Source organism: Echeneis naucrates, chromosome 16 (genome assembly GCF_900963305.1).
Source record: "Echeneis naucrates chromosome 16, fEcheNa1.1, whole genome shotgun sequence".
In the NCBI taxonomy this organism is placed as follows: Eukaryota; Metazoa; Chordata; class Actinopteri; order Carangiformes; family Echeneidae; genus Echeneis; species Echeneis naucrates.
The window spans coordinates 16,242,583-16,300,683 of NC_042526.1; the positions used below are offsets into that span (position 1 = coordinate 16,242,583).

Below are 58,101 nucleotides of genomic sequence, written 5' to 3' on the forward strand. Positions count from 1 at the left end.
AAGCTAATTTTAACATTTTCTTTTTTAAATGACGTAAATGACTGCGATCGATTTTTATTTATTTATTTATTTTTTTGTCATCTATTATTAGCACAAACAATGATTAGCGCCAGAGGGGAAATAACACTTTCATGCAGAGGTAGGTTAATGTGGTTAGGGTTAGCATAACAACGATTATTTTCTGGATTAGGTCTATTTAATACCTATATGTGCGGTGAGTCACAGCAGGAAGCGATTTAACTCCTGTCGGGCTCTGATTGGCCGGTTGCCCAAACCCGGATGTGACGTGGGGCAGGCTCTCTGGAGCAGTTCAGGTTGGTACGGAGCTTCACGCCACCGACCGACACTCCGCTGCTGCCAGACCCGGGCCGCGTGCTGACAGACGGAGCCATGACGCCGCTGTCACTCCTGCTGTCGTCTCTGCTCAAACACAGGGAGTGTCTGCAGAAGGCGGCTGCTTTCTGTCAGGTCCCTCCCGGCTTACACCACCGGTCGTTCAGCTCCTGTCTGTGGAAACAGAAATCGGATGCAGCGCAGCATGGAGACGGCCAACTCCTGTCACAGCAGCCCGGAGTCAAAAAGTGCGCCGCATCCGTCTGCAGCAGCTCCTCGGATGGCCAGGACCCGGCAGGAAGGCTGTGGGCTGTTTACAATGAGAGCAAGAGGAGGACAGAAGGTATGCACTTTGGGGATGGACAGGTTATGCATCGTTTTCCAGCTTAGTTACTCTTATTTTGTCCAAACTCTACACACCAGGTCAAAAAAAGAACGCGGCTGTGTCCAGATCTTAAGGTGAACAGAATGTTAAACATAGTGAATTACAATATACTTCGGAAATGCCGAAAACAATAGTTGTTAAACCTTTTCAGATCACACAGCCCTAAACTGACAAGAAGTGTGTTACAAGATAATGCTTAGTTGCTTTATGTCAGAACATGTTTGAGTGTTAATCGTCCCCCAGGAAACTATCTCAGGGACTCCAGGGATTTCCCAAACCCCACCTTGAGAACCACTTCTCAGAGCAGCAGCTGACATAGTGCGTGCATTTTACACCCAACTTCTAATTTCATGATAGAAATGAGCAACCAGTGATATGAAATTCTACTCTTATGTACTAAAATGTCCAATATTTGCTTGGGTCTGGCAGATTGTTAAGGACAAATGATTCCATTCGCAGACAGCCCCCACATTTCTGCCTCCTCTTGATTTTTTTTTTTTGCATTAAAAAGGTAGGCGTAATGAGAAGCAGTAGTTCAACAGAGATGTGGTCATGAGATAGATCCACTGGCCCTAAGATACGACTTTCTTGTCATTGCATCATATAATATTACCAAAACAAGCAAACAGGAATAACCTCCAGTGTCCCGACTCTTCTCAGATCTGATCCCACTCATACCCACCAACTCAGTCGACCCCAACACCATCTTTGCCAACAACGAAATGAGCCTGCGGGACATAGAGATCTACGGCTTTGACTATGACTATACCCTGGCGTTCTACTCCAGCCACCTCCACACACTAATTTTCAACATAGCTCGGGACATCCTCATTACAAACCACAGAGTGAGTGTCTCTTTTTATACCTGTCACTTAAAACACATTTTTGATATAGACTCAGATGAAGGACTATGTGTAATTATAAGGGTTGGTCTTATGTCAAGCTCATATCACCCGCTGCTGTTTGTTGTTGATTAGTATCCAGAGGATCTGCGAAAGTATGAGTATATTCCAGATTTTGCTGTAAGAGGACTTCATTATGATGTTCAAAAGGTGAGATCTTTGGGAAACACTGACACATTTGGTTTAAATATATTTTGCACATATTTAAATATGCGATCATTGTGAACAGACAAAGTTTGTGTGAACAGGCCCTGCTGATGAAGATTGATGCTTTCCATTATATCCAGTTGGGAACTGTATACAGGTACCTGTGCAAAGCATTATACCAGTACAGGGGTAAAATGTTGGGTGCACTGTATGAATACAGCATGGAACAAATGTAGACAGGTACGAATAAAGCACAATGGATTATATAGTTGTAATATTACATTTTTTCCGACAGGGGTCTTCATCCAGTTAGAGATGAAGAAGTAATCGCCATGTATGAAGGTTGTCACGTACCCCTAGAAATCATGAGTGACTTCTACGGCAAGGTGAGGGGCACTTGACACCTGTGTGTGTTAACACTAGTACGCAGATTTAAAGCAACAGACTATAATTATGTTTATCACTGTCATGAAGAGTTCCCACGGCCACACCATGAAACAGTTCATGGATATATTCTCCCTGCCTGAGATGACCCTCCTGTCATGCGTCAACGACTTCTTCATGAGGCACAATATCGACTACGAGCCGGTTCATCTTTACAAAGATGTAAAGGTGAACTCTGCCTTTGTTCATCAGTGTTTGATGAAATAATCATAAGTGGACTCATGATTTCTCTCCCCTTTCTCTCCCCTTTCCCTAATGAATCTCTCAGGACCCGTTCGTTTAAATACAATATCAAGACACGTCTATATGAATATTAATGTATTTACATCTTTACAGTGCAGCTTGACACTTTAGTCATTCAATGCCATCTTAATTTTAGCTCTGAAAACCACCAGCTAAATTTAGCCGAGAAGGCCTGCCTCGAGCCATCTGCGTCTGTTCACTGGTGGCTCTGATACATCAGAGGGAGAGGGGTGAGAAATCGGTGCTGTGTTCTCCCTTTGAGGGCAGCTGTCATACTGGTCCTGTCTTTTCTGTGTGACGTTAGAGTGTTTTTGACAGATTCCTGTCATTAAAAGCCTTCACACGAGCTCTGTTCCACGGCTACCTCTCTCATCTTTTCAAGGGCATTCTATTTAATAATTTTTTTTCCTTTCCAAACCTGATATATTATTCAGTGTTAACCCTTTCATTTTTTTTATACTTTATTTTCCCCTTAAACCTTAAGTATGCCCTTGAACATCCAGCTTGATTTACTTGTTGACTAATTTGCTAGCACAAGCTACGCTGTTGAAAATGTGTTGGAAATTTTCTTCTCGTCTCACCAAAGTAACAAAGCTCCAGAGCATGCTTTCTTCTTGTTTAATTTGTATTCAAAGATGCACTTTCTTTCTGCTTCCAATCATCCATTTATACACAGAACAAAGTGTTGCTACAAGAGTTGACTGCTAACAGTGTGTCACTGAAGTCAAGACTTCTTTACTGAGGGCTGTTTACTTTTTCATTTTCACAGGAAGCCATTAGAGATGTTCACGTCAAAGGCATTATGTACCGAGCTGTGGAGGCAGATATTGGTAATGCTCTTTCATTTATATTGCTCAGTTTGAGTGAATGTAAAATAAATTGTATGGCCACATCTCAGTTGTTGCCAAGGCATAAATAATTGATTTGGATATAACGAGGCTGTGATGTTTACTCATTCATTCATCCATCTTCAACCGCTTATCTGTTTCCGGGTTACGGGGGTGCTGGAGTCATTCCCAGCTCACATTGGGCGAGGGGCGGGGTCACCCTGGACAGGTCACCAGCCCCTCGTAGGGCCAACATACAGAGACAGACAGAGACAAACAACCACTCACACTCACACCTATGGACAATTTGGAGTCACCAATTAACCCAAACATGATGTCTTTGGATGGTGGGAGGTAAACGGACTGCCCGGAGGAAACCCACATAGGCATGGCGAGAACGTGTAAACTCCACACAGAAAGGCCTCAGGCCCGGGAACCAAACCCGCAATCTTCTTATTGTGGAGCAACAGTGCTAATCACTATGCCGCCGTGCTGTAGTAAACAAAAACAAGATAACCAAAAGCCTAAGTTTTGTTTGCAGAAATTATATAAATACCAACCGCCTCTTCCTCTTGTGTGTTCTCTCATTTCCCAGGGAAATACATTTGCTATGGTGAGCAAAGCCATGCTGTGCTGAAGAAGCTGTCAGAGCATGGAAAAAAGATGTTCCTCATTACCAATAGCCCTTTTGATTTTGTGTAAGTGTGAGCAAACACAGTACAAGTGTTTGCCAGTATGGTTAATTAAAAATGCAGTATAATGGTGTACAGGGTGAAAGTTAATACTTAATTTGTGCCAATGCGTAATGTCCCTAAACCTTTATGGATGGGTAATTTCGCACACACATCAAAGGGCTTTTCCATTCACAGATATTTGTTCATTCATACTAATTCATTCACTGTAGTTGTGTTTTGAAATCAAGATAGACTATAAAAAACGAATAGACTATAAACACTCAATCTGATAGGTTGTTAAATTCAAAAAACAATGCTCACCTTTAAAATAATAAACCAATTTCATTGAGCTTTATTTAACATCACAGTAAGACACAGTAAGACATAAAAATGGACTTACTATTTCTTGTGGTTGCATCAATGTCACTATGTTTTGCAGTCAGCTCAAAAGTAATTGTACCCTCATGATGAGTTTTAAGATGTTGCTGACAAAATAACGGCTTGAGTCTTTGCCTTCCTCAGGGACCGAGGAATGAGCTACATCGTAGGGAAGGACTGGAGGGACCTGTTTGATGTTGTTATTGTTCAAGCTGACAAACCTAGTTTCTTCAATGACAGGAGAAGGTAAGTCTGCTGCTGTTGTGTCCATAGCACATTTTGTGTTGATGTTATGCTTTTTCATTCCCACTAGGGGTCTCACTAGACCACATAGACTGCAGTCACAAGTAGACTTGATGCAGTATTTGTTAAGAGAGCATGTGTATTCATCTATGTGTGAATTGGTGGTGTGTTTTCCTAGACCCTTCAGGCGAGTGACAGACAAAGGTACGCTGCTGTGGGACAGGATTCACAGGTTGGAAAAAGGGCAGATCTACAAACAGGTGTGGTGACAGAAATCTACTGTGCTATGCCACGTAAATATTTCAGAAGACAGATTACCCCAGCAAAGACCTTGTTGAAATGTCTGGTTTTCGTGTGTGTGTGTGTGTGTGCGTGCGTGTGTGTGCGTGTTTTCAATGTAGGGAAACCTTTATGAGTTCCTGAGACTCACTGGCTGGCGAGGATCCAAAGTGCTCTACTTTGGTGATCACATCTACAGCGACTTGGCAGTAAGCAGTATCCAGACATTCATTCATTCATTTTCAACCGCTTATCCATTTCCAGGTTGCAGGGGTGCCAATATCCAGACGTGTCGAATAGGAGTTTAGAATGACGCTAAACAGCAGAAGACTGTGATATCAAAAAGGGACGGGGAGCCTTGCTTTATTTATTGACACTGAAGATGTTATTGTATGCTATTAATTTGTATGCAAAATAATCTTTATCTGAACATTTTTCTTACAAGTTGCGCATAGAAAGATATAGAATGAAGCCGGACATATAGTAATGGCCCTAAAATATCTGGGCTCAGAATGTCTTCTATTATTTTTATTATTATTGCTGTTATTATTAAATATAGTAGTAGTAACATTAGTATTATCATTATTTTGAGCTATTTTGAGCATTTATATTCTGAGCACACAGTGTACAGAGACAGGATATTGGATAGTGAAGTGGAATAACTTGCAGGAGAGTGTGCCCTTAGAATGTCATTCTTAATGCATTAAACCACAGTTACTGTTGCTCTCTGTTGGCTGAAAGGCAATTTAATGAGTGTCAGCATCTCCTGATATATCACACCTACCACATCTGTGGTAGGGAGTATCACCTTTTTTCGTATTGCTTCACGGTGAATTATAACGGCCTGATCAGCACTAAATGGTGATAATGAAAATAGAGTTCACATCTTGGACATGATTCTTTGAAATATATATATATATATATATCCATCTTGCTCATGCAGAGAGATGAAGCATGGCTCATCTGGTTCACTTTAACCACAGCCTCTCTAGCTGTGGGATGAGGTTATTTTGGGAAGTGGACAGAGAGCAGACACATAGTAGAGGATAAATATATCGAAATATATACACACACACACTACACACACTTTGTTTATTGCTCACTTATTTCTTGCATGAAGTAAATGACTCAAAACTTAAACCAAACAAGTAATAGATAGTCTTAAATCATTGAGAAATCAATGTTTGGTGCTTTAAGCGAGACATCTGGTTCTTTGTTCTGCAGGATCTTACACTGAAACATGGCTGGAGAACAGGTGCCATCATCCCTGAGCTGAGGAAAGAGATCAAGATTATAAACACGAAGCAGTATGTGCACATGATGGCCTGGTTACAGGCACTGACTGGACTCATCGAACAGATGCAGGTTATGACCCTTAACAAAAACATTTGTTGACTTGGTGTGTGCCGGGTTCTACATTCTATATTTTTTCTAATCGTTTTTTGGACTCTAAGCTCAACTGTTTGTACTGAACCTTTCTGCGTTTCTCCCAAACAGGTGCACAGGGACCCAGCATCTCAAGCTGTTGTTGAGGAGTGGATCAGAGAAAGAGATGCCATGAGGTAGTTGGCACAATTACTCTGTCATTCGTGGTTTTGATCATTGGCTGAGTTTGTGTGGAGTTGATCTCACCATGTGCTAAAGGTCTAAATGTGCTTCACTGGCAGGCCACAGACAAAGGACATCTTCAACTCTCAGTTTGGAAGCCTTTTCCGAACATACCACAACCCCACTTACTTCTCACGCCGCCTGTCACGCTTTGCTGACATCTACATGTCCTCCATCAGCTGCCTTCTCAACTACAACCTCCAGCACACCTTTTTCCCTCGCCGCACTCCCCTGCAGCATGAATCCCCCTTTTGGCCTGAGCACACTCTTGCTGGTCTGAACGTCTCCTCGCAGCTCCACGGGAACAAAGCAGAGTCCAAGTAAATAGAGGGAAATGCATTTTTGGGAACGGCCAAACTCTATTTTTTATTTAACTCCTTATCTTTTTTTTTTTTATTTATCAAGTTTTGAGATATGGCATGCTGCATTTTAAAATATGTGTAGTTGGTAACAATCATGTTGATGTTTATTAAGCTTTAAAATAGTAGGTGAGTTTCTCCTGTCATAAAATTCAATGGATTTGGTGCTTATTAAGCCAAATCCCAGAACTGCTCACTGAATGAGCTGCTGAATTAGAAATGAATGAGAAATGTACTTAAGATTTCATGTTGGAAACTTGAAGGCAACGATTGTTTCAGTTTGCTTGCTTGTGTGTGTGTGTGTGTGTGCGTGTGAGAGAGAGAGATTTTTGGTGCAAAATTACAGTAAAATAATGCGTTTACACAGTTTAAACAATAGGGGCCAGTCACACTTCATGTCTATTGTGGTAAGCCTGTTTTTATTTTTTTGCTGAACTGTACACCATCTTATAGGATTGACTTTGCCTTTCTTATCCCCTGCATCTTGAAAGCTGTAAAAGACTATTGGTGAAAGGTGATATGACATTTACATTAGAACCTCCTTTGCCTTAATATCGTGTTCATGCCACTGCTCTGTATAAACACTGCATTTTTAAAAGCTTCTTATTATTTATGGTAAACTTTATATTTGCAGTTTGGCAGCAAGCATTTCACTTTGTATCACACATTGAAATACATACATACATTGAAATAAAAATATTCTGGTTTCACGATGTTAGCGAAAGAGAGCGTGTATTTCCCGTTTTAGAAGATACTGCACACAGCATCACCTCATCACAGGGCCAACAACCACCAGTTAACCAAAATATGATGTTTTTGGAGGGGGGGGGGGCACAGACACAGGGAGACCTGGCAACCGAACCTGCGACCTTCTTGTTGTGGGACAACACCACTAACCACCACGCCGCCCCCTTGTAAACAGCTTTCCAATCAGTATTAGAGCAGCAGGTTTGTTGAGATTAATCCCTCCAAATCGCGTTACAGATCAATTTCTCATATTGCATTTGGGGCTCTCTCCATCACGCCAGGTGCCCAGATCAGAAATGATAAGATCGATGACGCTGCGTCCTGAGCCGGGCTCAGGGTGTGCGGCTTCGCTCTCTGGCTTCAGACTGGTCTCACCCGGACTTGATTCAGGCGTCATGGACAGCAGCAGCGCTCACCCGCCGCCCATCCCCACTGAGCTGGGGGCCGCGGTGCCCACCATCTTCCCCCGGCTGGGCTACAGCATCCTCTCCTTCCTCATGTTCATCAACACGGTGCTCTCCGTCTTCAACAACGGCCTGGTGATAACCGTGATGCTGAGGAACCCGTCTCTGCTGCACCCGATGAACGTGTTCATCCTCAGCCTGGCTGTGTCTGACATCATGGTCGGCCTGTGCGGCTCCCTGATCGTCACCATCACTAATTACCAAGGCTCCTTCTTTCTGGGCCACACGGCCTGCGTGTTTCAAGGATTTGCAGTCAATTATTTCGGTCAGTGCAGCTGTGATGTGTTGCTTTTTCTATTTCTATGCCTGGAGGTCTGTCAGAGAACGTTACATTTTAAAAGGTGAAATGCTCCATTGTTTTTCCTTTAGTTTGTCTCTGAATGGATCCTCCAGTTTTACAAAATTATTCATGCTCCAGGCCTTTGTTAGGTGCTTTTTTCTGAAGAAATCGCTGTTCTCTTTCGACCCTCCGCATCAAATATTGTCTTACTTTCTTAAAAGTTGGTAATTGTGAAATCCAATCTTGGTGGGTTAAACAAAACAAATTGTAATCCAGAGTAAATTTTTTAAAATCTTTTTCTTTTTAAGCTTTCAAAAACACTTTGTGGTCTTATGAGTGGAGGAAAAAAAAAAGTAAGGATTTTATGCATGGCAACAGCACAACTGCATTCTGTTTTGTTTTTGTTTTTTCATTTGTTTTGCTTCCCCAGGCCTGGTGTCCCTCTGTACGCTGGCCCTACTTGCTTACGAGCGCTACAATGTGGTGTGCAATCCAAGAGATAGCTTAAAGTTGAGCATGCGAAGAAGCATCATGGGGCTCTCATTTGTCTGGGTCTTCTGCTTGTTTTGGGCTGTGACTCCTTTATTCGGGTGGAGCTCCTATGGACCCGAGGGAGTCCAGACCTCCTGCTCTCTGGCCTGGGAGGAGAGATCATGGAGCAACTACAGCTATCTCATCCTCTACACGATCCTCTGCTTCATTTTCCCCGTGGTCGTCATCATCTACTGCTACTCCAAAGTGCTCAAATCTATGAACAAGGTTGGTTTATTATGGATTCACCAAATTTATCACATTATTAAAAATAGATGGTCGCCATCCACGACCAAAAGACTTGAAGGGGTTATTAGCCTTTAACAGGCGTCATGTTTTTTTCACCTGCAGTTGAACAGGAGTGTGGAGCTCCAGGGTGGGCGCTCCAGCCAAAAGGAGAATGATCATGCCGTCAGTATGGTGCTGGCCATGATTACAGCTTTTTTTGTCTGCTGGCTGCCCTACACAGTGTTGTCAGTGGTGGTAGTTTTGGATCCAGAGCTTTACATCCCTCCGCTGGTCGCTACCATGCCCATGTATTTTGCCAAGACCAGCCCCATCTATAATCCCATCATCTACTTCCTCACCAACAAACAGGTAAGCAGCTGGAGCGTGTATCTCTGTGGACATAGACGAGAAGCAAAAGATATTCCATGTCCTATGTCCAAAATTAGCACTTGTGTGTGTCTTGTCAGGGAGTTAATGTGTTTTTATGTCCAACAGTTTCGTGATTGTGCTTTGGAGGTGCTGTCATGTGGCCGCTACATTCCCCACAGGCCCACCAGTGTCAGCATCACCATGCGCACCTTGAACAGGAGAAGCCGTCTGGCTTCCTTAAGCAGGAGTGTCAACACACACAGCAAGGTGCTGCCTCTGTGACTTTTTTAAGAAGCTGCCATGGTTGTCAGTTTTATTGGTCCTCACTGAGGACACAGCCCTGCACATCTACAGACCTGTGTCTTTAAGGTCTTCACTGTAGCCAGATGAGAACAGAATCAGCAGAGACTCACTGCTGATATTCAGGAGCTGGACAGAAAAACAAGGAAACCTTAGCAGATGGAGTAATGCAATCTGGTCCATGTACATTAAGTGCTTCTTTTGTATGGTGTAATCTCTTTTTGAGGCTACTCTTCTTTGACATTGTATTCAACGGCATCATTTTGCTGGGATGTTTTCATAATAGTTTTTAATTGTGATTTTCTTAGCTCAATAAAATGTTACCTTTTTCAAATCGATGTTTGTGTATGCATGTGGCAAACCGACCAAAAAGACAGAGATGTTGAAAAAGCAGCCAACACTGACTGAAATGAATATTTTCATTTACATTTTAGACTGGGAATATATAATAGACTGGGAAAGTTAAACAGAGGCAGCATGGCGGCATAGTGGTTTCTGCTGTTGGCCCACAATAAGAAGGTTGCGGGTTTGGTTCTGTGTGGAGTTTGCATGTTCTCACTGTGCCCGCGTCCATTTAATCCCACCGTCCAAAGACATCATGTTTGGGTTAACTGGGACTCTAAATTGTCCGTAGGTCTGAGTGTGACTGGTTGTTGGTCTCTGTCTGTCTCTGTGTGTTGGCCCTATGAGGGACTGGTGACCTGTCCAGGGTGACCCCGCCTTCTCCTAGTGTGAGCTGGGATTGGCTCCAGCACCCTGTGCGACCCGGAAACAGATAAGTGGTTGAAGATGAATGAACGAAGTTAAACAGAGCAGAGCAGAAAAGACTGAGAAGGAAGACTGTGCAAAAGGCACGTGTCTGACCCGTGAGCTTTTTGTTCAGAAATAAAACATAATTGACGTGTTTTTGTAGTGTTTGAGGACACTTTGTACTCTTTGAAAGTCACACAGATTAATTAACATTGATTGGAACACAGTGAATGGTCCCGACTTTTTATATTACAAGGTCTTTTTGTGGGAACAAGTGCTCAGATTTTATGTAAGTTAGACTGCACAGCACCACTTCCTTTATAATATTGGGTCTCTTTAAATACATTTATAAAGAGTTTGGTCTCGACCTGCTCTATATGTAAAGTGCCTTGATGTAACTTTGTTATGATTTGGCGCTATACAAATAAATCTGATTTGATTTGATTTGATATTATTACATATTTACAGAGAGTCGAAGTCAATGGTAGCCAGCTCCATCATTCAGTCAACACTGACGGCTTGCTGAAATAATTTTACTTATTGTGAATTATGCAATATGACCTGCCTGTTGCCAACATAAAATTTCCACTCCTGCCCAAAACAATATTGCATTACTGCAGTGTATTTTGAATGTAAGCACCCGTGTGAGTACAGGATTTAATCAGTAAAATAATTTTTCAGTTGAAGGGAAACCACAAAGGCAACATAATGTATTAAAATCATTTTGCACTCTCCACAAAATCATATCAGCAAAAAAGGGGGGTATTGCTTGTGCACTTGTTCACCTTGCATAACACCTGTTAGTGGTTTGATAGTTGGGCAGTTGGGCAGAGACTTTCAGTTTCCGGGGTTAGTCTGCTCTATGGTTAGTATTATTTGTAGGTTTTTTGTTTGTTTGTTTGTTTTTTTTTTTATCTTAGCAGACAGAGCAAAGGGGGATTAGACAGCTCAGAGAAAGATGACATAATGGAATATTCTCTGGGCCTCATTCAAAGCCAGGACATTACGTCTCACATGGCATCGCCTGAACCCACACTGAGTCACCAGCACCAAGATTAGCGTGGTTCACTGAATTTCCATTAACAGAAAAGACAAACTCTAACTGCGGAGTGAATGCTATAGCAAGTAGGGCTACGGCTTTTTAGAAATAAAGATAGATAGATTCCTCTCCTTGGAGAAATTCAGGTATCTAGTTGCTCTGGTGTGTTGCATGCTCTTTTCTTTTCTTTTCTTTTTCTTTTTTTTTGTTGTTCTTTATTTTATTAAGCGTTATATCACAAATCAAGTTAATATAAACATAAAAGCCTTATTACAATAATGCCATTGGGTTTTTTTTTTTTTTCAAGAACTGATAAAAATATTTCTTTCAGTCAGTTGTAAAACAGCAAACAGTCCGTCTGACTTTCTACCTCTCTTTTTCTTTTGCTTCTTCACTGATAGGTATGATCAACTGGTCCCTCTCATCTGTGAACATCAAAACAGTCTTTCAGTGGTTAGAAAGAACTCAGCCGCAATCTACGCCCAAACTCAAGAGCAAGGCTGTTGGTATCATGTCTTCGATGAGCCGCTGTACTCTGTATGTCAGTCAACAGTGTTAAGTCTGTGTGGTCTGCCTCCTGTACACAGTGCACATCCTTTGTCACCCCACCTCCCCTTTTTTTTTTTTTTTTTTTTTTGTAGACATGCTTGGCTTTTATTTTGATCAGTTGGGATTTACTGTTTTTAAAGTTGGTGCAATTCTTTGTTAAACCTGTTTTGCCCTGTTCCCTCCCACAATGATTCAACACACTTGATGCAATTTGTACATGCGAATCTAATTCCAGATAAAAAGGACGTTTTTCCATTTGCAGCTACTCTTTTGCGCCATCGTTTCTATTGCAGCAGGCTGCTTATCTCTCTTTATAGTGTCCTGAAGTATATACAGATATTTGTTTTGCATCAATAAAGTTTCTTTCCCAGAACTTTCAGTTGTTTAATCAATATGATTTTGAGAGACATTTGATCACTCTAATGTGTTGGAGGGTCAGGAGGAAAATGTATTGTGTTGATCTAATCCCAGATTTGGCATAGTCCATAAGCTCGCACATCTGAACCAAAGAGCATTTCACACTTTATCTCCAAACAGGATTACACAATGTCATGCTATAATCCAGCAGCATGGCTGCCTTTATTTCCTGAGCCAATTTAAAACTCCGAAGTCATCCATCTGGCATGCTTAACACGCAGCTTTTAACCTTTGTGAGCAAAGCTACAGTATAAAATGAAATGGATAGCTCTTTAATTTATACACACATGCGCAGTCTGTGCACCGCCGTGCTATGCAATCCTCGCTGTCGTATTTTGACTTCGTGCTATTTAAAGGTGGATATCAGGATAGAAACAATGGTGATGCAACTGCTTTTCCATTAGCAACCACTGTCTCTGCTGTGAATACCCAGCACTGTTCTTAATGAATGTGAACAGTGAGCACTCCCAGGTGACCAGCTGGTGCCGTGGAGTGATAATGAAAAGGGCGGATACTTTGGCGGAACTTGTCCAAGCTGCAGATACACCCATAAACATGATTCATTGAGGAGAGAACCACTTGCCTTAATGTAGGTCTGATCAGCGTATCGAGAGTGAAGATACAGAACCAAACAATGTGACTCTTTGACCGTGGAGATGAGGGCCGAGCCTTCCCACGCATGGGACCCAGGGAATGACACTACTTGGGAGGAATACATTGACATCACTTTTGTGGTGGCAAACAGTTTGATCTTGCTGACGACGTCTGTGGTTGGGATTGCAGCAAATATTTTTGTGATACTGGCTGTTTATCGCCAAAAATCACTGCAAACATCCAACAACGCCCTGGTGGTGAATCTTGCAGTTATAGACATCCTGCGCTGCGTGATCGACTGTCCCATACTCCTGGCCATTATCACGGCCGTGCATCAAAAGGGGCACCTTGGCCATTTGATCTGTGATACACAAGTGGCTTCTTTCTCTTTCAGCTGCTGCATCCAGCTACTGACACTGGCCTGCATAAGCGCAGAGAGATACCAGGCCATTGCACAACCCTTCAAAACTATTCAGCGAAGAAAACGGATTACGGTGCTGATTCCTCTGACATGGGCCTTAGCTATTCTGGTGGCCGTTTTCTGTTGCATGTTTGTGAAGGACTCACCTGTTCATGTCAGATGCAAAGGGTCACAGAGAGAAACCTCATCCTCATACGACACCTTTGGACTTTACATGCTGTTCCCCCTGTGGGCAGCTTGCTTTGGTGTTATCATTGGATTCTATGCTCGCATATTTCTCCTTGTGAGATCACACAATTGGAAAATATTCGACAAAGGGATATTTGCACTTTCTGAAAAACTCAAAACAGAAGGTAAGCAGGGGAGAGGTGAAACCACAGTTATGGAAAATGGAAAGTCTGAGCAAAACCAGACCCAAAACAAAAATGTTTCTCAGGTGGAGCTGGTGACACACGATGAACCAAATTCATCAAAGAAGGAGTCCTCAGCTGCTGCACTGACCTCGACAAATCATGCACAGCATGCCTCCAGTTCAGAGAATAAGGAAGAATCCAAAAAATCTGTGGACATAAATGTCTTAGAAGCAGCGCAGACCGAAATGAAACCTTTTAAAATGGAGCAGCCTGACCCCTGTCTTACAAGAGCTGAAGCAAAACTATCAAATGGAAGTCCTGTTGGCAGCCGTGAGATCTCAAACACAAAGTCCCAGACAGTGTCAGGCAATTTGGACACACAAAGCCAGTCCAAGGAGAAAGTTGACAAAGTACCCTCTGACATGAAAGAAACCAGTCTCCATGTTAAATTCCAAAAACCTGAATCCACTGCCGTGTTAATAACCGAACCAACACAAGCTGAGAATAGCAACAGACAAGAAACAGCACCTGTAACTGTTGTAGGTCAAGCATCTACATCTCCTCCCGTTCCAGCCAACGCTCCTGAAACAGATGCTCTGAAAAAAAATGTAGAGGCAGAAGGTGCTGTTTGTATGATGCCCTCAAAAGCAAATAAAGAGAGAGTGAACAAAAAGAAGGAAGGCAAAATGGCTAAGCGTGCTGGCTACATAATCGTAACCTTCCTCTTTTTCTGGCTGCCATTGATCTCAACTATCCTGGTGAAATTTGGTGTTCACAAAAACAGCAATACGCAGGCAAGTGTTGGTAAAAGACAGAATGTAATGCTTTCTGGCATTTTGTGAGTGAAACAATGTAATGCAAATACATTGCTTGCGGCTGGTAAACATCTGTGGTTTTATAGTTGAGAGAAGAGCTTCTCAACTGCGTCTCACCTGTGAACTTACTTTTAGATTAAAAAATATAATGACACAGAATTAATACATAGGAAGTTGTAAATTAAGTTTCTTGTACATTTAGTTTATATTTTCAGGCGCGCAGAAGAGTCAGAATGGATTATACATACAGAAATATTTGTGTGAATTTGTGTAAATTCAAATGTATGTATCCTAACATCTGTAGTGTAAAATCATTTAAAATCTTTTCTTTTTTGTTTTTTTTTTACAGATGAAGCTTATTCAGGATGTGGAGATCCTGTCAGTCTCTGTTGCCTGCATCACTTCTCTGAGTGACCCAATCATATATGCTGCGGTTAACCCTCAGTTTCGGTCTGAGTTTTACAAGATAAAAAATAAGGTCAAATCTACATTCAGTAAGACATGATTATGTTTCCACCTCTGTCCACCTGTGAGCATCACTGCGCCAAAAAAACATATTCATTATTCACTGTCTAACTGAATATTAATGTGGTTAAATTTGTCCAGTCGTTGTTCAAACATAAACTTAAATTAAATCCCGGACGCCAAAGTGTGAATTGCATTTGGATATAGTCGGCCTTTTATTCTATATGCTGCTGTGCTGTCTTAGATTTTATGCAGGCTGACTTGTAAACCCTGCAGAGCGGCAGTACCGCGTGCTGGGAGAAGCAGCATGGTCCGACGCAATCAGCCTGGCAGGGGTAAGCTGCTGAGTTCTGTGTGAAACAATCAGCGAGGCCTGTCTGTCTCCAGAGACCCTGCAGCCAGGACCCACCACTGGGCCAGTCAGGTCCACACATGTCCTTGAGCAACACCTAATTATTACATCATCCTAGCTATGAGTGATGCTCTTTGAATAAGCAGGGAAAACATCATGGAATCAAACTAACTTTCATTTAACTTAATAATAATAATAATATTAATAAAGACATGGGTCATTTCATGGATGTTTCAGTAGAGCTACAGTATTTATTCTATCCACTGCCCCAAATGCACGTGTAATCACTTGTCCCATTGCCCTCCGCTTTATATATGTACTCCATGACAAGATTTGTATTTCATTAAAAGCAAAGTGTTGTAGAATTTACATCATAACATACCAGCCTCATTGTGTTTCCTTCCATCATTCTCATGTTTACTGACAAACCTCCAACAAGAAGCAGAGACATACTTTAATAAAACAGAATTCTGCAATGACAGCATGCAAATCCTTAATTCAACCAGTTAACAGACAGAAATAGTATGCCAACAACTGTCAACTAAATCTAGAAATAAGAAGAGCCAACTTCAAATGCGGCTGATAAAGTTCTGAGATATTTACATTATGAAAAATGTACAAAATGGCCCTTTAACACAGTGAAATCTACGACGTCTCGCTTTTGAATATTAAAATTTAAGAGGAATTCAGTGGAATCGATGCCCAACATCCTTTCATATGGTTTTCCAGGTCAAAGTGTCCACATTAGGGTTAGTATTAGTTAAGTGAGCCAGAGAGTAGGTTCTCTTATATTCTACCTTGCAACCAAACTAATATGTACCCTGTATATTTCTCAGTGTCAATTGTTCATTGACGACAGTGGCTTTCACATAGATATCAGAATCCATATCAGAATGTCAAATATGTAAGCTAACACAGATTTTGTCGTTTTGACTTTCACTTGCACATTTCACAAACATGTCAGGATGCGTAATACATTTTACTCATCAAGCGATGACATCAACCAGTTAATGACTCAATTAATGAATATTCACAACAGTTATTCATTCCTGTGGATGTACGTTTTCTGAATTTACAACAGTGAAGGGACTATTAGAAACCAGATAATTGGGGAGGGAGATTGGGAGCGTTAAAACAATCTATTTAACTGGGTAGCGAGTGAAGTGAATGCTTCTATGTGTACGTATAATATTCACAAATATGGCCCTCAGGTAAATAGTGTGTGCTTTGTCATTAGAGGCCATCAATAATGACCTTAAAACAACTGCCTTTCCTCCTTTGTACCAGAAGACAACAAATACACCAACATTACATATTCAAAAATAAAGTTTTTTTTTTCTCAGTATGTTTAGGCAACAATGATAACCACGCAATCTCAATACTTCCTTGCTCTGCTGTGCTTAATGGAGCAAAGTCTGCTTGTCGCTTTTATTCCAAGGCAGCCGTCCACATCATTTTAATACCATGCAGAGTTTGACATCAGATGAGATCATTACTTCAAAAACCCAGACCTCCGCTAATCTTATAATCCCTCTAGATTATGGCAGGTTGATGCTCGGTGGTCCCTCTCCTCAGCATCTGGTGCTTCTTGAGACCAGTTAGCTGATAAGATAGGCATGACATCTACAAGGCAGATACTCGGACAATGTTGCTCTGAGAGTATGCGGTGGTGGTGGTGGAGCCATCCCCGTCGGATGAGGTCACCACCGGAGCAGACAGGCTGACCATGGAGGGAGAAATGTAAGGTTCGTCGCATTTCAAGGGCACAGTCTCATCGAGTTTGGCATTCAGGCTGGAGCGGCTGTACAAGAAAACACAGGATGAAAGAGGGTGAGAGATCTGACCTTGTGAAAGTATTACACAATGCCCATTTTACATTGGGTCCTTTCATACATGCTTATACTCCATGAAAGGCACTCTTCAGAAATATTCACCTTCTCTGTACAGACCGAATATATAAACCAACAATAGCTCATATTGCTCACTTGTACTGAGAACTTCTTTTTTTTTTCTTCTTTTGTCAATCTTTTGAGAACATACAATACTGAATGTCTAGAATAATGTTATGACTTGAACAGCATATTGCACATAATCTTGTAAAAACATGATTCATGTGGTATTGGTTTTACAGCCTCATTGACTGTTTATGTGTGTGCTTGTGTGCTCAGTATGTTGCATAAAAAATTGTGAAGTTCCACACATAAAGCGATTATTATCTTATTCAGTAGCAAGAAATGCAAGACGTTTTTCGCACCAAAATGTACTTCTTTAAATTAACTCATTATTATTCATAAATATTCATAAATAACACATTTTCCCATCTGCACTTTGAGGTATGAAGAAATTAGGACGGTCCAGGTTTTACTTATATTTTCAGACGTTCCCCTCCGACATTTCTGCTGAACCGCAGTACGAAATGTTGTTGAAAGGAAATTTCATTTTTGTTTCTGACAGTATTGCAAAATTCTCTTTTGTTTTGTTTTTTTGTTTTTGTTTTTTCGGCTGGTTTTGCTGAAAATTCTTTGCAGTTTTGTGCACTGTCCACAGTGACGGGAACACTGGAGGGACATGATGTCGGTATGCAGTTTCAGATTCAGAGCCACCAACAAAATTACACTGACTTCCACTGTGTTGGGTTAGAAACAGAAACCTTAGAAACAGAGAGAGAACGCAAGGCAGACGAAACCAAAACCATCTGCATAAGGCAAAATAAAAGACTCTCTATAACTTGCAGGTCACACTATAGTCATAAAGCGAGATTCTTTCCACTTAATGTTCTTTCTTGGAATCAGTCAAGTTAAAGGTTACATTTTGATGCAGGATCAGCATTTTGTATTCATGGGTGTGAGCTCAGAAAGAGATTTCGAGAGATAAAAAAGGGACAAAACAGGCAGAGCACCTGTTGACCACTGGCCTCTCCCTTATCTGGATGGTGCTGAGCTCCTGGTTGTTTGTGCTGGGCATGCTGAAACTGCTCTTCTTTCTGTGGCGTCGAGAGCAGCACGAGCCCAGGCCATGTGGCGACGAGGACTGGGAGGAAGAACGGGAGCCCGGCTTGTTCACTGTAGAGATCTCCATGCAGTTGGCCTGAAACGTCTGCTCGTCCACAAACTCGTGATTCTGCAGGAAAAGATGATGGAAATTGGCACTCAACGTTGTTCATGAATCACTCAATTTAATCAATGATAGGCTCTTTTAAATAATGAGTAAAGATGTTTCACAGTGAAGACTAAACAGACTGAACTGAATCCACAACAAAATTGTTTAGTAATTGGAAAATGAAGCATCAAGGGAATAGAAATATATTGGCCCAGATGTCCATATTAACTGCCATCTGTGAAAAACATTCACAACTGTTTTTCCTGTGACAAATTAGCATGACTTGAAGGTCAGGCTCCAAGTTTGTCTCAGCCTGTGCCAGCAGGTGGCAGAGTGACACCGTGCACAATCTGATGACATCCCTCCGAATCTTGCCTCCTCTCTAATACCTTTCCCCTGTCACTTCTGCTCTGCTCTCTGCCATCTATAATGCACACCAAGAGAGATCTGATGAGCACATGTGCGACGCCATATGAATAGCGTGAAGCCTTAATGGAGAATTTCCCAGACGACAGGCAAGCTTTTTGCTGGGGGAGGTTGTTAATCTGTGAGGAACCCTGATTTACTGGCCGTCCATGTCTCTGTTCTGGGTTTAGAGCTGCAAGTGTAAAACTCATGTCACAGCCGAGCATTCAAGAGGCTCTTACATTTCTAAATTATACATAGTGTAAAATGAAGTAGGTAGGTTTGGATAGAGGGAATAATGTTACTGGCTGGCAGAGTCATGTTATCTTTAGCATGTTGCTGGCATGGGACTCAACATTTTCCAGCCCCATTAACTGCTATTTTTATATCGTGCTGCATATGAAATAGATTCTAAAGTTCATGCATGGATGAATAAACTTACTGTGCTTCTATTTACAAAACACTGTAAGAGGCAGCCACCACTGGCAGTACAGCACAGACCACAGACTGCAGGAGTGATGTGATTTTACATAAAAGGAACGGTTTTTTTTTAAAGCGAGTTATTTTGAACACCGTAAAGTCTGTTGCTATCTGTAAAAATGGAAGATGCCAAAGTGATTTTGTATTTTCCAGTGGACACAGATTTTGAGTTTGAGGGAAAAAGGAAGATTAATTTTTTTTACCGTAGTTTTCTCCAGACAGTGCAGCAGGTGATGATGCTGGCTCTCAAAAGGAGGGCTGGCTGCCTTCCCCACCAGGGCCTGTCCTGCCTCCTTTGAGGCCTTGGAACACACAAAATAAAAAAACAAAACAAAAAAACAGTGTAGGCAACAGCTAGGAGCTCGGTGACATAGTAGAGAATACACAAAGCACTGCGAATTGAAATACTGATCTCTAGCACGGCAGCCAATCTACTGAGAACCTAGTGAGATGGGGATGCTTTAAAGATGCATAGAGACGGTGTTTGATTACAACGTGTGTCACTGAGAGACTTGGTTTTGCCATTCTTTTGCTGATTTGGTGAAAAGGACCAGAAAAGTCAAATTAGAACTGAACTTTCAGTGCAACAACAGTGCCACACCTAGACACAAATCGAACAGACTACACCAATCACAGCACTGATTCTGGACCACAACCACACCACAGGCGTTGATGAAGGTCTGCACGGCTCTGGGATGGAAGGTATGTCGTGTTAGTTGGCACTACAACCTGGATGCTCTAGAAATAACACACAGAACACACGGCAGATCAAAAACAGAGTTTAGAGGAGACACAGGGTGAGCAGGCAGCCTCCATAGGCCACCTACGGTCCAGGTGGCCTTTGGTTCCCCCCTTCCCCTCCAAACCCTGTTGAATAGACATGCAGAGCTTGGTCATGTGTCAGTGTGACTGTAATGGCTGTACGCTCCACCAGAAGGCAAGTGTGCCTGCCTGGCCCTCCTGCTGTATGGGCGGAGAGAAAGACAGAGACAGAGAGAGAGTGTCGACGAAACATGTCAATGTTGCAGCTGAGAGGTGCGATGTAAGAGAGTGGACAATCACACTGAAGCACTGGAATGACAGCAGCCCCTGTGTTACAGCATGAGGAGCCCCACTCTCCCCCCCCCCCCCCCCCCCCACCCCCCTGTGTGGTGGCATGGCCCCCCGAGCAGAGCGGCATGCAAGCATCAGCGAGGCCCCGGCCAGTCGGCCCCCAAGTCGCTGCTTGGCCCCCGTTACCTCCTCCAGTGAGTCGATCAGGAGCCCATTTTGTTTGTAGCGCATATAGGCATTAGTGCCTCGAATCTTCGCAGCACGGATTTTAGCAAGCCGAGTTTTCTGTTTGAACAAACAGACCTCTGTTTTAGCCTCTGACGCTTTGTTTGTCACACTAATTGGCCCTGTCTCCCTCTGGCAGCCACAGTATTTAGGAGAGAGAGGGTATGCTTAAATCTACGATTAGAAATTCTGCCTTAGCAAACACTTTTAGGAAGAAATGCACATATTGCTATTGAAAAGCTGCTGACACAAAACTCTGAAGATCATTTGTTCAGTCATTGTCATTTCCCCTCTCTTTTTTTTTTGCTTGCACTGAAATGTACTCAGAGCAAGTGAAGCCCAACCAATACACACAAACAGTACACAGAAGCACAATACAAGATTAATATTCTGGGAGATAACATTTGGTTTCTCATTGTCATGTGTGGATAAGACAGGGACAGAGGAGGCAGATAAAGGCAGAATAGAGAGAAATAGAAGGCGAGGAGTGGAAGGAGAGAGAGGCAGTACCCTCTGGGCTCGCCGTTTCTCTGCCCGCTGGCTTTGGTGGTAGATGCGGCTGAAATTTGACACTATGACAGGGACAGGCAAGGCGATGACCAAGACCCCACTCAGAGAGCATATGGACCCAAACACCTTCCCCACGATTGTTTTTGGCACCATGTCACCATACCTGAAACACAGGAAAAAGACGGCAGTGAGCACGCTGGGTAGAGCAGCGAAACCAACGCCCTCCCCTCCAAAAACTCCTTCAACAAAAACCTCCCTAAAAGTCTGTTTCATCATGTTTAATGTTATTTTTAGTAGTCTGGAAATAGTATCAATGACCTTGGATTATGTCACAACTTCAATTAAAAAAGTCACATATTTGAAGTGGGTGAGGAATAAATAAGACTTTTCTGAAGTATCTGCTTCCTGGCCTGATTTTGACATGCCATCATGAGGCTCCTCTTTTAAAACTCTGTTTCATATATAATTACACACCTGCTGGCACTAGCTAATGCTTTCATGTTGCGACCAAACGTGCTACATATCCCCTGTGACCTCTGTTAGCCAAACAGCTTGTGAAAGATACAGGGAATAGTATCACATCAAGCGAAAGCAAAAGGGGATGGGAGCAGCATGATGCCCGAACCCTGGAGAGATTTCTCCAGCCTGTGGACTCACAGACAGCCACTCGTGTGTTTTGTTCCTCTCACACCATAAAGGGCTTTGAACACTGAACGCAGATATGTGATGAAACCACATTAAAACTATTTGCGTTCAAGATAAAAGCGATAAACACCTTTTTGGAAATCTTGCAAACACCGTTCTGACGGTTTATCCACAAGCACAATTATGTCATTTTTCCACATCATACAAATAATGAACGGGCCTGGTTCAGCATGCACAGATTAATGGTTTTATATATGTCAGATGGGACTGAATCATCCCCATTAATGAGATTAATGTGTCTGTCTTCTCAAGCACTCAGACCTGTGCGTGCTCAAGGTAAAGCAAAACTCAAACTGTCCTCACAAGCTCACTTCCTTTAAATTAGCAGACACCTCCAGTTCCACAAAGCAGGCATTACAGCCCAAACTAACGAGCTAAACATTGAGTCACAAACCCAGTCATATGCTGTTGCCATATAGAAGTGATCCGAATTTCAATGTCATAAAAATGAAAGAAAAAAACAAAGCAAAACAAAAAACAGGGCAGCAATTGTTGATTTCTCCGAGGCAATTAATAGGAACATGCCTGGAAATTATACACACAAATCATTTGAACATAACCTGCGTGTTCATGGACAGCCCTCGGCCTGTAAAAAAACCAAACAGTGCAGAATAAATAATTCACGTTCATGTGTGTGAATTTTCCTTGTCATTAAACATTCCTCCATGTGCTGCAGAGGACCAGCAAATCCACAAGATTGCAGGTGGGTGAGATGAATGATCGAGACCCTAATGCGCAAATGACCTGAGAAGACCATTACCTCCTGAGAGTAAGATGAATGCAGGTAGGAAAGGACATCAGCATTGCTCAGTGGCTGTGACAGCAGTGCGTCTCTCAAGTGAGGCAGGGTAATGTGAATGTATCGCTACACGGGAGGTTGACTATTTCATAAATGAAGTTGTCTAATGCCCACGGCCGTCTGCTTGAGTCATTAGCCTCAGGTTTCCATCATGTTGGGTGCAACAGCCTGGGCTTTTACAGAGCTTGGGCGGAAAAATGTAAAAGTGGACATTTTAATATCACGCTTGATGAGACCTCATGTACAACAGTTTGCTTTCAAGTTGAGTAATCTCACGCAGATGTCATTAGTTTTACAGTTCATTACAGGTCAAGTCATTTTCCTTTGTAATCACTGACGGAGCTTGACAGCAGGTGCCGATTATAGATTCTGGATGTACTGTTGAAAACCTATAAAGAGATCTGCATAAAAATGCGATCCACTCCCTCGCATAAATGTGACTGCATGTCTTATTCCAATGGGAGGAGGAGTGGCAAGATGCTGCTGGATGTGAAAATAAGTCTGAACAGTCAACTGTGGAATAAATGCATTGCGGTTGTTGCTGCAAACCTTGTCTTTTGAAAGCAAACCATAGTAATAATCAGGTGAAAAAAAAAGAAAGGAGCAAGCGCACTCTGGAGAGAAACACTAACAGTGATTGATTGTTCATAAGGGGGAAGCTGAGATACACAAGGCTCTGCCTCCTGGATGATGGCTGAGGTAGGAATTAACAGCAGCAAGAGATTAAAGTAATGTTCCTGCTTTGTTCTTGTTGTGTCTGACTACCAGGTTACCACATTTGCTACCACAACTTGACATGGGTGAAACGCAAAGATGGATGGCCAGATCCTTATCCACCCTGCAAAGGAGGAAGAGGGGTGTCGGAATGACTGAGTATCAATTCCCCAGTTCCGCCCACCTGAAACCATGCTGTGCTTGCATCGCTCTTAAAAACAGCGCATCCTGGAGAATTGTCCTACAGCGAGATGACAGCATTGCAGATGAAGCCCAGCGCAGCGAGAGAGAGAGCAAAACCTGGGTTCGCCTCAGACGTTGTAGAAGAAATGTCAGACTAAAAGGAATATTTGAATTCTGAACTGGGGATGAATGTCCCCGCCTGGCTCGGATAATAGACCAATCAAACATTCATGAGTCCCTGTATCAACCGGTGTGGCAGAGTTTGTGCCACTGGCCTTAAAAGCCGTGAGATATTCCATCAGGGGGTGCTCTGAGACAGATTTCTATACATGACCTCATCGTCTCACAGTGAGCGCCAACACCCTGAAACATGGACACGCCTGACACCCACAGGAACACACACACACACACACACACACACAGGCGGTGTCTTTTATGTCTCTCTTTCTGTGTGTGTGTGTGTGTGCGCGTGCAGATAGACCTTTAATTTGACATCTACTAAACCGATCCCCCTTCCTGAAAAAACAATCTTGTACCTTGATTGCCTTCCAGAACCCTGTGTCTGAAATCTGACTGCCATCTGGTTGGTGGGAAGTGAAAAAAAAAAGAAAAAAGACATAACTCGATGATTTTACAAGCACGTCATTTGTTTAGTTTTTTTTAACCAAAGAGATCGCTCGTCTTTTTTTCTGCACTCAATCAGAATGAAATGAACATTTTATTGAGGAAAATGATCCTAAATTGTAAAAATATGACCTTTTGTAGTCATTTGAGCTTCTGCGTCTAATCCGCACAAAGAGCGCAACCTGTTGAAGAGTGTGGGGGTTGACAGGAGAAAGGCAATGCTTAGGTAAGTGAACACAGGATCTCATGTAATCACAGAAGTCTAAAGTAAGTTCGACTATCCCACCGATTCATCTGCCAGTTGAGAGCTTCGACAACAGCTTAGCAGTGCTGACAATTAGGATCCAAGAAGGATTGCAGCAGATCTTTCAGCTGAGAGGGCTTTGTCAACAGCCTTAAAATCCAATCAACCGCTGGCACCTTGGTCATTGTACTTCCAGCTTTCACATCCTGGGTTCGACGGTGAAACGAGCTCACTTCCTGCACAAGTAACGTGCGTAGTGCGTTTATAAAATCAAAGGGAGGGAACGAAGCTCAGATGGTGTCACAGCATTCGGTTCCACTGATGTAAGTGAGCAAGGTCAAATAAAGAAAAATCATGTGATTGAGAAACCAAAAGTGGCCATCGTACTAAACCCGCCATGGTAAAGACACTAAATCTCAATTTCATCAAAATGTACTTTGACCTACGTTTCTTTGATATTTCAATGACAAGCAACGAAATGTGGCTAGTTTCTTTAATAAGTTAAGTGTTTTGACTCATCAACTGATTACAATCAAGATGAATTAAGCACACAGTCCTATCTCATGCACAATCTACCCACGCTGATTCGTGGCAATAATTACTGAGAGGCCTTCAATCTGATCATCTGAATCTCAAATTAATTTCAATCTCACCTTCCTCTTTGGTATGGGATTAATTTTGCATCTAATTTTTATATTGGAGTTCCGCGGGGGGGGGGGGGGGGGGGGGGGGGATGATAATGGCCCTGACATGTGTTCAATGGACTCAGTGGTATCTGTCAAGAGCGTCGAATTGCACTGAACTTACAATGAGCTGCCTTTTTGAGATGCCAAATCAAGAGATTCATTTGAAGAACCTCTTTATCAAGAAAAAATGTCAAGGTCAACCATTTTCAGTCCTACACAGTATTAGCATTTTTTATCATTTCAAAAAGAGGAGATTGGTAAATTTTAAATATGCTAACTGCATCAAGTATCCTGAGCAGGTCTTTGATAATTCTGCGATTTTCTGTTTGACCTTCACCAGACATCCCATCGCACACCAAGCACACTATCAGTGCTTCCTGAGGTAATTCACTCATTCAGTTTCACAGCTCAATGACTTCTACAGCAAACCCTCCAAGCCTGTGAGACCAAAACCTGTCAATAATTCTGTTAAGTCTGATGCTGTCACTGACTGTACCAATTTAAAAGTTGATAATGACACAGGGAAGCATTAGAACTATGCAGGGACATTAAAACAGCAGCAAGGTCGGAAAGCACGAAGTGCTGTAGCCAGAAACGGTGGCATCTCGGGGTCGGACGTGATGTGAAAAATATAGCCACTGCAGATGATCAAAGAGCGTTAGAGTGGACGCAACATTAAAATCCTATCTCAGGACTTGACATGGAAGTGATGAGCACTGACCAACCGAGGAAGGCTGCGTCTTTACAAACCATGACATGGAGTAAATGGAGCGATGCTCCTCAGCAATATGGGTGTCTGTACCTTCTGCACAAGGCCGAGAGAACACAGTATTCATCCTTGCTGACAGTTAAATAATAGATGTACCACAAAAATGTAATTTTCCTTCTGAACTCCATCACGATCCTACAACTATGAATTTAGAATCTCAAGAAAATGGATTATATTGCCTGCATGTCATGGAGCCTCCGTAACATGAGTGACATGATGAGATAAATTTTCTGGATTATATTTGTGAAGACCACAAGATTTATAGTACTGTGGAAGAGGTCTGGAGGGTGGTTATGTCATATTAAGAGCCCTCGTAAAAAATTTAGTTCATAAATACAAGAAAGGGGAGGATGTACGATCATTCTTTTCTGTGCCAATAGGCATCATGAAACTGGCCAAAGAGAACAAAAAGAGAAAGGCACCAAACAGCGATTGCTGCAGCTGAATAAGGGATACCATTTGGCTTTATTTTTGATACACCAAATGCAAATCTGTTTTGTGATTTAGTCAGAATGGTAAAATTATAATACATTCAGTATTTATTTACCTCTATCATAAAACAAAGCAAATATAAATATGCAGTATACACTTTTTTTCTTTTTTTTTTTTTGCAATGCCAGAGAGACTGATGGCTAACGGCCTGCAGACATGGCATTTTCAATTCAGTGGCACAGCTACATACCGTAGCTGTGCCATGGCAATGCAATCCTTGGGGAGACCGACCACAAGGTCGCAGAATCAGAAGCACAATAAGTGAACATGATCTCCAACACGATCCCCAAACACCACGTATCATTCCTGATGATCTGCACTGCATCTCTGGCTATAGGCCAGCAGCAAAACATCCAAAATGCTGCCTCTCTTGGGTTCGGACGCCAAAGACTGATGGGATTAGGAGTGTGTGGGCTGATAGGGCTCTGCTCTGATGCTATCCCTCAGATATACATCATTATAGAGGGGGGAATCCCACAGGCACTGGGATTAGCCCACTAGATTTTCACTGTAGGTGATAAGGGAGAGAAAGAGAGGCTGGCAGAACTACACAACATAATGGGGAGATGGGAAAGCGGAGATATCTGGGAGCCAGCGGACCGCGCTGCCTGGTGTAATGCGTGCGGTAGGAAAAACAGAACACTTGAGTATGAGTAACTGCAAACAATAGCTACAGGGAAGGACAAGTTTGAGATAGGTGAAAGCATCACTGACTCTGCGTGCAAAAATGCTCACGCTACATTGTTCTGATTGGCCGTTGAAATGCAGCAAATGTGGAGCGGTGTGGAGCAGACGTGAAAGATAATTTCTTTTATGCTCTCCACAATCCAACTGAGATACAGTCTGCAGATTTCTGAAACGCATAGAGTTGAAGGTTAGCGGGAAGTTTAGGGAAGCAGCCAAGGCATGCACGACTACATGCCAGTCAGTGTTAACACATTGTAAATACAGACTTTGTGGTGCAGCAGTGTCCATATGGCTTTGATCTTCCAGCTAAACATCCACCCAGGAGTCTCAGGAGCTACACACAGCCAGTAAAGGCCAATGACTTTCCTCTCATTTAGCTATGCAGACACAGATAAACCATATAGAATAATCCTCCCACGTATAGCCATGGCAAAGGCACCTCGGCTCGCTCTCCTGCTCACATATCAAACATGTATTCCCTTAGCCCTCCAAATCCCAGCTTAACCCTCACCCTGCGAAACCAGGAAGCTAGTTATCATCACAGCTTTGACATTAGCATGCACGCCCTCTCTCATTTGGGATATCTTCTTAAGAGTCAGGGATGATAAAAAGCTTTCCTCTACCCCTCTTCCATTCCTGACTTTGACTCACCCTTCCTGTGCCTGGACCTGCCTGCATCTAACTATGAGCCGGAGATGAAACGCTTCATTCGCTTTCTTTTTCTCCTCCTTTTCTATTATAATGCAGTGCTAGCACAGCCCTGCTTGACATTTTTCTTTTCCTCTGCTCCTCTCCAATTGCTCAGTCTACACCTGCTGACACTTGAGAAACAACTGCTGTCGTATGCAAAAAAGTACTCCTGTTTCACTGCCGTTATATGCCATGCCACCTCTACTTCAGCCCACCGTCGTCATGATTAAGATCAAATTCCTTCTGGCAATTTCCTTTAATTACTCGATGAATGGCTGTTCTGTATTCATAGAAGTTTGAGGAGGGTCAAGCATCCACAGGGACCCATTAAAGTGGCACGTTTTTACGCAAACACACAAATGGAAGAATATACTTTCTGAATGTCGGAGGGAGGTCTGCATGATGCAAGTCTTCCATCAGTCAGGAAATGATGAAAGCAGTGTAAACTGAATCAAGCGTTGCTCAGAGTCCAATTTGTCATTCCATGTTTAGATTGCCCATCCTCCTGACATTACTTCAGAAAGCCAGGGGCTAAAGCTATATGCCCACAACGATACTAAAATTCTTTGATAATGCAATTACACTGCTTCATGGCTGAATGGGGAGGGCAAAGGAACATGAAAGGGGGTGAGGAAGCACGAAGGGGCGGCCGAGCTATGGATTATGAAGGAACGTGATAATGAAATGAAATCATCAGACACTCAAGCGATTATGCTAATGAACTCATTCTGTATTCATCATAGGTTAATCAACGTGCGGGGGTGTGGGTGGTGGCATTTTTTAGGATGCCAAAATCTTTTGATCAAGCAGACAGCGAGCTACCTCACTGCTGACATGTCAAGCCAGTGGTGGGGTTACAGGTGAAAACATTTAGCTTCGACGAATTACGACTCCAATTCAGAGAGATATGAGAGCAGAGCTATCAGCTGTGGTATAAATAACAGTCGAGTTAATACAAGTGATTATATGTTTGGGTTTTTTTTTTATTATTATTATTGTAGTCAGCAATGCAAAAATACAGTTTCAACAAAATGCATTTGAAAAAGTAATAATTAAAATCAGCATGATACTCAAAAAACAAAACAAGTCACACTGGCCTCTTACTGAAACACACAAAACGCTAATGGTCAACACGTAATGACCAGATGAGATTCACAGTGACCCCTATGACCTTTTTTGTGAGGTCAGATGCTGGAGAAGAGCATAAACGTGAGAAGCCTCTCAGATTAGTGCCTCTGTGTTGGAAAAGGGGAACTGGTCCAGAAGCCTCATCACACTGACAGCAGATTAGTGCTCCACGGCGCCAGAGCAGACGGTGCAAGATTAACTTTGATGTGCGATTCCACACAGAGCAGCCGCTGGATATCAGCTCCCTCCACCAAATGGCCCCTTAATTCTGAATTTGCAGTGTGTGCATTCATGAGCTACAGTATCTAAAAATCTGATTTTTAATGGCAGAGAACAGCGACACCAGATTTTAGCAGTGAAAATGTGGTCTTGGCAGTAAAATGGCCATAAAGAAACATTTACTTGCCTTTAACTTTGAACATGCCCATTTTATCCATTTGCCATTTAGGCTTGTATTTACATACAGTGTTGCATTTACCATTCATTAATCCATTAATAGATTTTTGTGTATAAGGAGAAATTCTGCGCATTTTCCACCCTAAAGTCAGATGAAGATCAACACTGCTCCACTTGTAAACACCATGCCAACATCACTGGCATTGGCCTTACCCTTTAAATAGTTGGAACTTTGTTGTTGGAATATATATGTCAAAAAGTAATTGAAAATGCATCATAGTCTCCAGACCTGATGTAAAGGTGATGGATGAATCATTTCGTTTCTAATCGTGAATGACAAAGAAAAGGAGCTCTGATCTCAATCGAACAGCTGGAGTTCGTGAATGTTTTGCTATTGAAACAGCTAAGTTCCCCTGTCAACAGATTCATCGTCATGACAACCGAGCAAACTCCATCTGCTGACGAAGGCTGCAGTGGTGTCCCTATTCAGGGGCCGCATCATTCAGTAACTGCATTTGAAGACTGATTGTATTGGCTGTCCCATTTCGAAGACTCCTTCAAATGTGTCCTCCTTTTCCCAAGGAAACAAAGGCTCCAACAGATGGAGCCTCTGCGGCCCAGTATTCATTGTGGAAATAAAGATGATCTGGAAGCAAAAAACAGACAGGGAGCCCGAGGAATAAACTTTTAAGAGGATTCAGCTACATTACCAGTCAAAACTTTGGGCACAGTTTCCCATTTAAATTATTAGGTAAGTGGGTCCAAACTTTGTGCAGGTACTGTATGTGTCATCAAGGTTGCTAAACCAAAGAATTTGTGCTTTGCAATGCAACGATAGCAGCTGGAAGAGCTAGTGATGCAAAACGACCAACCTAATATCGGTTCACCCTTGTTTCCCTACACAGCAGCAATGAAGGACTACATCTTCCTAGACCTGGATGCAGCCCCTGAACTTGTGCCCTGGGATAGGACTGACAGCGCAGAAAGAGCTGGTAAAGAAAACTTGTTCAGACAAACGACCATTTATAAGCTCAAAATCTGCAGTTTGGACTTATGTTACAGCATATGGGCCACAGATTTTTCTGAAATTCAGTGGAAAAAGAGCAGTCTCAGGATAACACATGTTGGGGAGAAACATCAATTTTCCTCCTGCTCAACAACCAAAAGCTTTAAAATTCTGTTTGGATTGCAACTTCTTTTGAGGTTTTCTTAATTTGTACAAAGCTACATACACATTCAAGAGAGAAAATACTTCTACTACGTCATACTGTACATAGACACAACTACTGGAATAGTCTCAGGCTGTTTGTCATACCACAGAAAGAAACATTCAAAATTTCTGAGTGTCTTTGAATCAAACATCAAGGTGCAAATTCCAGCCGTTTAGAAAAAAAAAAAAAAAAAAAATCATGGCTGCAAGTTCAAAGGAACACTTCAAAAATCTCAGAGTCAAACTGGGGGGAATAGCAAGGTTGGGATGAGACAGAAAGAGTAGTGAAGCGTAAAAATGTACTGAGCGCTCTCTCAGAGAGTGTGGACAGCAGCCAGGCTTGCGACAGCAGTGAGCCCAGATAACGGCGAGTACCAGGAACCAGCGAGAACCTGTGGGGAAGTATTGGGAAGAGCTGCATCTCTTCTAACAGCTGCTCACTGGCCCCTGGGGCAGAGTAGAGCTGCTAGCTGCAGCCATAACCACCATCTCCCCACCTGCACCGCACTACTTCATGCGCACGGGGACATCATTACTTTTTCCATTTCACTCCACGAGACTTCTCCTGTCAAATCAAAAAATGACATGAAAAATAATAACTCGAGGGGCCATGGGTGGAACAACAACAACACTGCAACCAAAAGGTCAGTTTGATGATGAAAATTTGTCTTGCACACAATTTATCAGTTATCAATGGGCTTGTTGCTATGTCTGCTTTCACAACAGGGGCAGCTGAGGCATGAATTGAACTGACCCTGGGCCAGTGGGAAGAAGCATGTGCACTTGATGACACATTATTTCTAACTTCAGCATGTTTGTCGCTGCAGAGGAGAGGGCCTGATGAATAATGATGCTAACACTCTGAAAACAGGCGGAGCAAAGGCATGGCTCTGGCTCCAGTGCGGCACATTCACATGTACCGTTAACAATCGTGACTGAATGAAGGTTATTCATTTTAATCACACTACAGCACGCCCTCCCTCCCACTATCCCAGGGGGTTGCTATATTTAAGCACTTTTTCATTCCTTCTACTCTTTTTGGTCTTGGCTGATGGCAAGGCAATTGCTTTGTGGGACGTCTGCCCTTGAAGAATCAGACAACAGAAGGAGATATTTATACATACTGTAGAAGTGGAGTGAGAGCGAGCGGTATCAGATTCAGCACCTTCCACTTTGATTGCGTAGTGTTAACAAATCAAATCTTTGGCCTTTTTTCTGCTTGCTTTTCTGCTCTTATTTCTCTCTCTCTCTTTCACTCTCTTTTTTTTTTTTAATGTTTCCCCAACAAAACAGAAGTGATGTTGGTTTTTTACCTGTACTCTAAGATAAGCTATCTGTCCCAGGGGAGAGAGAAGGAGTTGGAATGTTTGTCTCCTATTTCTCCAATTCATTCACCCGCTTTCTAATTGGACTTCTCCATCTGTTGAGGTCTACAAATTGTCTACTGGGGATGTTACGGCTAAACCATCCTATCAGACACAAATATATCAGGCTTCCTGGAGCACTGCCATACCAGGGACTGAAAGAGTAGAGTGTGTCTGTGTGTGTGTGTGTGTGTGTGTGTGTGTGTGTGTGTGTGGCTGTGTGATGTATAATCAGAAGTCCAGCAGCATACAGCCTGGAGATAAGTAGATATACGCTATACTCTGAACTCAGATATAAAGCTTGCAGGATTGGCTACTTGGAAAATTAATCTATCTACCAGACAGCAGATCTCTCGGCAGTGGTGACACGCTTTAATACAAGATGACGATGTTGATGGTTGCCTGATTCATAGTGTCAGTAGTATTGATCTTATATCACATGCATGTGTAATAAATATTTCTTCTCTGTGGCCCCAAAAGATACTGTTGAAACAAATAAGTTTTCTCACATTTTGAAAAAAGCTCCCTTCCAGTTCTCTCTTGGAGTTGTTAATGATATGAGAAACTGCGTTCCTAACGTTTGTCACTCTTTACATCCCAGTGACTGGGAGTTGAATACTCACGATGGAGCAGTGGGACGTGTGACAGTGTATTTGTGGTGATGATTACAGCCCATTAACTTTGATTGATGCCATTTCACAGAAAAGACAATGGGAGTTGGAACAATGTGAGTGCAGCTTGTTTTATGTCACCGAAATGTGAACATGAAATTGCATTGAAGATCCTTGAGGAGAACTCTGAGGCAAAGTCCACACAAAATAGATTTCTGGATCCAAATGAGACCACTTCAACTTTGGAGGTAATTGAATATCACATTAGAGAGGCCACTGCTGAATCTGTCCCACAGCATGCCCAGGCCTGTTTGCCCCGTGACATCCGAAGGACAGCAAGGACCAGAAGATCCAACATCACCGCATCTGCAACCAGCAGATATATCAGGAATTTAAACGGAGTGTTTCATGTGTGTTTCCTGGCATATGAGTAAATAAAGTAAATGTGTACGTGCAATAAAATGAGACTATGCTGCAGCTGAATTTGATTATACAGGGTATCCATAAAGTCTCTTTGCAACTTAAAAATGTATTACAAAAGCCAAGGAACAGACAAATATGTGGAAATTATTCCAAAATGAGCAGATATTGAAGTTTTTTTGTCTCATTCAATGGAGCTCTACAGGGGCACCATTAGTCACACAAAGCACATCAAGACGGTACTCAATTTCTGCTATGTTCATGTTGCATAACCTCATGAATGGTCACAATGGCATCAGTGATCTTTGTTCGATACACGATATCTTTAACATAACCCCACAGAAAGAAGTCCAGGGTATCTGGTGAACGAGGAGGCCAGGGAATCGGGCCATCCCTTCCAAGGGTTAGGGCATTTCCCACTACAGTACCTATTTCATCAACAGGGTGCCTGAAATACACAAATGCAATGTGATTAAAAACTTTGATAACCGCTGAGGACATACAACAAATCTGATTAAGATATCTCATCAATTGCCTTTGTAATCATTTTTTTAAATTGTAAAGAGACTTTATGGACACCCTGTATTGTACGGCTGTAGAAATGCTAGCTGTCTAGGTGGTTTTCTCTTCTGTTCAACTCACTGGCTTGTCTTTGCCCTCCAGCATCCATGTGTGGCTAAGTCAAAACGATGCAGACTCCATTTGTCTATGGCTGTTACATAAAGATACGGCCATGGATGCCAACAATCTAATTCTTAAGCTTCTCCACAGGGATTATGGCCAATTGGCTAAAGAGTAAAAATACAAATAATAATCAACTGTTTACGGTTTTCCCTTAATAGCTTGGGGGAAAAAAAGTCAAAATCCCCACATGAAAATGCAATCCTTCAGCGGGCAAGACACTCTTGTCTTATGTCTTATGCAGGGAGGAAATCCCTTAGGTGGGAGCTGAAACCACACTTCAATAATACCTAGACAAACATATCAATCTATAGTAGCTATCGTCTACTCCATTCTCAGTAAAGCTTTTTAATGGTTTGCTGTTTTTATGGCAATGAAATCCAAACAGTAAAACATCAGAAAACATGTTGGTAGCCCAGTAGGATTAGGATTAGTATATATATATATATATATATATATATATATATATATACTAATTTTTTGCATTGCAAAATATTTTTTTTTTTTTTTTTTTTCTAATTTCTGTTTACCTGGATTGACCTTGTTACTCCTTAACGTCACTTAGTCCATGGAGTACATTCCAGGCTTGTGGTCTCCAAGTGGGTACATGAGGGGTTTTTGTACTTTTACAATCTCACAACTATGGCCAAAGTAAGAGCACTTAAGTATTATCAGCGAAATGCACCAATGCATCAAAAGTAAGGCTTTCAGATATTTATATTATGAGCCTATATGTATAATGCATACAGGCTGGATTCAAATTATTGATGTGTGAGCTGCATTTTAATGGGGCAGGTTGTGTGGCACTCATCGTAATATATTTTATGTACTGCAGGGCAGGCTTTAACACATTGGCCCCAAGAGCTCAATGCACTGCAACTTAAGATACATACAACACAAACAAATTCACACATTGTGCTGCAATTCTCAACACAAAACAAATACACAGAGACACTGCAGTCCTTCAGCAGTACCATTAAAAAAAAAAAAACAGCTTTAGGGCTATTTTTTGTGAATGCAAAGATTTTTGCACATTGGAATGAATACTACAGGCTTTGTTTTAAGAGACAACAATGAAACCAAACTAGCACATCATATGGCAACATGCTGATGTTTTGTGATTGTTGTCAACATTTTCACATGTAAGCGTGATAAAAAATTTAGAATTTACAATCAACCAAAGATAATAGCCAAAGCTAAAATAATTCTGAACTGATGATAGTGTGAGATGGAAAATCAGTAGCTCATTGAGGGTACGATAATTCATCCCAATGGGAACATGAAAGTCTGTTGAATGAATGTAGTTATAGAGTCATTTCACTGAAAACACAAATATGAGCCTCATGGTGGTGCTAAATGGGGTACAAAATCTATTCTACAGTTGTTGAGATATTTCAGTCTGGACCAAGGTGTCAACATTTCCATCCACAGAGCCAAACCCCTGAAGTAGCTAAAAAAAACCTGGATAAAAAAAAACACTGGCTTATCTCTGTGGGACAATAAATAACACTGAAATACAGACAACAGACAGACACTGGGATGTGCTGCCTTCCAACTGTCATGCGAGTCCTCTAAATTTACAGTGGGTGGGTAAAATAAAAGCATCATCATCAATCCCCTTTATGAAGATTTAACGTTCACATCTTTTTGAGTGTGCAAGCGAATGTCGATTTAACACTGTGATCATTTTTTAGGACAACAATGAGTGTGATTGCGATTTTGACCTCCCTTTGAAGATCTTTAAGATGCATACAAAAAACAGAACTAGAAAAAAAAAACAACTTTAATTTACAGCGGCTTAATTGTCTCATTTCTGTTGTCACCAGCATAAATTGGCTTAGAATAGTAGTAGCAGCAGTTTTCTTTAATGTATTTCCATGGAGTTGATAGATAATAATAACAGATTTATTTCACCTATACAGCATGGTAGAAAAATCTATTGCATTTGTGTAAGGTGAGGTGAAACAACCAGAAGAAGGTGCATGAAGATCTGAACTTGTAATAGTAATACACTGTATCACATGAGCCACTTCACATGATGTCAGTACATCGGAGGCCGCATAGAGACTGTTAGGGAAGAAAGAAATACAAATGTGGGGCAGACAGAGATACACCTGTACATGGGAAATTAGTTTTGAGGTGAAAGACAAAATATAGCCCTGGAGCACATGCCCTGTTTAGTTTCTGTTTGACCAAATGGCCTACATTACGTGATATATTTAGCTATTTATAGAAGCTAGGGCAGGCAGGAAACAGCTGCCATGTGTCAGGGTGACAGGCTGACATCCCTCATCTCAGCAGGACCTCCCTGCCAGGCAGACAGGAGGAAGCTCTTTATGCCTAAACTGAAATGGGACATAGCCTCTTATCATTCATGCAGCATACAGAAACTAATAATCTATGGAGCCTGTGGCAAAGACTCAACAATGAAAGTGGGTTAACAGTGCCTGGTATGGGCAGCTTGATTCAAAGCCATGCGTGTATGCCTTACAGAGATCTGAGTTCTGCCTTTACAGCAAACACTGTTCTTCTCATTCAAGTGGGATCAGTATTGATCATGAGGAGCTTTTACTGTGGTATCCTGGCACTGTAAGCTGGCACAAGATTCCTTTGCTCTAACAGAAATGAGATGGTTCATGAACAGTGAAACGGAGCTATAAGCTGACAAACAGGCTGAATCAATATTCATGACTTTTCCATGAAGCTGCTTACATTAAGGTGTTGTGAATGGGCTGTAAACCAAATTTCAATTAAAGTGTAAGCATCAAAGCTATACGACTTTCAGAAACTGATAACAAGCAGTGCCTTCTGTCTGTCGCATGTAAGTCCATAATGATTTCAACACTCACAAGATACAAGGTGATACCTGGCATTAACATTACACACGAGTGTGTGACAGTGAAATTAATGTATGTTCTAAAGCATTTAAGTGTGGGTACTTAAAAAATAAACTCAGGTAACTGTCAAGGTAATGGATTTCTCTAATTCCGCCACAGTTAATGTTTTGCTGAGAGGCTTAAAAAACAGCATAATCTTTTTTCTTATCAAAGGTGATATCCTATCACTCTTTAGATGAGGTGTCAGAGAGACAGAAGTTACATCAGTCCTTTTCTGTTTCATTTTCACAGCAGACTGATGACTGCTGTTAGCTATAATCTCAGAATCTCTGCTGATCACAGATGTTGGATTGTTGGCTAAAGGGCGTTTTTGATAAAGAGACAAATGTCAGGAGGAGCTCGGGGGAGGGGTTTCTCCCTCTCACATTCTAAAATCTGGCACAGCATCAAGATATTGTGTTTGCTATGCTGTCCTTTGCTGCTGAGAGACATAATTGGTGCAAAATGCAATAGATCCCTCCCAAAAACTATCTATCATCACTCCTCAAGGTTTTGCTCCTACATCTGTGCAAAGCTGGATTTCCAGGTTGGGAAGGGACAATGGTTGGCTCGGGTCTGGGAAATGGGGTGTAATGAATACTAGTTCAATGTTTACCTTAGCAACTGTGGAATCTAAAAATAAGAGAACCACTGTTACTCCCTAAACCAGCACTCAAAACATGTTTTATCTTCAGACCTATGGTTATTCTTTGTATGCTGATTAATTCAAAGAATACAAAAAAGTAACAACTGCAAGGCCAGTGACTTGCATATGTTAAGCACCAGAATGTATTACACTCCTACTGCTGATGCAGTCATGCGGGAATGATTTATAACAATTAATTCCTCTGTTGCTGTATTACAAATGTGTTGAGGATCTGTTTTCTGACCTTACAATGAAACCTTGACCATGAAGTGTCCACAAATTTCTCTCCAAGTGAGAATTTGTGGCTATTTGTGCAATGTAAAAAGTGTATTTCAGTAGTAGTTGAAGTAACGTAAAATTCTGAGTGAGTTTCATTCAGATTTCTGCTTTAGTTAAGACAGTTTACATTTGTGCATAATAATTAGCATTATAATTTCAATACAGTTTGCTGGTTTTGTCAAAAATATATTGTTACAGATTTATGTTCAATTCACTGATGTGTTATACCCCATGATACTAGCTGTATCAGTTAATATTAGCATTCTGCTAGCGGGCTTAACATTACCGTTAGCTGTTAATTATCAGACCAGTTGCTAGTTTGCGCTTGGACAGTTAGGTTAGTAGTTTGCGGGCGGCACTCTCTTGGTTTAATATCATAATGTTAGCTTAAAGTTGTGTATTCATGCAGTGTGCTGGTGTTGACTCAGTGTTACTTATTCATTAACATTAGCACTTTATACTGGCAAGCTGGGCCCGCTCCTCAGACTACTTTGGGCTCGCGGTTGGGCACATGAGTGTTGGTTCACATGCCTGTCATCGTGCACAGTTCATGCGGTCACACTTTTTGGATTGTCCTCACGACCACGGGTGACGCGGGAGGTAAGGTTGATTATGATTTAACTGTGGTGCTTCCAGGAAGCATGAATTTACTGCCAGTCCCATTTTTATAATATAATATCTACACTCAGTTGCCACTTTATTAAGTCTACTTAGCTAAATTTGCTTTTACATGTTGATCCTTACTTACAGTGCTTGTGCTCTCTTCTTAGACCACCATGGCTGGTTTCGACATCTGCAAGACTGAAGGTGATTTTAGGAGAGAACAACATTGAAAAACTGACTCTTCCAAATGGCATCCCAGAGTCACTAGATGACCTTCTCAGCTAGATAAATACTACCTTTGAGTTAAAGGGTAACCTCAGACTGCAATACATGGACCAAAATTTTGGCAACGACTTCTTCCATCTGAATTCCACCACTGAACTTGAGGACAATGAAGGTGATCCACCAGCAAACAAATCCACCTTTGATCAGTGCCACTCAGTCCACTTCATCTCTGTCTCATTCATTTGAGTCTGATGATGGTGCTTCGTTGGTATCAAATGACACAATAATCCTCTCATTCCCTGAGTCTGTGTCATCTCGAAGACAACAATTGCAATTCCCCAATTTCATATGACACGGAGCTACAGCTAGAGAAGGGGAATACCGAGTACTGTGTGAGCCGAAAAATGTGGACTGTCAGCTCCCGAATACTGTCTGATATCCTGAAAAGAGTAGCAGAAGAATTTTACCGTTACAAGGCCTACCCAGAAGAAGCACATATCTGCGCAGCTGAAGAGACCCTAATCAAAAGCAACCATGATTGAAAGAACATGGCTCATTCAATGGCTGCTACGGTTGGAAAAAGCGGCTGAAGTACAAATTGGCGAACTACAAGACTCCAGAGAGGGGTGTCCAGAGCTTCCTGAAATCTAAAGCTACTACAGATGCTTTGCCTCCTAAAAAAGTGAAGAACCCAAAACGGTCTGAAGCTAACTTTTATCCAACCTTTCTTTCTGGTGAGACTCTGGACAGCCTGGAAAAAGTTAGACTTGAATTTCTGACAGAGATCGGGATAAGGAAAAACAACAGGGTCATCGCAGACAAAATGGTTAACACGTTTGCCTACGTACGACATGAGGTGGTAAACCAAGAACCAAGCATTCAGGACTTGAAGGACAGATGGCCTGCTCTCTTCACAAAGTAAGAGGTAAGAATGGAACTGAAGTGATCAAAGTCTGTGTGCTTTAGGATTTATTACACTGCGCTTTCATGAATTGTTCATAATTTGATATGGTTGAGATTGTATAACACTGAACTTAATGGCAGAATTTAAATTTTTTAATTTCCACACGTTATACTTTTTGGGGTATTGACATTTTGGCAGGTATGCTTCAGCTGTTATTTTTGTGTTTGTGAGTTTGTATACTGGATGAGACCAGTGAATCTTTTTCCATAATACAATATCTACTGTCATTTGTATTTTGTTTTTAGATTGATACAGAGTTCCAGAGGCTCATGGCTGTTCCTCTTGAGGAGAAGTTCATGGCCCAGTGAGACATGCACTCAAGTCAGCTGATCGAAGTCACCCGTGCCATAGGAGGAGCAACACACCAAAAGACTTCGGACATCATGGACACTTTGGACCAGGTAAATCTGTACCATCAAACGAGACTGTTCACAACTTAGAGGGCTGTCACAATATATCTGTATCCTCCATAAATACATTAATTATAGCCAGGCCAATGCTGCTAATGGCTTTCAAATGCATGAATTTTTTTTTGCGACTCAAAAACTACACCACTGACCTCATCCCTTTCTTTAATGAATCTCCGGGCTTGTAAATGACTATCTATTTTTAAATAAAGTAAGTGTAAGCGTTAAGCTATAAGAGTAAGGATGTCTGTCTTATGAGATTTAGAACAATAAAATTAATCAACATTTGTTGGTCTCGACTGTGGACATTAATCTTCGGAGGGAATGTGTGCTGAAAGCCCTCACCATCTTCCTGGGAGAAGACAGAGATGACCTCATCAAGGGATATCTTGTAAGTTATTTGCATGTCAGCACATCTTGTCAAAGGGACCTAGATTTAGTGTACTATAAAAGAGAGATTTTCTGAACTTTTAGAACAACCATAACACCTGATCCATGGTTGGATTGCTGACATGTTGTATTTATTATCATGGCCATATTGTACATAATGTAATTCCCAGCAACAATATGCAACATATTGGATGGATTTTTTTTTTTTTTTTTTAGTAAGAAGGATTTGCCTGGCTTAGTTGATTATACAAGTTCAAGGGAACAGTTTGACATTTTGGGAAACCTTATCTTTCCTGCTTACAGTTAGATGGTCAGATTGATTCACCTCTCTCTGCAGGTTGTGGTGACACCCAGCCAAGAAATAGCCCAGCACATAACACGTATTGGTACATCACCCAAAAACTTCATCACAGGAAGAAGTGAGGCCAATGATGATTTGCGTTTGTGTCCTGTACCCCTCTGTAGGACTCTGGAACAGATGATGCTCAGATGGACCTGGAGCAGCTCACCATGGCAGTGTTTGACATTTGAAAGGAGGCTGAAGTACTGCAGGAGCCACCTGAAGACATTTGCATCGCCATTGAGGGCATGGAAGTATTGCATGAACTTACTTTGATTGCCTCAGCTTGTGCCCTGCTTCTAGGTTTGATTTATGCACTCAACCTAGCTTATCCAAAACCTCTTTGCTTCACTTTTGAAGTGCTCCCAAAAAAGTCGTCATGCAGCTTGATCAGCTGATGTCCCCCAAAGTCCATAATATGTATAGCAAACTTCAAAGCTCGCAGTAACAACACACTACAATATATTCCTCCTCTGGGCCAACTAACGGCCTAGTGCCATACTGTGAAAGAACAATGGTGTTTGGACGTATAGCATGTAAAGAAATGTGTCTCTTTCAGATGTTGGGCCTTTTTTTATGCTGAAATGCTTTTACACAGATTTTGTAATGGGTTTGGCAGAAGTTTTATTGTTTTCTCCAGACATACTTCCTTCCATTTGTTGTGTTCAGTTACACGTAAAAAAAAAAAATATATATATATATATATATATATATATTTTTTTTTTTTTTTTTTTTTTTTTTTTTTTTTTAAATTTTAACTTTAAGCCTTAATTTTAAGTTGGATTAATGCAAAATGTTGATTTGAGAACAATTGAATTATTACGTACATGTGACTTAAATCAATTGTGTTAATCTAACTCATTAACTTAATTTCAAAGAACTTAATTCATTTAGGTGTTACCAATTGAAACAATTCAATTAAGTTGGTCCAACTATTTTCTATAAGCTGCACCCGCTAAATTTAAAGAGAAAAACTGTTTTGTACATATATAGGCCGCACTTTTTTATAAGCCGCAGTTGTGTCAGAAATATGGGAGGAAATGGCATATGGCAGGAATTATGTTACACAGAAAGATTTTGTCTTTTCGCCAGATTGATCGACTTTAACTTGAAAGCTGCATCATATGCATTGCTTTGTGTGTTTTCCATGATAAGGGTGTGTGCATGAAGCGTAAAATAAATGACTGATCTTAAGAATTTAGTGTGGGTGCGTTTAATTCAATTTGAATAATTTCATTGGTCCACTGTGACCTGTTCGGTAACTGGTTATTGTTGACTCATCTGTCCACCCAAACTTCTCCCCTCTGTGGACTTTGGTCTATATTAATCACTTATCTTACTTTTTTGCTCTTGTCATTATGGTAACCAGAGGATTTTTACCTCCTCAGCGCAAATGTCCTATGTTGATTTTTGGAGGATTTACTGAAAGGACCACCACCAGGGTTGAGCAGTAAAATTAAGCCACCTTACAGCCAGAAACTGGTTTACTTTAGCTTAGCTTAGCATGAGAAACTGCAAGCATAGCACTGTACAGAAAAGACTAAATCCTGCCAAAGTACCCGTAGTAATTAACACAATAGCTCTTGCTTGCTTATCCAAATGAAAACCTAAGTGTTAAGGCAACCTATTGTAGATTTACAGGGCTACTTGGCTGAACTCAGAAATAACAGGAGTAAAGACTTTGAGTATTCTGACAGCACTGATGATATTAGGAAAAACATTATGTGCAAATAAATAAAATGCAATCAAATGAGGAAGCATTCACAAATTTGACGTAAAAGAAAGAAAAAGAAATCTTGCAAATGTCCAAAGTTTTGTTCATCAGGTTGAATATGACTGTAGATGAATAACAAAGATGTTGAAGAACATCAAATCATAATTTCAGTATCTGGAGAACATCTGTTGTGCTGTTTGCCACATATGTTTTATCCAAATGGTGAAGATATTTTCTTAATTTGTTAATAGGTTGTATGTTGTATGTGTGGGTGGTTTGCTACCTACAGGACTTGCCGTGTCTCAACAAAGGCTCCAATGGGTGGTATAAAAGATCTGAAGATTCACTGCACACTGCTAATTAAAACAAGCCAGCACTATTAAAAGCCAATAGAGCCAAAGGATTGGACACTTATTGGGTCTCCGTTCAGTTCACAACTGAAGGTACAAAGATGGGCCAAAACACCACAAGTTTTTGTGAATAAAAGTTATCAATTGTGTTGGTTGCTAGGTAACAGGAGCCATGTGTTTGAAAGCAATGGCAAGGGCATGCACAGCTGGTAACACAGTGCTAAAGTCCTCCAATGGGCACATCTGTGGCTTACTTGTTAAAGCCGTTATTAAAGTTAAAGTTTTGAAGCTGCCTGGGGTTGAATCATTGTCCTTTGCTGCGTGTCCTCTAGTCTCTCTCTCTCCCTCTACAGCTATAATAAAAGCTGTCAACAACAAAGACTAGATCTTCTCATCTTGGTTCATCTAAGATGACCATAAAGGCACACTTCTTTGTAGAGTACTATGTCCTCCAAAGGAAATCACTTCTAACTATTTAGTCTTGTTTTGCATATTCATATTTGTGTTCTTGCACATGATGATCACGTTGTTAGTTAATCGAGTCCACACAATCACAAATAACTAAAAACCTTTTAATTTATGGTTACAATAATATAATGTTGAAAGCAGTGCATGGAGTTGATGTAATTGTATTCAGGGGTAGCCTACTGATGGTGATGGTACCAAGATTTTTGTTGTGTTTGCAAAACCATCTAAATAGTACCATGGTAGTAAGCACCTCAGGCCCTATTAACTGACAAAACAAAAATTCTGAATTCTTCTCCACTGAACATATTTTTTTTATCTTGGCCTGGCATGGTAATTGCATGGATCTGATGCAAGCAGAGTGTAAACCAGATGACTAAACTAAAGAGAATCCACTTAGAAGATTGTTGAACATTTCAACAAAGTGATGAGGAGGCATTATGTGTGTCTGCATACCAATCTCCATGACCAGCGAAGCCAGTTTCATCTGTATGTTAATACCGACTATGTAAATAAGCTCTGCTGCACTAGAGGAGGAGATAACAGTTTGGCTCGGGTTCATCATTTGCACACAATATCTGATCCACTGATCTCATGACATAGCCTACATTTTACAGCCAATATGTTTACAACATACAGCAGCAAGATTGTGAATAAGTGATATTTTTGGAAATATCTGAATTTAAGTATACATTTGTCCTTAAGTAAAACCAGATCTACATCTGAGCTAAATTTATGGAGAAAAAAAACTGTATTTAAGGTGACAATACAAAAATCATTGTGTTGTTTTTGACAATATTGAGAACTTCAAACATTCTCTGTGTTTTCTTGGTGGAAAAAAGATATCTTTTCCAGGTTTTGGGGCTGCTGGAGCCAATCCCAGGCAAGGGGTAGGGTACACCCTGGACAGGTTGCCAGTCGAAGACACACGAAGACAAACAACCACTCACAGCTATGGGCAGTTTAGAGTCACCAGTTAACCTAGACACGCATGTATTTGGATGGTAGGAGGAAACCAACACAGATCCAGAGAAGGAGCCACACAGAAAGGACACAGCCCAGAATCAAACCCACAACCTTCTTATTGTGGGGCGACAGCGCAAACCACTACACCACCATGCTGCCCTGCTAATGATACTAACAAAAGCTAATTGGTGTCAGGACTTACCAAACCAGAGTCCAATCAATGAGATAGAATTAGTGATGTGGGTTGAAAATACTTTGACTTCCAGAAAAAGACATTTAAATATATTGAGTGGAGCTGACTTTGGCATTCAAGAAAGATCTGCTGATGTGATCCATGCCTAATGAGAAAGAGACCTCAGAAAGTCTAGGATCAAGAATTGTTGATTACAAACTCATCATAAAGAGTTTAAATACTGATCACTCAAATTGTCTGAATTGAGATGATTGACTTGAGCGGCTACCCTTCGTTAAAGTGGGTACCCAGTTCAGATGAATCCAAAAATTTGAAGAGCCTCAGAGTAACAGCAGACAGCTTGAAGGAATCATTGAAACATCGTTGTACATGAGTCTACAATGTACAGACAACGGTGCATGGTTGCATGGTGTCCTGCTAGGCACACCACAGAAAAAGCTGCCTCTCTCCAACAAAAAAAAAAAAAAAACTACACCGGGAAATGTTTTGTGGACTAAAGAAACCTAGGTTTGGGAAAAACATGCAGCAATATGAATGACCTGGAGAGCACCCTGGCATTGAGGGGAAAATTCATTTTAAAGTCTAGGTCCAATGATGTTTCATGCAAAATTAGCTGTAGACCTGCTGAAGCCCAGTAGAAGTTAGCTGATACAGATGACTAGCCATCAATGAAAAAGGCCTGGTCAATACAATAGAGCTGATGCAGGATGATTCCAGAGGAAAGCAGAAAAACTGTCAAAACTTCCTCCTGAATGTCATTGCTGGAGCTTCACCTAGTTAAGAAATCCAAGGATCTCCCCATTTCTCATTCAGCAGTTTGAATGGTTGTATTCAGTATGACCATGAAAAACTGTAATTGTTTGTTTTATTAAGTATATGTCTACACTTGTGACATCAGAATTGCATTTATGATGGAGAAAATAATTACATTTTAGGTTCTCATATTTTTTCATGCCCCTGTATCAATTTTCAAAACAGGACACAGTCACATAATAGGCAAAATTTCCTCATCTCATTCATTCACTCAGGCTGGGTCAGAGTGTCGGGGCTGTTAGATTGGATGGAAGCCGAGCCAGGTAGAGCAAATGCTTTCTAACAACAATGAAATCGAGGTGATGTTTTCCCCACATATCTCCTTATTTGCTAATGCAGGGATGCTGCATTTATTCAGTGTAACTTTATTCTTGTTCTGGAAAATTACATTAATCTTTGATGTTGCATGCAATACAAAGAAGAAGATGAAAATGCTGAGCTGTGAAAAAACTCTGATACCATATTTTATGTGCTCATACTACGTTACCCAGACCCAAGTCCATAACATGCTAGTCTATTTCCCTGCTTAATGCAGCACATTCAAAGTGAATTAATGAAAACCCCTCCCACTGCCCCCCGCATGGAATGAGTGTTATTGGTGCTGCCTCGAAGACAGGTTGTCAAAGAAATCGAATCAAATGGAAGGACAGCCATTTTGTCCTTGTCGTATAGATTATTTATCAACCTGACCATCCGCAGTGAAGCATGCCTGCTTTTAGAGTCAGTTCACACACACAGTATCCTCAAATCAACCTACCAGATGGCCATAATATAAATAGTTGACTGACATTTTCTTTTTGACATGTAATTATAATTATAATTTAATATATATATTATGTGGAGTAGATAGCAAAGTCTTTGAAGGTTCAATATAATAAAGAACATCAATTCTGTGTAATAAATCCGGAATATATGAATTCCTATAAAATGTAAATAAGTCATTCAATTCATACCTCCACAAACAGATTTAAATCTCAAACTGCCATTGTTTTCAGTGATGAGAACAAAAGATAAAGGAAAAATAGGGGCTGTCTTTTTTCAGTCTGGCATACAAAAAGAGGATCTTTGTCTTTTTCATGGATTCTGTCTTCTATAATGATCTTAATCTTCCCTGAAGAAGGCTGCCTGTTCCCACCCCTCACTCTCACGCCTCCATTTTGCAGTCATTTGCATGGACAGAAAGAAGCTCGCATAGCACACGTTTTAGTGCCAGGTTCCCCTCATTAAATAACCTGTCACTTCAAGACCATTATACCAGCCTCATATTAGCATCACCTCTCCTCCCCAATAAAGCACCTGGAGGCACACTGTGAGCCCACAGGCTAATGGCAACCTACACATCTCACATCAGCCACTTCTGCTTTACACAGTAATACATCACATTGCTCGTAATGGATTGCTGATTTTCATAATGTGCATAACATACACAATGCCAAGTGGTGTAATGTATTCTACTGAACACAAAAATTACACCCATTGCAATACATAATCAAACACACCAAACCTACTCGCTGACTGTCATGATCAATTGTAAGAAAAAAGGAGTGACAATCCTCTGCAGGGTAACCTATCCTACCACATGAATACTATACTGCTATGAAAGCATTGGTTATCTCATGAGCACAGATGCATTGCAGCACCCTCCAGATTGTTTCTGTAGATTTCAATTAAATCTGACCTACAATGAAGGGTTTGGACTTTAGAAAGCTTTGCTCTGTACCACATCTAACAATGAATTCAACACTTTGCATTGTAGCCTTTGATTGCCACGGGACCAAGGTGTCAAATATGACAAGCACGACAATGGTTATACTTGTGGTGGTTTATGGGCCCTATGGTGACCCTGGTGTCTGTTAACCTTGCCTCCTCTGTCTTATAAATCCTATCCTGAGAGGTTTATAGAGCTCACTTGCCAAGCCTTTCCAGTTGTATTTGGAGGGTGGAGCTGTAGAACAGACAAATGACATGGTGATAAATTCGGCATCTGTTGAATGACTACAGTGCGCCGCCGTGTTTTTTGCTCTATAGGATAATCCACACAGTAAATGTCACAACAAATCTGTAATTAGAATGATCGTTCCTCTCAGCATTATCCAGAGGCAGTAGCTGAAACAAGGATGTTGACATGTGGATTGGGAGTTAAGTGTGCGTGATTGAAAAGAACATGCTTGTGTCGGAAGCTAAAGCCTGTTGTGTCTATCAAAGGTAATGTCTGTGTCCAGAGGAACGTGGGTGCCTCTATGCCAGACTAAACCTTGTCCTCCTCTCTCCTCTTCCCTTGTGGGTTGCGCATGACTTCCACTGTTTTCACAGCTGCTCTCAGCAGTGCACTCCATTACACCTTAAATCACTTAAAAGATCTGAAGGACCAAAAACTCCTTCTGCAGCTAATTCACCCTGACAGTGTGTGGATCATCAGAGAAAATAAGACCAAGCAAACACTGAATCGTCTGATTCCAGTCTAATAAAGTGCAGTGCTATCTTTATGTTGGAATCTATTGCTGCCTTGAATAGACAATATTAAATCACATCCTGAAAGTATATTCAAGGACCTTAGAAGACATCTCAAAGATATTGGTGAACACTATACCGCAGATAAGGAGCTCATAATGTACACCCAATCTCCCGCTTCTTGAAGTTGTTTGCAAACGCGTTCTCACAGAGCTAATTCCACTTTGTACAGGGTCCGAAAGCAACCACAGAGATTAGGCTCAATAAATAAATAGGGATAAGTGGGTCTTGCCCTGTGTTTGGTGCCACAGAGCAGTAGACACAGAGGCATGACACACAGCTGCACAGTGCTATTGATTCTCCACTGGTCTCCAGGCACCCTTCCCTTTCATTCAGGCTGCTTGCCAAGTTCCTCTGAACAGGAGCCCCTGCTCTTCCAATGTCTGCACGTCTGCTTAAGCACAATCAATGGGCCATCAGCGGGGGAGAGAACGCACGCCACTGTCTTTACTTCCACAGGGTGTAAGTCAGGGAAATTGAAAATATATGTAGTGGAAAGGCATCATGATACCATGCAGGCATAAAGCATCATTGACTGTCAGAATGAAATCAAATGCTTTCACAGGCTTCAAATGGAGGTTACAGCAGTGGCACCACCGCTAGTCTTTAAAGAGCTTATTTGCCAACAAATGAAAATCCTACCCCATTCATATAAATAAGTGTTTGCTAGACGTCGATCAATTTTTCTGCACGCCGAACTCTGAAACAAACTGTCAGAATACCTCATTTCCCCTGATCAGATAAGGATTTGAAGGTTACCAGAGGAGAGAACAACAGACATTTCCCTCACTCCAGTGAAGCTATTCTGTAGACAATGACAACCACAATTCAATTCAATTCTAAACCCGTTGCAAGAAATGTGTTTTTTAAAAACACATTCCCAGACAATGATGAATCATGAGAAGGAGGCGACTTTGTCTTTCTGTGATGGGTATTCAGCCTCTCCACCGGTGGTCCACTATGCAGCATTCTGCACCACTGTAAGGATTCAGTTCTGTTTGCAGATCTGTCAGCCAGGCTGTCATGGTTCACAACGGAGTGACAGGAATGTCCCCATTATCACGGACATTTCACTTTTGTACTGGCACGACAGAACATCTTTTTCAAATCCATCTTAAGCAACACAAAGGGGATTCCTAGCTGGATGCAGCAACACCTTTGTTGCACCCCAAAGATAAATAATACACCCTCTTACACAACTCATTGTTCACCCATGCTTTGAATCCGACCAATGCAGCATTTCATCTGACGTGGCAGCGTCCATCATCAGATCATGCATATCACTAATTATCCTCTCACTGGTCATTTCAAGGGTGAGCGCAAGTTTGACTGATATTGAGTGACTGCAGAGGGAACCTTTGTATGTCGCTGAGAATCCACTAACCCACCACAGCATGAGAGGAGATGAGGGAGTTTTGGGGTAGTGATAGATATTTTACATAATAAACAAGAATAGTAATAACATGTTGCGTGCAGATCTGAGGCATAACCAGGTGCAGAGTGGCTGCATCAATGCAGATATGAGGCCAGACAAAAACAAGGCTGACTGTCAAAAAGTCAAACATATAAATTTGTTTATTTGCTTTACATATTATATTCATTAACGTAAAAGGAAATTACGGAGAAAGGTGCATGTTTAAACTTTATATTCATAGAATTCTGCCTTCCACATCACAAGCATATACTTAGAGCCATATACACACACTCACACACACACACACACACACCTATAGACACATGGGCAAGAATGGACACACAAGAGTACACACAGCCACTGGCAATTTGTTTTGCAATGTTTGATCTGGGATGTTAGGACTTTGAAATTAAAAGAAAACATTTTTTCAACAGCACTTCATTTTTGCGCCATCAGTGGAGGGCGTGAGGGCTAACATTGACTGAGTGGCTGTGCACAACCTTGCACATGCAGCAGTGGGAAAATAAGCAACACCGGGATATTTTTACACACAAATTAAGAATGCTTTGATTGTTATTTTTCTATTTTATAACTAGTAATCCTGCTTCAGGCAACCAAACATTGCATTAAATGTATTCACTTTAACAGATAAAAGCCAAATGGCAGCTACACTTGGCTAAACCACACAACTTTTCAGCACCTTGGAAAGCGCACTGCCCCATATTGCTGAGCTGGGGTGAATAATGGTATTAATAACAATAGTAATAATAACCCACAGCCAACAGCTGAGCGGTTGAGTGCGTTCATCAATACAAATTAATTTGATGTAATCGTCTTAAGCGCCTTTAATTATTTTATGCTACATCAGCACATAGTGCAGCTGATGTTGCTCACGAGCATGAAATTAGCATTCAAACATTTACTGTACCTCGTTGAAAGGAAGCGAGAGGAGCTGAGAGAGAATGAGTGAGAGGCTGAGCGAGAGGGGAGGCAATGCAGGGAGAGGAATGGTGTGTATGTGTGTGTGTGTGTAACATTTTCTTTTAAGTACTTTGCCTTTAATTCAATCGCTGCACTTGTGCCTGAGCTTAGCTTGTAAAAGGTCTATGCAGGGTCTTGGCCAGTTATGAGCCTTTCTTCCTTGAGTCCTATGAGGAGGATTCTCTTTTTTATTTTTTCCTTTAAAAACCTCTACTGTCTGTTGAGTGGCCAAACTATTTTCGTAAAACCTGTAAAATAGAGCTCTTACATCCCCCCAAAAAGATAGAAAGAAACAAAGAAACAAAAAACACAAAAACCTTGGAAAAAAGGCAGGGAAGAGGCCAAACCTTCAGATAAGGGCTGTTTCTGGCGTGCAGGCTCATTGATAGGCAGTGAATGGTGCACAGAAGCCCCTATAAAGCAAATCATTGCTGCCCTCTGATTGGCCAGGAGGCGCTCGAGCCCGTTAATATGCCCAATAAATGCACACCTGTGGCCACTGCACAATCACTTCAAACATTGGCCAAAAAATTGTGCTAATTATCTTCTGTGTCTTTCAGTGAGTTAATTTTACTCCTCAGTAATTAGAAAGATGAAAAATACTTAATGACTACATGTTGTTTTAATTAAGAAACTCAGGGCTTCTCTTGGACCGTGTTTTGCTACAAAAAAATGTGTGTGTTTCAGGGTGTAATAAGCCAGCAGAGACATTGATTTATAACGGAAGAGCCTTATAGGGTTTTATGGACTGCAGCCACCTACCCCAGTGTTGTCATGGTGACAATGGTGTACCAAAACGCTGCGGGGATACTGGTGAACTTGCTGGCTGTGGAGCCTTTTTCTGCATAAAACATGACCGTAGCAAAGATAATGATGGCCATGGTGAGGGAGAAGAGGAGGAAGCCAAGCTCGGAGGCGCAGCTCTTCAAGGTGTAGCCCAGGATGCGCAGCCCCGCCGAGTGCCGGGAGAACTTGAAAATCCGAAAGACCCGGAAGACTCGCAGCGTGACGAAGGCGCCGCTCACCTGGTCATTGTCGGTCATGACCAGGCCGATGTAGTAAGGCATGATGGCGACCACGTCGATGACGCTCATCACACTTTTCATGAACTTGTAGCGGCTGGGCGCTGCGATTAAACGGAGGAGATACTCTACTGTGAATATCATGACGCACGCAGTGTCTAAACAAAAGAAGGCCAGCGCGTACCGGTCTCCGCAGGAAACCTCCTTTGACCTGTTGGGCAAAGTTCCGCACGGAACCGTCTCCACCACGTTGGCCATCACTGATATGGCAATGAAGAAGCCCGTGACATAGTAGAAGACCAGGGCTAAGGTGCTGGTGTGGGGGTTTTCAAAGGCCCGCCACAGGTACTCCCGGAACGTCAGATTCACCGGTGTGACGTCATTGTTCATGTCCAGCTCCTCGTCGTCTTGAAGCCGCTCTGCGTTTTCGCGCCTCCGGTCTTTGTACTCCTCGTAACAGCAGTCCCCGATGATCTCCGGGATGATGCCGAAGAAGGCGAGCTCCTCGTCGTACGCGGATATGCATTCTTGGCGCGGATAGTGAAGTTTCCCTGTGCGGTAAAAATTGAGTATATGTCTAAAGATGTCCGGGTCGCGGTCGAAAAAGTACTCGTTCGTCTCCTCGTGGAAAAAGAAGTCCCTCTCCGTGCTGCCCAGCAAAGTGTCCGGGTACCTCTCCAAAGTGTTCCGCCACGTCTGAAACTTGGTCCCGCTCACGTTGAGGATGATGAGTCCGTCCTGGGCTTTCCTCTTGTCTTGGGGAGGGATGGGCATCGGGGTGCTCGCCACGGGCATCCATCCTATGGCTGCCGCTCGGGCGAAGGGGAGCCATGCCGCTACACCTGCTGCCATGCTGACCTGTAGTGTTTAAAACGACCCTGCTCCGGTTATCACAGTGCTATGGCCCAGAGATGAATTGCATCTGCAGGAAGAACGGGAGACAGAGACGCTGATGGTTAACAGGCTCCACACAATGTGATAAGAAAACACACAGACCCATTGACTCCCACCGATACTGCGCATAGCACTGGTGTGTATCACTCCCAAGCCTTATCCACAGTGGAACTGTTCAGTTATGGATGCCTACTTTGCGGCAGAATATGAATTGGCTTTCGAAAACGTCACCCCCCCCACCCCCCCATATTAGGGAATGCTTTTCTTTTCAATGAAAATCTAAGTAAAACAAAGAAAAAACAAAACCCACCTTAAGGGAAGGCTGCTCTTTAAACTGCATCCAAAGGGAGTTCAGTGAATTACCTATCCTCGGAAAAGAAGACTTGCGATTCCGCCACCCATTTATCTGTCACTGCAGCCAGACGATAGGGGAAAACGGCACAATAACGTCGCATCAACAAGTTAAACAATTCAACGGCAGTTTCACAGCAGAGTCGGTCACTCGTCCGAGCGCGACCTTTCCCTTTTATTCGTCCCCTCTTGCCAGCCGCAAGGCAACGGCGCTCAGCTGCATGCGTTTCTCGTTGCAGCTACTCCTCAATAAAACTCCTGTTCCTCTCGTCGACTGCAAGACCACCCTCCCTCCCCCTCCTCCTCCTTTTCACCACCAAGCCCCGACTCTGGAGAGAGGAGAGAAAATCATATGCAGAGAGGGGGAGAGAGATAGAGGAGTGGTTTTATCTGCACCCAGAAATTCCTCTGCTGCTTCTCTGTGGGGGGAACTAATCAATGCGTAATGGTAGTCTAAGTAGGCGGCATCTCCGAAGTGTGTGTGTGTGTGTTCGCACACCACGAATGTTGCTAAGATGCTTTGTCCTCAATAAAGCAGCTCGTTTTCTTTAGAGGTCGTGATGTGTACGTGTATGTTTTTTTTTTTTCTAAAGTCCCATTAGTGCAAAGTCTTTTGAAGTTTCCCAGTCGGTCTCTATAGTAGGATATTCACAAAAAGATAGGGAAGATAGAACAACTGTGACAGTAGTCAGGCTGGGGAGTTAAGAGTAAAGAGTAATGTCTTTGTTTTTAAAAACTCATAGAAAACCCCTGCCCATGCTTTATTGGCAAACCAAAATGACTGCAATATTACGGTTTCTCCGTTTGTTGTTTTGTTTTTCTCGTTGAGAGAAATAAATATACGCATTTTGCAACACACTTTGATCGATATTGTTTTGTCTTTTTTTTTTTTTTTGGGAATTGCACCAGCCTGTGCAGCCGTCGAAGAGAGTTGCACGGCATAAAAGGTCAACATCAATGGGCTACACCGTTCTACTGACATTTTCCCAAAATAACCATAATCAATGAAATGTCTCTTGTGTTCCATAACACAGCACTGTTGTGTCCGATGGGATCTGAGGCAGCGTGTGTTGGGCTCCAGACCCACGTTATCAGGACGTGAAGAGTCCGTTCGAATAGATTCACAGCCGCGTTGTTGCCGCGTTTTCAGCACCACGGATAGCTCCCGTGCTCTCAACGTCAGCTTTCACGTGCCTGTGCGCGCGTGCAGGTCTCATCATCCTGGATTGTTTTTCCTCGCTGCAGTCACTCAGCTGTGGATCTTCTCCAGCTTCAGCTAAGCACACACGGGTTCACAGTCATGCCTAAGTAGGCACAGCTGCTGAGCTCCTGGAAAATGGATGGTCCCTCTGACCGTGAACCCGGACTACCAGCCTCATCCGAGACTCATTTCCTTTGGAAAATGTACTACAGATGTTAGGCTTATCCAAAGCAAAGCACTGCAATTTGCAACAAGTGAGTAGGCAGCGGCTCCATCTCTTCCTCAAGGACAGTTTGGCAGTATAAGTGGCTGCTGATGGACACATTAGATGTTGCACCAGTCAGATATTTGGCCTGTTACCTTCTGGATCTTTAGCCACACTACATTCACACCCAGCCTCGGGTCCCCTTTGGCATACCGCCGGGTTTTTGTAGGATGAATGCACAGGACTGTCCCATTAGTGTATGCTGACCATGTCAGAGCACACTCAGTGTTCAGTCTGAGCAGTCAGGCCTAGGGGCTATGTATTCATCAGGGCATTTAAATATTCCAGAGGTTGCCAAATGGCACCAAACATAGGCATCTGAGCTGAGCTGGCTGCCAGACTAGCTGCAAGCTTGTCAGAGGACAGATAGCCACAGTGATTTAATTTAAAAGGTAGCGCAAGAGGTCATTTAGCAACCACATATTCAGTAATTCATGCAAAGCAAAGCAATTTGGTGAAATGTTCTGAACCTGTGGTATTTCTAACAAAACATGGTAATATTTGCTTTGTAAAATGAGTATGAGCAGGCGACAAAGTAAAAATATGGGGGTTTCTTTCACTCCATAACTATTCCCTTTGGTTTTTAAATTTTCTGAAAAGTTCTTGTGAAAACAGCAGGATGGAGTTTGGTGTATGGTGTGTTTATCAATCTATTTCAACAAGGTCCAAGGTCAATCTGAAGATTGCTGACACAGAACTGTGTAGATGATTTAATTACGTCGTCTGTGTCTTTATGGATTTACTCTTTGGGTCAAGTAATTAGCATGTGTCCTCAACAAGGTTGAATCCCTTATCCCTGGTTTTGCATGGACATTGGTTCAAAGATGATGATCACTGATTTGTATGTAATACAGACGAGTGATACGAGTGAGTCTTAGTTTTCAGTGTCTCCCAGCTATAATGATACATAATCAGGCTCTAGTCCCATCCAGCCTGATAGTGCTTGCTGACATTTTGAACTTGTACCACTGAAATGCGACTGAAGCCTCTGGGATTAGGTTGTGCAACAGGATATATTTGGTAAACATGTCCTTAAGTGTGCTCAGTGTTGTAACGCAAAGGCACAGGCCCAAAACCAACACACACACTGGCACACTGTCTGGTGAACCTTTAGACATTTGTGTAGGCTCATATACACACAGAAGCATCTTTTTTCCTTTCATCTATTGACAGTAGCAGTCTGTCCACTATAGTACACTGATGCAGCCCACACTGAAGCCTGTTTTGTGTTTTCTATATTTAGTCTGGTCTGGTTCAGTGATTGAGATGATTCACTGGAGACATGCCAGGGCTTGTTAAGGAAGAAGTGAAGGGGTAGCTGCCATTTAATACAGGTCATCAACAGGGATATTCAAAATATTTGAAACAACTGAAGCGATCTTCTAAGTTTAAGCTTGAAATAAGTGAGTTGAATGAATCATCTGCAGTCCCAATATTTGCTTCAATGCCTCCAAAGACAATCATATAGGCCAGTGCTCTTTCCCACTATAGTACTATAGTGGGACCGAGGTCTAGTTTAACCTCATAATAAACTTTGTTTTTATGGGGCATTTCAAAGAGATGCAAGTTCATGACAAGCGATAAAAGGATTATAAATAAGAAGCCAATAGGATGAGCAGTAAAAATCCTAGAAAGGGAGAAAAAGGTTAGAGACGAATAAAACAGGCAAATTACGCACTAGTATCCTATTTCAAGGCTGGAAACACCCTGGCATGTTTTATGACATGCTGCTAATGAAGCCATGAATTGTCCTCATGACCTCTGGGCACAATGGCATGCTGATACCTTCAGGTGAGCATCCCACAGACGCACAGCCCATGTTCCATCACATCATCTCCTTCAGCCGCCTCTGCTTTTCCTCAGCTCTAATGAGTTATTGACCCCCTGTGGATGTGTAAAATAAAGTAAAGTCTTCCTGGTTCTGTATTGCATATGGCAGCTGGTCCATTTGTGCTTACCTCTCTGTGTCCATGTGCTTGTACACAAGCACGCACTCATGTGTAAAGCTATTTATATTTGTCTGTGTGTGTAAAGGGAAGGGAGTTGCCTGGTGTGTGAGGCTGATGTGTATGTTTGAGGACAGTATGAGCAGTTTCATCCCTGTCAGGATTGCCGGGATAATCTGGAATCCAACAACTTCTAGTTGTCAGAAATCTACAAATTGGATGTACGGATGTGTCTGGTTCACAGCATCTGTAATGCTACCTGCTTTTCTTTAGCACTTGAGGCATATCTGATTCTGAAACATCATTCTCTGCTGCCACTGGAAACAACCAAAGGCGCAAAAGCAAATGTAACTAACGCCATTGCAGCTGGTAAACACGCAAATCTGTTGTTTAAATATGATCTCACAAAAATCACTCCAAGATTAATACACAATCCTTTCTGGATGGGAGACAATGAGGTGGGGAGAAGTGCGCCACCCACTATCACGTTTTTAATTTTCACCCAGCTCCTTGTCACTGTGTCTATAGGGAAAGTAGCTCTTATCATCTGGTGAAGAGGTGTAGAAGGGATTAGAAGGAAAAGGGAGGTGTCTGTCACTGTGAGTGCTTGTGCCTATAGCTAAAGCACATACTGTGCAGCATTTGTCTGGGGTTTTGAGAACTCCTCGAGTATAGTACATCACTGCACCATTAACTACACCTGCACAAGGGCACATCAGCTGGAACATGTAGAGCAAGTCCAGGAAACCACACCAAATCATACTGTGCTATACCTTCTCTTGTCACTTCAACCTTGTAGTACTTCTTTTTGGCCTTGTAGCAGAAAAATACAGATGTATGTTTATCTCATGGTGTGTAATTAAAAACCAAAGACAGCATGAGGCCCGCCTGGCAAACCCTCACTGAAACAGTAATTCTTTTCCAAGGACATTGCACTGTTTACCCGTCTCATCTGTTGAACACAATCCTCATTGCGGAGAGGCTGAGCAGATGCTATGTGAACATCTAGACACAAGGCTTTTAACAGGTTCGAGCTGCCTGTGCAGCCGCAAATTGAAATTGAGCTTCTTCTTCTTTTTTTTTTTCACCTCTGACTAGCGTTAACCTTTATGTTGCAGCAGCTTCTAAAGACTAGGAAAAGGCAGAAATTAGCTGTTGGTTAACCAACACATTCAGAGTATAATCTAATCTATATCAGCATTGAATCATTTAAAAATGTATGATTTTTAAATGATTCAATCTGCTGATTTGTTCTCCGTTTCCTTTTTATTTTTTTATTTTTTTATTTTTTTAATCTAACAGGGGTGACTCTCCACCAATACCTCAAATTCAGGCCATCAGTGTTTTCTCCACACTCTCAAAATGTCTTGTTAATCCCTAAAGATATATTCTACTTGAATTTTAGGCATTCAACTCTTGTTCACAGAAACTGTCAGAGTGCCACACTAAGCTGTAATTCCTAGATCCCTATCACCATTATTACAACCAAGCAACAGTGAGGCAACGGGTCAGAGGGGGATCAGATTCGGAGGCTGGGTTGTTTGTTTGGGCAGTGGCAGTGTGGGCTTCTCCTGACGTCATTTATCGGGGCTTGGCATTGGCTGGCCTGACCAGTGACATTTGCTTTCCCACCATGTGGCCCCTGTACTTTGAGGCCAGATGGCAGATGATGCCTCCAAAGCAGATGACACACAAATGTAGCGCACACACACACACGCACACACACACACACACAATAATAGACACATACATTTACATAGACCCACACACTCACAGTGATCACAATCAAGCTTCCCTTCACTCAGCAGAGAGAGGGGAGCAAAGCAACAGATCGATTTGTCGCCCAAAATAATTTATAAAGTCCTGATAGAATGCCAGAAAGTAAACTTGGGGAAAAGTGGATGTATTATGATGGGAGCCAGGTAGATCGATGCTTTCCTCTCACTGTGAGGCTCAGCTTGTTTGTTCTGGGTGAAATATCATCATGAAGGCACAGAACACAGCTCTCCCACGACCCCTTTATCTGAACTGCAAAATTTGTTTCTCTTCTTTCCCCGTCTCATGTCCCCTTGTTTTCTTTTTCTTGTGTCCATGCCTCAGTCCCATAACAAGAAACTGCCATTCATCTGTGAATAGTATTCAGAGGAACAGCCAGTAAACTGAGATCTATCATTGAACCCCATATCTTGTGATATAGTCCACACACACACACACAGGGAAACACGGGCTGAAAAACAAACTGAATCCTTTGTAGGGTATATAAAAGTGTGGCCTATTAACCTTGCTTGGAGGAGGCAAATCAATTTACTCCGTTTGAAAGTTTTATCAATCATACGCATCACAGCTTGGAGGAAGACTAAATGAAGGAGTGGTTTCTCTAAATACATCATATCAGTAAACTGTGATATGAATCACAACTTTAATCTAGAGCTCCTTTGAGCTGCTTCAGTAAAATCATTTATGCTTTACTAAAAAGGCACACAAACCACACAGTCACAGGAAATTATAGGGACACAGAGGCAATGACAGTGAATGCACATGGTGATCAATCTACAAGAAAGCCCACTGCAAGCTTCTTTTCTTAGCATATTTCATTATCTCCAAATTTACTTCC

General features: G+C 41.9%; 4 protein-coding genes across 5 annotated transcripts; 3 read left to right on the top strand and 1 right to left on the bottom strand.

Annotated features, from left to right (window-relative positions):
• Nucleotides 1–327: 327 nt before the first annotated feature.
• On the top strand, nt 328–7,537 carry nt5dc3 (5'-nucleotidase domain containing 3). Of its 2 annotated transcripts, none has more exons than XM_029522903.1 (14): nt 328–676; nt 1,379–1,563; nt 1,696–1,770; nt 1,869–1,924; nt 2,063–2,153; nt 2,242–2,379; nt 3,224–3,284; nt 3,877–3,979; nt 4,478–4,579; nt 4,755–4,836; nt 4,978–5,064; nt 6,080–6,220; nt 6,353–6,417; nt 6,523–7,537. In XM_029522903.1, exons 1-14 carry the CDS (start codon nt 391–393, stop codon nt 6,785–6,787), a joined length of 1,737 nt encoding a protein of 578 aa, XP_029378763.1. In that variant the 5' UTR covers nt 328–390; the 3' UTR covers nt 6,788–7,537. The 2 variants fall into 2 exon arrangements, with proteins under 2 accessions (XP_029378763.1, XP_029378764.1); XM_029522904.1 differs by having other exon boundaries at nt 391–691; nt 1,391–1,563.
• A 412-nt stretch (nt 7,538–7,949) lies between these two features.
• On the top strand, nt 7,950–9,778 carry parietopsin. Its single transcript, XM_029523673.1, has 4 exons — nt 7,950–8,298; nt 8,744–9,072; nt 9,196–9,441; nt 9,568–9,778. The coding sequence occupies exons 1-4, from the start codon at nt 7,965–7,967 to the stop codon at nt 9,721–9,723; spliced, it is 1,065 nt and encodes a 354-aa protein (XP_029379533.1). The 5' UTR covers nt 7,950–7,964; the 3' UTR covers nt 9,724–9,778.
• Nucleotides 9,779–13,152: 3,374 nt separating this feature from the next.
• On the top strand, nt 13,153–15,184 carry LOC115056238 (trace amine-associated receptor 13c-like). Its single transcript, XM_029522529.1, has 3 exons — nt 13,153–13,864; nt 14,438–14,658; nt 15,029–15,184. The coding sequence occupies exons 1-3, from the start codon at nt 13,153–13,155 to the stop codon at nt 15,182–15,184; spliced, it is 1,089 nt and encodes a 362-aa protein (XP_029378389.1).
• Nucleotides 15,185–17,119: 1,935 nt separating this feature from the next.
• LOC115056826 (potassium voltage-gated channel subfamily D member 2-like) lies at nt 17,120–51,682 on the bottom strand. Its single transcript, XM_029523560.1, has 6 exons — nt 50,571–51,682; nt 21,269–21,431; nt 20,720–20,818; nt 19,684–19,782; nt 18,396–18,616; nt 17,120–17,297 (listed from the first exon to the last, which is right to left on the bottom strand). Exons 1-6 carry the CDS (start codon nt 51,680–51,682, stop codon nt 17,120–17,122), a joined length of 1,872 nt encoding a protein of 623 aa, XP_029379420.1.
• Nucleotides 51,683–58,101: the final 6,419 nt, after the last annotated feature.

Bases quoted from the DNA above. Each gene is read 5' to 3' on its own strand.
- LOC115056826 (XM_029523560.1), bottom strand. From the start codon at position 51,682: ATGGCAGCAGGTGTAGCGGCATGGCTCCCCTTCGCCCGAGCGGCAGCC. The intron at 20,819-21,268 runs GTACTGCCTCTC...TTGTTCAAACAG, and splicing joins AGAAACGGCGAGCCCAGAGG to AAAACTCGGCTTGCTAAAAT. The intron at 19,783-20,719 runs GTAACGGGGGCC...GTGTGTTCCAAG, and splicing joins TGATCGACTCACTGGAGGAG to GCCTCAAAGGAGGCAGGACA.
- nt5dc3 (XM_029522904.1), top strand. From the start codon at position 391: ATGACGCCGCTGTCACTCCTGCTGTCGTCTCTGCTCAAACACAGGGAG. The intron at 2,380-3,223 runs GTGAACTCTGCC...TCATTTTCACAG, and splicing joins ATCTTTACAAAGATGTAAAG to GAAGCCATTAGAGATGTTCA. The intron at 6,221-6,352 runs GTTATGACCCTT...TCTCCCAAACAG, and splicing joins GACTCATCGAACAGATGCAG to GTGCACAGGGACCCAGCATC.
- LOC115056238 (XM_029522529.1), top strand. From the start codon at position 13,153: ATGAGGGCCGAGCCTTCCCACGCATGGGACCCAGGGAATGACACTACT. The intron at 13,865-14,437 runs GTAAGCAGGGGA...CTCCCGTTCCAG, and splicing joins TGAAAAACTCAAAACAGAAG to CCAACGCTCCTGAAACAGAT. The intron at 14,659-15,028 runs GCAAGTGTTGGT...TTTTTTTTACAG, and splicing joins ACAAAAACAGCAATACGCAG to ATGAAGCTTATTCAGGATGT.
- parietopsin (XM_029523673.1), top strand. From the start codon at position 7,965: ATGGACAGCAGCAGCGCTCACCCGCCGCCCATCCCCACTGAGCTGGGG. The intron at 9,073-9,195 runs GTTGGTTTATTA...TTTCACCTGCAG, and splicing joins TGCTCAAATCTATGAACAAG to TTGAACAGGAGTGTGGAGCT. The intron at 9,442-9,567 runs GTAAGCAGCTGG...TATGTCCAACAG, and splicing joins ACTTCCTCACCAACAAACAG to TTTCGTGATTGTGCTTTGGA.